We start from the raw sequence: 68951 nt of genomic DNA, 5'->3' as shown, positions 1-68951 counted from the left end.
TGATGCTTGTAGAAAATTAATTTTAAAAAACCCTCATCTATTAGCAAGGAGGGCATGCACAAAAGGTTTGGTTTGGTTTTGGTTTTCTCTTCATTTACGACTTCTGAGGTTTAGCCCAATGCGTCACACAGGTGCGGTGGGCTGTGGCCCTGGCCCTCCCCTTCCGGTGGTGCTGAGCCCTCCCTCGCTCAGAGCAGGCCCCTGCTCCTCAGGCTGCCTGGCTGTGGTCTCTGGGATGCGTCAGTTGGGTGGCCTGGCTCATGCGTGTAGGGGTCATGGCTCCCGATGAACTGGCCAGGTTGTGGAGCAGCCGGTGACAGTGAGGGCCCGAGTCAGGCCCTGTGTGGTTCTGGGCCTCCCGCCACAGCTGGGCCTTGACGCTGGGCTTGCCCTGTCCTGGGTGATGATGCTGTTTCTGCTGCTCTTGGCCAAGATTTGACCATGTGTAACATCCCTAAAAACTGTCTTGTATAAATAATTTAGGCTTCATGATGCAGTATTTTTAAGATAAAGCTAGTCATCTTTGTGACCTTGTTGCTATAAGATTTAAAAAGTGCTTGTGCACATCTGTTAAAATTCAGATAAATGTTCTTCCAGTTTTACCAGCTGTCAAGCAGTAGAAAAATCAGTCTCTTCAACCTGAAACATTTGATCTGGACTATACTAGACTGGTATTGCTCACTTTCTGTTTCTCAAATCCTCCTCCCTATTTTCTACTGAGACTTCTTCCTTCTTTCCCTTGGTGACACATCTTTCCTTCTTGCCAAATCTCTTTCTGTCTCACCCACCAAAACAAACACATCAGAAAAACTTAAAATTATCTTGGCCTAATTTATTTGTACTGTTACTGCTATTTATCAGTACGCCTACCTATACTGTGTTCTAGAAAGTTACACATGTAAAATGAGTAGATCAGGACATAATTAGGCTGGTGGTTTAAACTCAGAAATTAAGCAAAAAAGGCCCTGCTTGTAATGTTTGTCTTCCTTCTCCCTCTCCGCTGTTCTGCTTTGCTTTATTTATGTTGGTGGTATTGTCATAAATGCACTATAGGGATGATTTTAAAAAGAGGAGCCTTGTTTATAACAGTAGGGATGCATAGTCTGTAAATTCTTCAAGCAGAAATCTATAGATTTTAAATATATGCATAAATAACAGTAAATACTTAAGAATTGTCTTTCCATTTTGAAATAAATAGAAATTTGGGTCATATACATAAGTATGCATTGTCTTTCAATAGATTCACATAAAAACATTTGCAGTTTTTCTTTACATTTGTTAACATATTAACATTATGGTGGTATGTAGGGTCCATTCCACTGAAAATTATCTCTTAATTATGCTACTGCAAAAAATTAAAGGCCATGTCTGCTAATAATTTTATGGGATACTGTCTGTTTCTTACCCACTTCTATCAAAATATCTCTTGCTTGGAGTAAGGGCTGTTCTGTTACTGAAATTTTTTTCATCTAGTTGTTTCCTTACAAGAAAATGACAAAATAACTTGTTCATGTTCTGTAACTCCAAATTTAAAATGGTCTGGCAGTTTTTAATCCTTAGCACTATAAATTATCGGGATTTCTGTAGCCTTGCAGACGGTGATAGTGGCACTTCAGGCAACAGCAGTGAAAGGGCTTTTTTATTTGTGTGTTTTCTTTTTCTTTTTGAGACTTGCTGACTTCGCTGACCCCAAGTGTTGCTGAAGCAGGGGCAGGAGGTGATAGACCTTGAACTTTGGACTTTATCACAGAAATTAATTTTAAAAGCAGAATTCCCTGCTGAAGTGAGTGGGAATTCTGCACAGACAGTGTTGTTACCAGATGGTGGCAAACAGACTCGGGAGGAAAAGTCAATAGGATACAGCACCAAAAATAGACTGTGGGGACCAGAGCTCTGCAGCAGTCCAGTCAGCATTGCCTAAAGGAACATACATTAAATGATGCAGTCACAAGGCAGAGCTGCCTGCCATCCCAATAACCAATTTATGGTTACAGCTGTTCTCTAGAACTCTGGTTTTCAAGCCACTTTCTATAATTTTACTCTTTTGTATGGTATTTGTATGGTATTTGGCATGAGACCAACCTGTTCTGATAGACCAGAGGTGGACTGCTAGTGACTGGGGACTTGAGTGCTTCATTGGCCCTTTACACAGAACTATATTTCATCTTCGAAAGGACTGATGCATATTGCGAGGTGTAAGCAAGGAATGCCCACCTTATCACCCTGCAAGATTGTTACATGGATTGTTAACAGCACAGTGTTTGTGAAAAACTAGGGTTCTTTGTCTTTCTGTTTCAGTAGGGTAGATCGTGTGGATTTTTAATTGCAAAATTCATGCAGGGTCAACATGATGCATTAACAGATGCAGTTTATTTCAACACAATATTACATTGTATAATGTATAGAGGGCAACTGGGGTTAGCTGTGAATGCAAACCAATTAGGTCAGAAAGCCAGACAAGTTTGAAAAACTCCATATGCGTAAATACATGTGTTTAAGCTTTCAACTTTAGCAAAACTTTCTCATTCTTGACTTCCCGTTTTGTGTCATTTCTTCAATTGAAGTAAATGTATTTGCAGTAGGCAGGTAACTCATAAACACCATCCTTTACCAGACTTGGTGCTGCTGCTGCACAAACAAGGAAGTAAATGCAGAAAATCCAGATTAGTTGTAATCCCTGGTAGTAACAGGAAAATCTTATCAGTTTGCCAAAGAAAAGCAAAGTCATCTACTTGCAATAAATCACCGATTCACTACATCAAAACAAAGGGAAAGCCGTTTTTCTAGTAAAGCTGTTAAGAATGTTTCATTTAATGATGCATCCCTCCCTCCTGCTGTATGATTTATAATTCAGTGAAGCCTGAATATTTTTTTTAGTGACTGTTAGCGTTATGCTGCCAATGCTGCTAAGATTATTAAATGATAGGTTAGCATTATGCTGCCTTTACTGTGTTTATTTTTCCTCCTGTGAAGTACTTTGAATGAAACATGCTGTGATCAGAAAACCGTCTGGCTTAAAGACTGCAGTATCCACCTTACTCCCAAAAGCAGAAATACACAGCAAAATCTTAGTCATAATGACTTGCAGTTCTGTTCATTGCCTCATTGCCAAACTCTTAGCCATAATTTTAATACTAGAGTACCATGTTGTAAAAAGTAGATGTAAAAGAAAATTAGTTGGATGTTATGGGAATGTTTTTATACTGATTTCAGGGAGGGATGGAGTTAATATAAACCTTGTAGCAGTTGTGTATATGTACTAGCATGATTTTTTTAAAATTCTCTCTTTATTTCCTAAGAGAAATAAAAACATTTAAGAATCAGGCATGTCTTTGCTCAAGTTCCTGTATGTGTATTAGTTCAAAGAGGAAGCTTTTGTAGTACACAAAGCAGGATGATACATGGAAGTTTCTGTTTGAGGTATGTGCTGAGCCTATCGCTTCTTGCTAGGTGTAAAGGACAAAGGTTTACACCCTCTGTGGGTGAGTGCTTTAAAGAAACAAAATTACCACCAAAGTCATAGATAGAACCAAACTGTTTACCTTCCTGTCTGTTTTTAGAAATCCTCACAGTTGTCTGTTTGGCTGTACCACAGATGTAACGTACATGCCCCAATAAGCAATATTGAAATGCAAAGGTGTTACTGTATGTAGAAATGAGCATTTATTGAAGCAATGTGTAATCAGTTACCAACATCAAAAGCTAAGAGAACTCCTTTACCTATTGGACTTTTTTCTTCCGCACTAAACAGATAAAAGAAAATATGGCAACTCAACAAAGAAGGGAGATGAGGGCAACACTCCAATTTTTTTATTTATTTATTTTTAATGTTTTAACATCAGTAATGAATGTGTGTGGTGTGGGCTAGATGGGTAAAACATAGCTTGCTTAAGAGAATATTTACTGTAAAACCAGTCATCAGACATCCTAGCTGAACTGCACAACAGATCAACTAATGCTGCAATCTAAATGAAATTGGTATTGACTTTATTTGTGACCACCACAATTTGATTCAGAAATATTAGTATGCTCCATAGTTGGCTGAATGGTAATGTAATGGGGTCTAATGTTTTTCAGTTGCTATCATGCATTCACATGATCTGGCTTTATCTGTTTTCTTCCCTCCTTCCTTTTGTACACAAACACACCTTGTATCATCAACAAAGTATGAACTCTTAAAAAAACCCCTGCAGTATGAACACACTTACTTAGCCATAGCAGTTGGTGGGCCTATTAGTAGGATTTAGTTTTGTTATTAATCCTGCTCTGTGAGTTGCTTCTTTCTAGCTCTGACAGCTAAAATTAGGGACTACATCTTCCCTTGATTCTTCCTCCAGAGCAGCTTCAAATGTAGTAAGTCTGGGTGTGGAAGAATAATATTCTGCTTCCATTGCTTTTTTACAAAGACAGTTAATAGATCTAACATCATGTGATATCCTGCAAAGCTATCCACAAATGAATGTATCTAAAATGTATCTTCATTTACAGCTTACTGGACATGGCCCTTTAATTTTTGTTATGCAAACAGTTACTTTCTTTTAAATTTTCTATGATACAACTTGACCTTTGCTCCGTGACAAGTCCAAGCAGTTAGGTTGCCTGAGAGCCATCGTAATTTGTTCCATCTAGGTTATATTTAAAGCAAATATCTAAGCAGAAAGAAACCAGTGTGTGTAACTGGTTGGGCAATTTCTGTTTCCAGTTGAAGGTGTGCGTCTGCTGCAGAAGCTTAGAAAGTACAGAATTGCTTAATAGCTAGAAGAAATGAAAGAAGACTTTACTGGAAGGAAGTTGTGGTTCTGAGTTCTTCAGCCTCTGTCATCTGTATTTTCTCTGTGAAGCCTGTTCAACTAGATCAAAAAACAACATTATACTAGCAATTGCAGCAAACACAATGTTATTCTACATTTATAATTGTATCTGAATATTTTGTAACAAAATTGCTTTGCTCGGTGTATATTTTTGATTGAAATTGTCATCAGATCCTTTATAAAAAAGCAGACAGTCAAGGATGTTTCAGATGGAAGTTTATGTTGTGCTGGAAACATGAATTCAGCACACCAAAGAAGCAATACTTATTTTCACAGAAACAAAGGACTTGCATGATAAATTATATTGTTTACATTAATGAATATAATTTGTTCTAATTGCATTTCAGATATCAATAGCTGCAACTAATTTCCACTCCTATATTTTTTTATTACATACTTGGAACTGGAGGGAGGCATTTGAGCATTGTATTCCATGACATTTACATGTATATGCCTTTAAGAAGTATCTTAAGACCTTCCCAGTAACTGATCAGCATACCTGTGCTAGGTTTGTGCTTTGCCTTGCTGCATTCGTGGTAAAGGTAAATCCCCTCTGTTATCCTTAGGAAAAATTAAGACTTTTTTTTTTTTAACGTACTAATAAGACCTTTTAAAAATTTGCGACAAAGTATATTCCGTTGACATGCAGAATTCTCAGTAGTTAGACTCAGTACACAACTCTTTATTAAAGGTGGGACTAGTGCACCATCTTCTGGTAAACTCGAGAAAGGCCTGGAAGGTAACAGTTCGGAGGGGAGAGTATTTGTCCAGTTTTGTGTCATACTTGTTCTTACAGTGGGCTTGGAAAAAGGAACAAATGAAATCTATAAAAAAATCAATAGTAGTTTTACACAAGGTTCAAATACGTAGCATCATCTTAACAATGAAAATGTTTGTTTATAGTGGTTTTCTCAAAAATTCTATTTGAATTTTAAAAGCCAGTTACTAGAATTAAATAGTTATTTTTATACATTTACATCTAATCAATTTATTTAGGGATTTATAAGATAATTTGTGTGTGTGTGTTTTGGAAAAAAGAAATAGGAAGAGGGCAGGGACTTGGGTGCTCTTAATGCACCTGAGACAAAAGCAAATTTTTTGTTTGCTTGCCATCTGGCTGCTTTTATGTATTATTCATCAACTGAATAAAAAATCCCTGTATATATCAGTACTGAGTTTAATGTGAAACAGTCTGGACAGACGGCATTAACTAGTTTCATGTACCCTCATGTACTGACTGGAAAAACAACTTATCTTTTCACTAGGTATAGTAGTAAGGAAATCATAAAGCAGTCAAATGGATAAAATTATGCTTGTGTTTATGAAATTGCTTTTTTTTTCCCCTCCAGAAATTGGTGTCATAAAAGGTGTAGATGCTTCATAACTGTAATAAAAGCATTAAGTTATTTTGTGCTGTACATTTAGCACTGGTCTTTTTCAAACTGTGTGATACTAAGAGAAAAAAGCAGAACACAATGGAGAAAAGGAAAATAGAGATAAAAGAGCAAAAATATTGATTTGGATGTCACTGTTTTACAGCTGCAAACACAAAAGGCCGGTACGCATATATTGTAAGAGCAGATTGCTGTGGTAGCTGGATAGCAGCAAATGGAAAGGATCAGTATTTATTCTAGCAGCTTCCAAAGTTGTGTCAGGTATTTCACAAAATGAAAGACCATGTATGGTCCTTCCCAGAGCATTTAGCCACGGAATGAGAAGAGTAGAACAGAAGGGGATTTGCCAGCTTCAGAGCACAGTGTCAGCTAGTGCCAGAGGGGGAGGATGAGCTGAAGCTGGAAAGGGGATCAAGGGTGGGGAATGTGGAGGACGTTTGTTTTATTTTTATTAAGGTAGAAAGATAATCTAAAGGCTTTCAGATTAGGTCTTCCTTCTGAGTTAGCAACCTGATAGCTAGAAGATTTTTTTCATCTAGATTTCAAAGAGAAAATGGACTTTGGGTAAGCATGTCTTTGAGTAGAACAGGCCTTGCAAGTTGTTTGAGGGTGTTTCACACCCCGTGCTGCATGAGAAGCTCCTAGTGACCACGTAAGCAGCAGGTGCCCAGGGTGCAAGCTGGACATTATTAGTGAAACTGTGGAGTGGGTAAAGTATTGCAGGAAAACGAAGTGAGAGAAGCAGAGCGCAGTGGCATAATGCAGAGCGCTGATGAAACATGACATTTGAGCTAGGTCTGCTAACTTCTGGAACAACCGAGTGTGCACGGAACAGCCAGCAAGAAAAAAGATCTTGGCGATGCCATTTTGGATGGATAGACGGAAATGAGCTGGGTATTTACAATGGATTACAGTCCCCTCCTCTTGAGATCTCAAGGGAACCTCTTCTCTGGCCATAGGAAACTGCTGCAGTATGTATCATGTCTAATTACCCAACAACATATCTTAATTTATGATATTCTTGTAGTATCTGTAGAGAGAAATAATACTTAACAGTCCTGCTCTATGCAGAGTTCTCATGAGATTCTGCCAAAATACCTGAAAAAAAGACTTACCACTCATTAGTTGGTAGGTGTCTTTTGGCTTTTTTTGTTTTATGTCAGAAAACTACTTCTAAATGCCAGCCTACTGCTTTTCTTAGTCATTCTGCCAGTTGGGAGTGATTCTGCAAGAAATAGCAGATATGTACAGTAGTAAAATAATTGAAGACCAGATTCAGGTATGACATTTTAAATGGTAATTCTGCTGGTGTGGAAAGAAAAGACTAAATGTCAACACAATTAAAAAAAAAAAAATCCTACAGAATTAAGCAAGGAAACAAAATAGGTTTCTGTTAGTTTTCTTTTAGGATAAGAACATTTCAGAATAAAAAAGTGGGATGTGAGGGCTTGCAGTCTACTCAATATGAAAATGCTTTCTTGACTCATATGAGTAGGTTGTCATCAAAGCTGTATCCATGCTTCAGAAAAGGATGGGTGACAATCACAGAATAAGAAAGGAAAAATCTTTTCGCAATGTAGACTGTTAGAGGGGGCAGAATTTTCACAGGATTTCAGCTGTTCAGTCAGCAAGAGCATTGCAGCACAGCTCTGGAAAGCAGGGATACTAGTTGTGGAAACCTGCTTGAATCTTATTAGTCTCTTGGTTAGAGAGAAATCCCATTAAGTAAATGCATTTTCATTTCAAGCAGAGGATTTTGTAGGAGGAAAAGAATAGTGTAAGAGTGTGTAGATGATCTTAGCCACATGATATAAGCTGGATGTGCTGGGGAGCTGCTTGGAAAGACATTAGACCATATTCTTATTTATACTAAAGGCCTCTTTTCATTAAGCTGATACTGAAAATGACCTTGCAATGTCTGTAAAAATAACTTGTCTTCTTTTATAGGCACTTACACTTCCAGAGTGCTGTTATTATGTATTAGATCATAAATTCCTGGTAGTTTGTTTGCAAATCAATGTTATTTTCTGAGTATTTCTTTATCCTTATAATAAGTAAGTGTACTAATTATTTTTACATGGTTATTTTTATAGTTTTGTTATGCTCATTTATTCCATCACTTGGAGTATTATAAATGGTAATACACGTATTCCTTTTGATGTTGATTAATAGCAGATTCAGAAGAATACTGGATTCTTACATTAAACATAGCAGTGCCTAACAACCTGTTCCGTGAATAATTCATAAAGAGTAAGAAAAGGATTAGAGGTAGGTCACACAGATAAAAATTTCCATGTGAGTTTAGTTAGACCTTAAAACAGGGAATGTATGCTCCATTCTCCCTGAGCATTGATTCTTTTATTCTTTATTCTCATCTCATCTGATTCTTTTATTCTTTATTCTCATTTCATCTTCTGTTGCTTTTTCTCCGAACTCCTTCCAGTCTATAGACCTTGATAACAAGGGCCCCTCAAGGGTGAATGCAGGGTTTCAAGAATTTTTGCCAGTTGCTTAATGGCTGATCTTTCACCATACTTTGTCAGCTTATATTTTCTAAAGTGCAACTATTGCATGGGAGATAATGAGACTTAAATGGTTCTGACTAAAGAGGGAGACATAATTCGTTCTATATATAGCATCTCCAAACTGAGTTAAGCTTGAGTGTTCAGACATTTCAAAAAACTGCTGTAAGAATCACAGATGATGACAAGAGACAGCAATACAAATAAATATTTTATAAGACAACAATGTGAAGTTTAATAATTGATTTAATAAAACCCACAATAAAGCAACACACTTTTTTCTTCAATTAAACAAATGTGTAGTAAATTATTTAAAAACTCCAAATACAATACATATCTACTGTACTTCAACTTCTAATTACATCAACTGTAAACCCCAATTTAATTAAAACTTATTTCAGTATTAGTATGTGCAAAATACCTGTTGTTTGTTTGTGGTATTTTTTTTTCCAGTAAGTTTGTAAGGATGGATGCACATTTTTCATGAACTGTGATATGGCTTAATTAATGATAGTGTTTGTATTGAAGCATTAACTTCCCAACTACAGTGCTACCTCGCCTCCGAGCTGTATGTGCTCCCATGCTGTACTCAAGTGTTCCCATTTTTTGCCAGAACAAATATAATCCAGTGTTATGTGCACTTTGACCAAATACTGTGCTGTCGTTTTCACCAATAAAAATTCATCATGGGACCCCTACCTCAAAAAAAGGGAAGAAGCCAAGGTTGTTACCACCAATTGCAGGTATAAATCAGCCTGATGAATATGTCAAACCCTAGCAAGTTTCAAAACAGACCATAGCTTAAGTATTCACAGCTGAATATCGCAATATCCATTATTGGGCAAAAATTTTCTTTTCTGATCCACACAGAGAACTACTTTTGATGCCAGTGGAAGTTCTGCATAAAGATCAAAGTACAGAATAAGCAAAAAATATTTGAAGCCAAGTTCTTCCATCTTCTGAACTTTGCAGGTCATATTCTTGTTGTCCTTAGCTTCTTCAATGCAAATGACTTCAGAAGCAGACGTAAATCTGAGCTTGGAAGTGTATGATAGCTTAGTGGCAGGTTTTATTATCCTGTGTACATTCAAAGTACAGGGATTCATTCCACCATGAGGCTAAGCAATTCAGTTTTGTGGACTTTGAGGTGTCCGGATGAATAAATAGTCTTTCCAAATTGCCTCATCCCTTTCTAAATAAGAAAAGGCCTTTCTACCTCTGCAGGTTGTTATGATATTGTTGTCCAACACAAGATTATGATACTGCTGTTCAGCACCACTAGGTTACTGAGCTTGCTTGGATTTTGCTTTATGAATAAAGCTAAGTAGTGGGGACTCCTATTGCAGTGGCGTTCCTGTCAGCCATACTGTGCTCAAAGCAAAGACCAAAAGGTTAGAGATCTGTGTCGGAGGGAGTAGTACCTATCTAAAACTTTCCTGATAGATGCATGTATTTTGCATGTCTGTAGATTGTGTTTGAGAGTATCTCCACATCAAGCATAGTTTCTATCATTTGACTTTTCAAACAAAACAATTATGGAAAAACAATCAATTACAGGACATTTATTAATTATAATTAGAATGCATGCTAATCAACTGGCCTTTTAATGTCAATCAAATGTTGGTTTAGACATTCAAGATTATTAATAATAAATTCATTTTACAAGTCAAAAGTTTGTAAAATAAATAACCTGTTTCTAATGTATAAACCCTATTCTAAAATACATTAAAGATAATTGATCACTTAAACCACTTTGGGTTCAGTGTTGGGTCTCTAGTTAAATACCAGAAGTCTGGGCAAGGATCTTCCTGTCTGGATCTCTGAATGCCCAGATTAAAGCTAACTTTCTGGTCTGGGTACAGTAAATTGTGTATTTTGCAGTGTCTCCAAAGAGACAGTTTCCAAAAGAATTCAACTAGCACTGTATGCATTATGGTTTAAGATACTGCATGAAAATTACTATTGCGAAAATACTGTATAATGAATTCAGGGATTGTGACTATTATGGAACCCTGGCATGGTCAGCATTAGAGACTTGAATTGAAACACTGAATACTTGATGCTCCATTTGGAGTGCAGGTACTTTGTGGTACGTAGTTATTAAAGGACAATATTGGACTGTAATTTGTGAGGTATCTGCAGAGCCACGTTGCAGTTTGTAAACAATAATCTGAAAACAGCTTTGTCTCAAAATCATAATAAATTGAATAAACCAGTACAAGGGAGAGAGAGAAATACATGTTCTGTAGGGCAACCACTGCACTTTTTGCAGCACCAGTTCTCCCTGCTGCTTGTTACATGGTACAAATCCACATATTAATGCTTTCTATTCGATCATTTTCATTTTGCATTTATTGCTCTCAGTCTTTTGACTACAAGATAAAGAATAAGGCAGCAGTTCCCAAAACATATGAAATTAGGCACTGGAACTCTGACAACTTGCGCAGGTTTTGCTTATTTCCTGTTTGTAACTCTGAAGCTGGACAGAGCACTTATACATTCCAAATGTGTTCAGCAGCAGTTGTCGGGCCTTGGACTGAACTTCCTCCCATTTAGATGAACTACCAGGAACTGGAAAATCAAAAAAATAATGAACAGAATTCACTCCTCAAGAAACCTGGTCAATCCAGCTGTTTTCAAATTTATCAGTGTTAACAACTAGAATAATCTTTGTTCACACTCATTTATTAATTAAATATTGTTCTGTGGTCACTCTGTACTCTCTATATATTACTTTATACCTTTAGGTCTATATCCTCTAACTAGAATCACATCTTGATAAAAATGTGTGTTAGACACATCCCCCACCCACAACCCCCCAAAAAATTGAGCTTTCTTACTAAGAACTAATATTCATGGTACTGTTAGATGTCTAAATCAGCACATGTTTTGGCAAAACATATCTATTTTTCATATGTCAGATTGTTCCACATTAGAACTTCACCCTCTCTTTCCTGGGACAAAGTAAGGGAATTGCTGTGAAGAATTTTTTTTTTTTTCCTTCTATCCAAATAATCTGTATTAGATGTTTCAGTATGAATATATTTTCTTTGCACAATTTTCATTTACCACGTCTTTGGCCATGTACTTCTGGGCCAATGAGTTCTATACCTCACTGTACAAAACCGTATTAGTAGATTTTTTTTTCCCAGAATATTTCTTGGTTAAATAACAATATCAAGAAAAAGTGGGGGTTTTTTCCTACACTTAGATTTGATTTAGAATTATGCTACACAGCAGCCTACCTAGTTGCAAGTGAACTATGGCAGTTGTTTTTCCTGCAGTGAGAGACCAAACATTTAAATCTTCTATAGAATAAACATCTTCAATTTTCATCAAGTCTTCCTTAATGCGATCCACGTTTAAATGCCTTGGAACTCCTGTGATAACAAATACAAGATAAAATTAATTCTGTCTTCTGCAAACTCTCAGTGGCCTTTAAAATGTCATGACAGATCTCAGTCTCAAAAGAATTTATAATTTGTGCTGTTGGAAGTGATTAGTAACTTCCGAATTATCAACAGAGAAAAACATGCAAATTGGCATATTAAGTCCAGTACGGATACAGACTGCAGTGTGGTCTAAAACGTAATTTGTCCTGTCCAGAATCTGCTCTCTGGCAACAGCCAGCATTAGATCCTTTGGAGAGATGTACTTGTGCAGACAACTTTACCGCAGCCTCTAACCCCTAGTAGCTGCTTAGAACAGACTCTTAAGGTCAGAATCTGAAAAAAACAAATGCTAGGGCCTGTCTCCTGCTGTCTCCTGAAACTTCTCTCTTCAGGTAACTGGTATCATTTTCAGATGCTCATAGTAATTCATGGGCAGTGGTTAACACATATGACTTTTGTCTTACAGTGTGGCATCTTTGCAAATCAATGATTATACTGACCAGGACCTTCTGGATATAGTGTTTTCAGCAGCTACAGCACTTCCATAGCTTCCCTACTCCACCCTTTAGCTGTAAAAAGGGCAGAATCAAAATTTTAGATTATCAACATGGGTCAAAAACTAGTACAAAAGTACTGAATAAACTCTGTTTCTGAATAGTTTTGTTTCCATCATAGCTTTTTACTGCTTATCTTCCAGTTTTATGGAGTTTGATTATATATACTACGAGGAGTTCAGACACTCTCTTCTCAAATTTCTTCAGAATTTTTGGATGACTCCCCTCTGAACCTGATGCTTTATTGTCTTTTAAACTATATTAGTTCCAGTGCCATGTCTTTTGAAAGTTTAGTGTCTAGGATTGTCTCATTAAACAAAATTTTCCTTCTAGTGAAGACCATCGAAAATTATTTAGCTGATAAAAAACTAGCTAACTGCCTGGTATTATTTCTACAGCTTTTGTTTTTCCCAGGAAACCTGGACTTAAGTTTCGATATCTCACATCCATGCTGCCTGATAAATCTATATTAAAAGCTAGAATCTATTGCTTCCATTTGATAATCATTTACATTTTTAATTTACATTCCTAGTATAATGATGAAACTTAAGTTTAAATTAATACTGAACACTGATACAAATCCAAGGACCTTGATGTTGTAGAAGTAGTCTCCAATATAAATGCAAGTCCATTCTCTGAAGATCCTGAATTTGAGTTGGAAAAATTCCCTAGCATACATAAAGCCGTATCATCACTTTTAATGGCATTATTAATTCAGAGATTTTTATGACAACTGGGATATCTATGCAAACAGCTACAACTCAAAATATCAGGAATCTGATACACCATTAGTTTGTCTTATCTCTTCAGCTAAATCTTGGCTATTGACTTGGAGCTAATTGAAGTTTCTTAATCAAATTTCATCATTTTTGTCTTGGTGAACTTCCATTTTGTTAGATTTTTTTTTTCCTCGTAAATGACAGCAAAAGCACTTGACACTGAAGATTTTCAGGTTCTTGATTTAACCTCGTAACACAATAAAAGCAAAGTCAATAATAACTCACATGAGACAGCTAGGAAGGTGCAGCTAAAACCTGAGATTTTCCTCCCATCCCTAACATCTTCACTTTCATAGGGTAAAAGTACTAGATCAAGCAGTAGTAGTTGGCATGTTAGCCATGATAATGCAAAGAATGTTGCTGGCATCTTTCCCTCTAAGTAACCACATGAAATAAGATTCTTCAGCTTTTTCTTTCCTTTTTGTTTCCTTCCTCCTTTTGACACCACTCTACTTGTAGCTTCCCCTGTGATAACAGTAGAAGCACGCAAGCAGTACAACAGCACTTGTGGAAAAGGGGAAGACGGGACAGGCACGAACCACCTGACCAGTCACTTGGCCAAAGCTTGCTTCCTCCTTTTACATGCAAACAAATTCACTTTAACTTTACAAGTAATTAAAGTGAAAGTGTGGAACTGAGTCTGGGCAAGTGTTCACTTACTTTAGCTGATAGCCACTGCAGACACACAAGAAATTTCTGTACATTTCACTTTACCATCTCCTGACGATAAACTGTGAGCAGAGCTAGGACTTGCGTCATTCTGGCAGAGGTCAGACACCTAAAGGCTGCTGCAACTGAGATGAGCCACCTAGAACCAACAGACTAAAGCAGCAGCAGGATAAAAAGGTCTCCAGACACAATCCACTTTGTCAAAGATGGTGATCATGATGTCAAAAAAGCGCCAATGCTCACTGATATTTGACATGTAAAGTACTGCAGACTGTGCACAGACCTTACCTTCCAGAATAATAACCCCTGTGTCACAGAGAATTCGAACTGTTGTCAAAATCACCAGTATGGAGAATACATATGTACATATAGGATCAGCGATCTTGTATTCTGGCTGCAAGGGAAGTTCCAAAGTGTTAAAGGACGTATGACAATAAGCTCACTTATAAAAATGTGACTTAGAAAATGCAGTTGTAGCTCCAACTTTCATGAGTATTTCTTTCTGTTTGAATAGTTACAAAATACATCTTGGAGATAGTTTTTGCTTATTTTGCATGAATGTATGAAGCTTGTAATAGAATATCACAAAGTATTTTTTTTAATAATTTACAAAAACAAGCCCCTTTTTAATTTAATCACCAGAGTTTAAATTAGAAAAATTCCACCCTGCCTCAAAAACTAGCCATTCCTTACCTTAAAGCGTATGATATATGCAGCTACGAGCACACCAATACTTTGTACCAGGTCCCCAAGGGCATGTACAAATGCTGCTCTCACGGCAAGGCTGCTGTGTCCATGGCTACTGCTGTGGGCTGTGTTAGGAGAGTTCGACTGAGGTATGTGAGAGTGACGGTGGGAATGGGAGTGGGAGTGAAGGTGGCCAGATTGATTCAGCAAAAAACCCATTCTGAAAGAAGAAAAACAGGCTTTAGGCTTTAGGGTTTGGTGGGTGGGGTTTTTGTTGCTTTTTTTCTTTTTCTTTCCTTTCAATCAAAGAACTGAAAAAGTAATACTCAGTATCACTTCTTGTGTTACTTATCAAAATGAAGAGGCCCAGCAAGATTACAGCCCATGAGAAAGTTACAGGCCATGAATGAATTAGCGGCTTATTCAGAAATACATTTGTAAGTGTTAATGGAGAGAAAGGGAGATCTTACATTAAGTTAACTGCAACACCAACTGCTGCTGTAATCAGCATGATATCGCCATTTATTTCATAGTCCATATGGATAGTTCTTTGAACAGCTTCATACAAGAGGAATGCCATAAGGATATAGACCAGCAATACACTAATGATGGCTGACAATACTTCTGCAAACAGAAAGGAAACAACATTACAAAAGTGAGTCTCAGATCTATTTCTATTTCCAAATTAGAATGTGTACAGAGCCTTAATTATTTTAACTCTTTTATGTGTATCATAACCCTAATGCACAACTGTTGTGCAGTAAATAAAACTCATAGAATAGGATTAACAGATGGAGTTAACACCTTCACACTTCCCTGTCAGTATATCCCTCAAATTATGTTTTCTGTGAAAACTTCTGCACGGGTGATGACTGTGACTTCTTCAGACAACCCAAAACTTTTGCCTGAGAAGTCACAGACAAAGGCCCTGTTCAGAGGAGAGGAAGACAGGTGATCTCAGACATCACCAGCCCACGTACAAATAAGAGAAAGCTTGATTTCAAGGGTCCACAGTATTAAGCTGGATTTAGAAATTACTTTTATATATCCTTTTGTATTTAGGATGGAGAAAAAATTATAAAAATAGTAAGAAACTGAACAGTACAAACTTGTCATGCATATTACTCCTAAGCTTCTTGACATATGTGTACATACACATTATTTATCACAGTTTTCAGCTATGGATTGCTTAACGTAAGCTTCTGTATTGCTGTAACATGCTGTTTTAACATTATCTAATGTTTACCAAATACTCATCTTTCACAAAAGAGTGTTATGACCAACATTTTGGTGTAGGAATTTTATCTGATCAGCAGGGACTTTCGAAAGGGCACATACATATAAATAAAGAGAAAATTAGAAAGTTAATAAAACTCCTAGTACTGCGTTGTCCTGCACCTTACACTGCCATTTATATCTGTGGAAAGTGGTTACAGCTCTCTACAAGGTTCCTGCTGTTCTGATGTGAGGTAAATAGGCCTGAATATTTTATGGGTCGGGACCTTAGTGCTGTCTGCCTCAGTACCCAAGCCATGAAATTGGGCTGGTAATAGCATACATAAACCTGAGGAGAATGGGACCACACTACAGTTTTAAGGTCCCACTATAAAGAATATAGGTATTTCCAATTGGATCACCAGATTCCTTTCAACATAAACATACTTTTACCCCCTAGCTTCATATTCTGAAAACAATTGCCCTGTTGCAGCTGAAACTAATAAAAAAAATAAATAAAAAAAAAAGGGCAAGATACCTGACAGAGAAAATACTAGCCCAGTTAAAAGACTGTCTCAGTTATAATCAAATTAATACAGGGCTTTACAGAAAGCACTGGGAAAACCTTAATGCTAACTCCATTGTATTGCATGTAAATCCACAGCCATGCCTGAGTAATCTGTAATCATTATGCATAACGCTCATTACTGGCACTTGCCAGATGGATCACTGGGATCTTAGCCCTCCTGTGTGAATTCAAAGATCAGAGTTGGAATTAATTTACTGGAAATTGTAGCGGTTGTTTTTCCCCCTTGTTCCACACATGTTGCCCTGATTTACTCCCCAGTAAGGGCAAAATTCTGCTCTTGACTATACCACAGCTCCAATACTGATCTGAGAATTGCCTCCCTTCTCCCTCTGCTTTGAATCTGTCAGTGGTAGTACAACTTTGGTTACTGCAGAAACTGTAATTTCTAACAAAGAACTGCCTTAATTTTATTTATTGAATATTACAGTAAAAACCATTCAGCTATATAAGCATTTCAATATCACCAAAATCACTTGATCCGTACAGTGAATTTTTAACATCATTATGGAAGAAGAAACACCAACGCATTCAGCTGTTCGGTAGCGTGTCAATGCCTGGACGAGTACCAGCATTACCAGGCAGTAACAAGGCTCTGAAAGGCAACTGTCACAATCTCAGATGATATCAGAGGAACATGAAAATCCTGGAAATATCCATGCAAGTGGTAGTGTTCTTTACAAAGCAGGCAGATTATTCAGGGCAACAGCCTTAAAAAAAACCAATATGTTGCTTAGAAGGTTTTTCAGAATGCTTTTTAAAAAATTTGTGAAGCCATAGTACATTAGTATTTACCAGAGGAATAACGTATTGTGGCTTTACAATCTAAAACCATGTTTTCTGCAACGGAAACCAGTGTTTTCCTTGCAGTTTCTTTCACAGTCACTGTCATGTCAGCATTGTAGATTTGTGCTGAGATCTTTCACTTCTTGTGAAATGAACTATGCACTGTCTCAGTGGACTGACTGATTCTGTCATTACTAACATTGTCTCTGCAGCAATGGAAAAATGCCAGGTTCCATATCTATGCTTAAATCTGCTCAGTGTCTTGCTGAGAAGGAGGTATCTCCACTTGGTGGTGAAACAGAACTATTTTTGGCTTCAAGAATATAATCCTTTTTAGACATGACTGTAATTTCCATTATTTTGTCTTCACTCTTCTAACCCATTCCTGAATCTGTCAGCTTCCTTTTCACCACTGAAAATGGAATAAAACTGAAGATGGAGCATACATACTGTGCGCATTCAAAGAGAATTCAAATAAATGAAAACTAGTGCTAAATCCCTTCTGAAATTTGACTAGACAACTAATAGGTCTGTTGCCTTTACCATGCAATGTTTATAGGAATGAGTTTGAAAATTCATCGTTCCGCAAACAAAAGTGATAATGAGCACCAGAAACATTGTTCATTAGAATGTTTTTGTGCTTACTGTTATGTATAGATGATCTTAAAACTTAATGCAAAGCAGATCAGCAATGAGATAGTTCTTGCACATATTTCCAGCTTTAAACAAATGCTCCACATTTTTTCTGTGACAGATGCTCAATCTGTACCCTATTTTTAACATTCTGTCATGTTTTAACATCTCTCTCATGAAATTCAAGCTATTGTTGAGCTCTTATTATTTGCTGACAAGCTTCTTACATATAGGTTATGTGCAAAAATGTGTTACAGCTAGGATGTACTCTAGAAGCAGCTTTGTTCCACTGCCAGCATTCACTGATGTGTGAAACTGGGCCCTGAGGCCACGGCATTCAGACCCGGTGCCTAAAAACAGGCAAATAAATTTCACAAATGTGACTTTAAAAAAAAATGGGTATGGTAATTTTGAACTATCCCATCTTCTGTACTTGCAGAGCCTAGGTCAAGGTTTGGGGGGCGTCTCTTGCAGGGGCCTTTACCCAACTCCCCTTCCTCACTGCAGCCACAGAAACTCTTCCCCCCACCCCCAGGCTCTAGTCCTCCTCCAGCAGAGTGACCTGCACTGCTGCCACTCGCACAGAATGGCTGAGGTAGAAAAGGAACCCCTGGAAACTCTGCAGTCCTGCTCAAAGCAGGGTCAACTAGGCAGGTTGCTCAGGGCTGTGTCCAGTTGGGTTCTGAGTACTTCCAGTTGTGGAGACTCTGAAACCTGTTCTAGTGTTTGACCACCTACTGGCACTAGGCAGCAGAAAAGAAGGAGTAATTGTTGCAGAATTGAGAAGCTGCTCCCCGTAGCTTCTCCCAGGCAGAAGATGGTGGGCGATACGAACTACTTTTGTGGGCCAGATCCAGCCCATGGGCCACCACTAGATCAGTCTGGCCAGTATTTTTCTTGGCAGTAAAATGGAAAAAAAAAAGAAACATAAAGTGAGGTGGCAAGAATCCTCAGGCATTTGTGTTTGCAAAGTGCTATGGAGCCCTCAAATTAACTGAAAAGTCAGTGAAAATTTACAGAACTGATTAAGATTTTAATAGTTAAGTAAGTTTCTTTTATTTTTCTTAAGATTAACTCCTGTTTTAAGCTAGGCCATGGCATGTTCAATGTATGTACTATTTGGTTTTAGAAAAGTTACAAGATACACATATAAACTACTTAAATTAGTTTTAAATAGGGTTAAAGTATGTATAAATGCTAGCAAACATCCTTCTGGAGAGTACGAGCAAATGCCAGGGGCATACGTGCAAGGTCAGGTTTCAGTATTAGGGGAGCTCCTATCGCAAAATTAAAACTTCTTGAAAGAAAACTTTGTAATGGGAAATGCTGGCATTGTTAACGCTTTCTTGCTAAAGCCCCAAAGATCTCTGCTGGTGTACAGAGTTATGCATTCATGCATTAGTGACTAACTGATGACAAATGACTAGGAGTGATGGAGTTGTTGAATTCTACTGCTGTTCTAGCAGCCAAAATAAGAATTGCAAATAATGACTACACTAGACTTTGAAATTCCTTGAAAAATATATGCTATGGAATGTATAGAGCAGAGGTAGCAAACTGTGACACCAGGAATTATCTATTTCATGAAAAATAAAGGTTGAAGCTTTTGGTAAAATGTCTACAAGACCCGCAGCTGTGTATTACGAGTTATTATATCCAGTTAGCAACCACATGAAAACACCCTTTATCATCGTTACATTTCCAAACATGAAGCAATGAATCCTGAAAATGCCTTTCCAAGGTTTAGTGCATAATACCGTTTATACTTCTTCTTACAGACACCTAAAACGGGCAGAGGTTAAGTAACTTACTGTATTGCAAACCATGGGACATTTTGACCTCTGCTTACTGCAGTTTGGGGAGTGCAAGAGGAAAACTGATTTATGCGGCTTCTTGGCAGGGCAGAGCTCTCTGATACGCTCTGCAGAACTTTTTTGTTATGGATTAAGATGTCGCTTTTCATGTTGAATAGGACCTTTTTCCAGTGTCATAATTCTACTGAAGTCAATGGGACTTCGTAAATCCTGGGCAGTGGCAATAATCTCTTGTGAACAACTGACTGACATGTACAGCTCCTGCACCAACAAGCTCCTCAGTGTGTCACACAAGCAGTAACATGGTACAGCAGTGAGTGACCAAAGAATGTGTCCCTCTTTTGCTCAACAGCCTCAATTCCAAAGCACAAAGGTGCACAGGGGCCTGACCTAATGCTCAGTAACGATGGATGGGCTGTGAAACACGTATCCACCCTTGTTCCTGCTGGGGGACAGCTTTCGTCCTCTGAACCCTTTTTAAACTTTTTAGGCCATGGTTCATTTGTAGGAAGTCATACTTACAATGTCATAGTGTATCCAATACCCCAACCTTCATGTTTAAGATGGAAGATGAATCCAGCATTCAGAATTTAACCCTGAATGCACTAAGTCCTAGTTCCACAGAGATGGAAAGACTCATCCTGCTCCCAGTGGGTGAAACTCTGCCTCAAACTTCACTTTTGGCTGAGATTTAAAATTTTTAAAAAATTTTTTTTTATTACATGTTCCCTTGTGACAATGCAACCTATGTAGTGGACAGCCAGTGAAAGGACATTAGAGTCATGGTGTTAACATAAAGCAACTTCTAGGTTTGTTGCTACTTTCTGTCTAGTTACCTATTCTAGAATTAGGTGATCTTTACAGTTGTTGCTTAAAATACTCTGATAATAGCAAAAGCTGATATCTACATACCTAAGCGATGAAATCCGAAAGTGAACCTCTTTGTGGGAGATTTTGCAGACAGCCAGAGAGCAAGCAGGGTCAAAATAATACCGCTAAGGTCAGTTAACATATGAAGTGCATCTGTCATAATTGCTAGACTGTTAGCAACATATCCACCTGAAAACAAAGTTGGAAAAGTCAGGATGTGTGACATTAATGATTCTAGATAATATCCTCTTGGCACAGCTTACAGTTTGGTTGGTTTTTTTCCAGAACAGTGCATTAAGTGCATGGGAGCCCTTCTTATAGTCACTAAACAGGTTTTCTTTGCCATTACAATCAAAATGTCATGCTATAATTTAAAGCTACCATAGCCAGAAGTGCAGTGAAGTGCGCTTTCTATTAAGAGTAACATAGGAAGGATTCACTCCTGGTATTCTCACAGAGACTACTTGCATCATAACGTTTGCAAGATCAGGCCCAAAGCAGTTTTGTATCTGTTCTCTATATATTATTGAATACGCGTTTAATCAGCTGGTCCTTTTACTAAACTACATCTGTTAAATATTTTGACATTACAGAACAGGGACAGAAATCCAATGACTCAATGGCAAGGAAATTTGCCCTGCCCCCTTCTTATTACATTATCTTTTAACCTTCACTATTCCCTGACCTGGCAGGGGTGTGTAAGTTCTGCCAATATATGCTGCAGATAATGACTTTCACTTGCACAGTTTTTCTTTGTTATTTATTACCATAATTTTTTCTTGTAATTATGAACTGCATTGAGACAAATAACCTCAGATCAAAGGTTAGTATCTTTGTTCCAATTCAATTGCTAATGCTACTACTGGATGGGTGAGCAATTTAAACAACCGCCTCTCTCTTAAGCATCTCTTATCCAAAGTGGAATCAAGGACAGGCTGTGTTGTCTTTCATACGCATGAAGGTAAGCCCATTTTCTCAGAAAAGATCACATCTTCGGTGTCAGCTCAGCTATTATTTAGCTTCTCTTTTTACCTTGAGATTGCCATTCAGCCTGTAAATTCTACTGAGCAAAGCATGCAGCTGGCGTGCCATTTGGCAGGCTCGAGGCTCCAACTAACATTTCACGTAAAGGTATCTTCATATACAGTTAAAACTGTCTCAGTGAAGAGGCTGACCATGCGGAGATAGCAAAGGGAAATTCACAACTGGCTGATTGCTTTCAAGGCCAGTCATAAAAGGGGGGGGGGGTGTATGGCTGTGGGTGTTTGTACATATACACCTGCAGACAGAGCTACGCTCTCCTCCCCAGCCAAACACAAGCAGCGTGGCTGATACTGTAGTATGGCCTGTACTGTGGGTGACTACCAAATACACCACATTTCAGCCAGTTCCTTTCCTCCATCCCCCCTTCTTCAGCTATTCATAGGTTTTTAAGTCAAATTCTTCTGAGGCTGAAATTTTCCAAAGGCCATCACAACTCAAAAATAATGAGGTTTTAAGATTTAACAATTCAGTAGCTTTTTGAGTAAAATTAGTTATGTCTTTACTTTCTGAATTAATTTGTGTTATCCCATAATTTTTTTAAAATATGACTTAGAAATGTGCAACTTGGCCTCTTTTATAGTCAACACAGAAGAAACAATAATTCATATCGAAGAACATTCGATTCAGTACTTTACATGTATGATCATTTAAAGTATGTTTGTTAACTCACATGTATTAATTTTGAGAATCACTTCAGTCCAAGATGAGTCAGTTCTATTTCAGCTAGCCTCTCACTTTTAAAGACTTTAAAAATAAAATTATAAAGAAGGAATTCAGGTACTGAAGCTAATCGTAATGCAGCATGTGGATTAAGAAAACATAATTGAGATTTATGACACTCTGAAATCAAAGGTTCTCTGTTTCCAAATGTATTGGTTCATTGCTCGGTTAAAGGTACTGCCTAAGGGCTCTTTAAACACCATTGGCAACTTGGAAAAAAAAGACATCTCTAACCTTTACAAATAGACAGCTTGATGGCTCACCACTGTTTTCAGTGACCCGTGAAGGACAGCAGTCCTCCTCCTGGATGATCAATTAGAAGTCTCTAAACATAGCTGAAAACATCAAAATCCTGTCAGAAAAGCTAACTAGGACTTACAATATGTTTTTCATTTCTTGATGCAAAATGGTTCCCCCAAAGTGTAAGTTGTTATCTGACTTTCACAATGACTGTTCATCAAATTAAACAACAAACACTGAGGTGGGCTGGGGTAATGAGCTTGGCTATACTTTGGAAAAAAATATGCCAATCAAGATTTTACCAAAAAAGCTGCTGAAACAAGATTTCCTTCATCTTGACATCGGTAACAGGCAGCAGAAAGATTTTTACTGAACAAATTAATTGTCTGATAGGGTCTTTGCCTTTTTCCCAGAAACTCAAATCTGTCAAAGATCACAAAGAAGTCAGTTAAAATGTCCTATATGATCAAAGTTTCCCAAATACCTGAGCTACAGGTCAATTCAAAAAGTTCCAAAACTTGAAACCAACCCAACAGAACACAATGAAGGGCTGGAGTGAAATAAAATTAAACATGTAGGGCACTGACCCAGGACTTGAGGACTTCACCTTTAATTACTTGTTCTGCTGCTGCTTACTTGCCCTATGACAAGTCGTTCAGGTCAAGATCCACAAAAATACAGATACCCAAGTCCTCAATTTATGCTCTGTGGAAGTGGGACGCCTGAATATTTTATGGATCTGGCCCTTAGTGCTGTCTGCCCCAGTGCCCAAATAATGAAATAAACCTGAGGAGGATGAGCCCACACTACAGTACCATCGCTTTGTACAGAAAAATCCGCCACCCTGAGCTGAGCCTGCAGAAGTCCTCGCTGTAACGGCGAAACAACAGATGATGTGACAGTGATGAGAGAGTATTTTTACTCTCAACACCTATTATTTCTAGAGCTCTCCCTGCACTAGATGTGAAGAGGTTACAGTAGCATGAATCGGATCTGAAGGCCTTAACAGATACACTCTTAGTGACTTCCGCATCAAGCTGCCAACAGCCCAGATATATTATTCAGTAGGGGCCCTTCAGATGAACTAAATTCAGCATATATCAGAACTTGGATATTAATACAATCAAATAAAATCACTCTCATGTTAAAGGATGTCAACATCTGAGATATATATAACACTATGTTGCTTATCGAATTTACCTGAGTTCATGCTGAACCAAAATCTCAGCCAGAGAAAAAAATGGAGCTGGGGGCAAATGCAGGCATTCAACCAGATCCCTGCAACAGGTTTGATGTGAAGTGTCTTATCCATAATAAACTGATGTATTGTGGCAGTATTATTAATGACTAACCACATACTGAGAGATGTTAAAGGACAAAACCACTTTTTCTCTATTAACCCACGTTCCTGAAATAAGGCCACAAATAAAACTGGTGCAGATACAGTCAATATTGTGGTCTCTCTCTGAAAAACAGACCATTTCTCCTAGGGATTTCTTCTACATATGTGGGACAAACTGTATTATTTATACTCAAGCAATGATTTTGCTCCCTACCCATCTTGTAGAAGTTTCTGTCTTAAAGATACAATTCACCACTGTCCTAGGGCAAGTGATCCAAAAGCATGAGCTCACTTCACACAAGCAAATGTCAGATCTTCAGTCATTACTGACCCAGCTGGCATAGGTGAGGAGGAGGATGTAGGTCCCATGTCACTATACCTGAGGCATCTCTGTTCTTTACTTCCAGAAAGTTTTGGTGACTTTTTTTTTTTTCCTGGTGAATTATGGCAAACAATTCATCTGATTAGCTCTGATTTAGACTTGTACGATAAAATGAAAGCAATTTAAAAGCAACTAATTGTTATAGTTGTTAAGACAGACCTGGCTCAACATACCCATCAATGTACCGGCGCTGTGCAATGCTCCCCACTGCTTCAAATCGGGGGAAAGTGGATGAGAGAGTTTATTCTTCAGGAGGCTGAGCAGCACCAAGCGGACACTTGCACTGAATGGCATGGACTTATCCAAAAGACAGATGGTAACAGGACACCGATATTGATAAGTGAACAGGGATTAAAAGATAAATACTGTCCTTTGTAAAAATGATTAGATAATGGCAAAGGCATAACACTTAATAATCTATGCATCTAGGGGACCTTCAAATTTAATTTTATTTCAAACCTATGTGGCTATAGCCTATGAAATAAAGCAGTTGCTTTGTACAGACTGCTGTGTAAAGAAAGCACAGGTTCTCTTCAGCCTGAACAGCAAATGATACCATGCCTTTAGGAGGGAGCAACAAAAGCTGAACGTGAGCACCACGTTCATTCTTCTGACCAACACCAACCAGATGCTGACACAGGAGCACATTTCCAGGTAAAAGCCCACCATACTTCTGCCAAGTACTAACAAACAAACACCACAAAGAACCTAATCAAACTACTTGGTATTCTTATGTGTTGTAATGGGAGGTGTTAAAATACCTATTACTTTAATTGACTTTGCCCATACAAGCAAATATGCTCATGTCTGGATGGAGCCACGCTAGTCCAGAGCACAGCAGGACATCGGGAAGTTGTCAAGAGAGTGGCTTCTTCACCGGATTGTTATTGATAGCTCCGGATTTGTCTTGTCAGCTCTAAGTAACAGAGTGTATTGCTGTATCTGGTGAATAAGGTCAAATCCGCCCCAATATTCGTTTCATTATTTCCCTCCTCTTCTTGCAAACACAGCAAGATTTTATGGCAGTAATTAAAAAATACCGAGGATGAAATTGTTCATCTTCTTTTATTCGTGTCTGTAGTAAAACGCTGCTTCTCCCTTGCTAAAAACACCTTACAAACTTGTAAGAGACACTTACAAGGAAAAACAAAAAGCCATCAGACGTACAAAAACCCGCGCGTTTTATGCCCTTTGGGGGGACTGATGAGATTCAGGTAAGGGAAGTTGCAAATTCCTCCTTCTTTCCTTGCACGGAAAATACAGGTGGACTTCGCTCCTACCCACCCTCTGAACTTGCAGCTAATCTCTCTAACTGACAGATGGTTTCTCTCGGTAAATATTTAAGACCGAGGCCGGCGCAGGCCAACAGGCCGGGAGGCACCCGGGCCGCAGAGACGGCACAAAAAGCCCCCGACTCACCTATGAGCTCCCCCGTCATGAAGAGGAGGTAGAGGAGGGCGGCGAGAGTCAGCCGCTTCTTCACCTTCCTCTGCTTGGAGCGCTCCCGCCGGCTGCTGCAGCCGCTGCAGGGGCCCGCCCGCCCGGCCCGGCCGCCGCGCGGGGCCCCCTCCCGCTCCAGCAACGACTCGTCGTCCGAGGGCAGGCCCAGGGGCGCCCCGTTCACCGGCGTCTCCGGGGCCGCCTCCGAGGCGTCGTCCGACACCACCACTCGCAGCTTGTTAAACCGGGGGAAGTCCTCGTCCCCCACCTCGTCCGAGAAGTCAAAGGCACTGGAGTCGTTCAGGAACAAGGGGTCCTCGCTCCTCCGCAGCAGGGACCTGATGCTCGTCCACAGCCCGGGCCCGGCCATAGCGGCGGCGGCGCCCGGGGGGAAGCGGGAGGAGGAGGGGGGCTCGCCGGGCTGCGGCCGATCCGCCGGGCGCGGCTCCCGCTGGCGCAGCTCCCCCGCGCAGGCGGCGCCCGTCCGTTCGCCGTCCCGTCAGGGCATGTCCCGCACCTCGCCCGGCCGGGCCCCGCGCAGACCGGCCGCCGCGCACCGCGGGGGCTCCGCCGCCGAGCGCCCCGGCGCTAACCGATCCGCACCGCGGGCGGCTGTCAGCGCCGGCGCCCCGCGCCACCCCGCCGAGCGAGCCCGTCCCCCCGCCGGCGCAGCGCCGGTCACGGCGCGGCCGGGCAGGCGGCGCCGGGCGCAGGGCCGCCTCCCCGCCGGCGCAGGGGGAGCGGCGCCGCCGCCGCGCGCGTCACATCCATCCGCGCCTCGCTCCCAGCGCCGCCGCGGGCGGGGGCCGCGCCTCAGCCGAAACCCCTGCGCGCTCCCGCGCCCGGCGCTGCGCCCGGGCCGGCCCCGCGGAGGGCGGCAGCAGTGGGCGCGGAGCGGGGGGGGCGGGCCGGGCCGGCAGCCGGCATCCCCTGCGCGCCCGCGCAGCGCCGCGGCCCCCGCCGGCACTGCGCCTGCGCCGCCCGCACGGGACGACGGCGGGTTCGAGCCCGGGTGCCGTCGTCTCGCCGCGCCCTACGCTGCCCGCCGAGGTGGTGGGGCCGCGGTGCGCGGGGCCGGGCGCGGCCGCGGAGCTCGGAGGGCGGCGGGGGGTCGCCCGGTGGCGGTCAGCAGCGCCCGGCCGTGCAGCAGCCGCGCTTCCCCCGCGGTGGCCCGGCGGGCTCTTCCCGTCCTACGGGCGTTTGTGTGCGGTGGATAAATGTCATGCGGAAAAGCCGCAAAACCCAAATATGATCTGTTGGTAGACAAGCAGCTGTTTCCCTGAACACTGGAAGCCTGAATTGCATAGTTCTGTGCTCTGACTTCAAATTTTAAATGTCCCAAGTTTGCATTGTGTAGCCCCAGCCACAGACACGGTTCTTCACACCGTTTCCAGTAACTCCCGTTAGGGCAGTGTCCTGTTGTGGGCAGTCACATGCACCTTTCTGAACATTCCTTAAAGGATGTAGGCAGAAACAAACCTCAGAGGCCCTGCTGTTGTATAATTCCTTTCATAACTGTGCTCTAACTTAAAAGTAATTAGATTTTTTTCCTTTATTAATTCTGTTGAGAGGTTATTTGCCCTCCTCACTGGTCTGAGTACCAGCAATTTTCTAATTTCCAGACTACAGATACACAGGGCCAGTTTGTACCCGTGGCCAAATTTTGCTACTGCATCAGTCAGTTCCCTAACTCATAAACGTTTCTGGAAAAATACGCCTGCCTGAGGGCAAGTACATATCCTGTTTTTTGACATGCTTGAAGGAAATTACCAAATAAAGACTGGAGAGTTATATAGAACTGCAAGGTTTTGGAGAAAGGCACTCCCTTTCTGGCCAAGGGCTGATAGCAGATTCTGGCACACATGGGGTGGTGCCACGGGAGGTGGAGCGAGCCCCTTCTTGGAACTGACCCTGCAGGAGTTGTGCGTGGTAAACTGGCCTTGGGTGAAGATTGCTTATTGTTGTTCTCCGTAACTATGCCCAGAAATAAACAGTATTAATCTTTGTCTAAGCTCCCTTGCCACTTTACAATGTGGCCGTTTTCTGAGCAAGTAATCTCAAATTATTCTTCCCCAGGTGGCTAAAGAGGTGACATCCCTGACCCTCTCACCCACCTCATAATTCCCCCCGGCAGGTTTACCAGCACAATTGTTTTGAGGACAAATGATGAACTGGGTCCCTGAAATGGGTCAGAATTAAAAAAATACATATTGGAGGGGCTTGGGTAGGTGTAACTGAGACTGCTTTCGTGATCACAGCTTGCATAAATATCCATATGCCAACTGAGGGGGCAGCGAACAGTGTGGGCATCAGAATGAGCAGTGGAGGCTGGGAACCTGTTAAGCCAGCCTTGCTGCCTAGGGAAGTGCTCCCAGCTGTGTTCCAGTTCAGCCATTCTTATTGTTTTTGTTCTCCTCTCTGCATGATTTAACTCTGTGTTTCAACAGTTTCACCACTTGTACCAGCACAAGTGAGCGAGCACACACAGGCACGAATGACTAGCCAGGAATGAGCCACCAAAACAACTGCTTGTAAAACTGTCTTAAATTGTTGGGCTTTGCATTGGGGGACTGAGGAATAGGCTCATGCTCCATTCTGCTGCCCCTTCTACAGGAACAGAAACTTCTAGTATTGAGGAAGGGTAGTAATTCTGGGGGACTTAACACCCTAAACCAGTGAACCAAGGTTTGCCAGCTTGCCTTTTACTGAGTAACTAAGACCAGGTTTTTCTGAAGTGTTGTCAAGAACCAAGTCATACATCGTCAAGATGAACTTCTACTGAACAGAGCCTATTACACTCCATTTCTTTATTGTGACAGCCAAGGCTGTACTCTCTCTGTAGTCTTCTTTACTTAATAAGGACAAAAAGTCTTTAAGAAGTTACCTATTAATGTGAAGTATTTCATTCTCATACTGTCATCCCTGAAGTCATACAGCACTTTCAGAGCCGATGGTTTAAAACATATTATTTGTTACACAGTTCAAGCTAACTTACTCCATTGTTACTCAGATTGGGGAGAGGGTACTATATATGTGCTATCGGTTACAATAAAATCCAGAATGTGTAGGTGACAGTGTTGCATTAAAAGTTTCTGAACACAGCTGCCACAATATAAAATGGAAAGGAAACATGATTATTCGCTGTTACGGTATCACATACATAGGCATGTGTCTTGCCAGGAGTTTGAAGTTTAACAACTTTCCAGCCTATGAGCCTGCAACCTTGCTGGGAGTGCAGCACCTTAGCAAGAAGGCTAGAAAGTTGTGTAGAAACTTCCGACAAGCATCTGCAGATGGGAAGTTAAGTGCTGAATTGCTGTAGGATTAGGAGTTGCACATAGGTGCAGGAATACAGCAGAGGACTGTAGAACAGGGGAGAAAGAAAGGGTGTATGAGGATATTAAACACAGACTCACAAACACCGCTGCCCATGGATGTGTAGAAGAGCCGTCAGCTCAAGAGTCTGGGTCTTCAGTCTCCTTTGGGTAGTTCTGTTGCTGTGTAGAGACTATAAATCCAATTCAGCTAATTATAGAGAGATGTCCTCAGCATGATTTTCATTCTGATTAATTAGAGCTGTTCATTGTATGGCTCTATGGGTTATGGAGTTGTTGCATGCTATCTTATTTTTAGATAACAATGCTAATGTTAGTACTAATTTTGCACAACTCCTTTAAATTAAATATTTAGATCAGGAGGTAACTGTGCTTTTTGTTAATTTAACCAAATGTTTATGTTCCTTATTACAGGGTTCACTTAACTTCCTTTTCAAACATATTTTTCTCTTAGAATAAAACCTTACCTAATCCTTCTTGGGAAGTAGTTACTCTGAAACAGAGAACATTTTGTAGAGGAAAAGGAACAAGAAAGGCTTTCTATCAATCTCTTTTGGAGCATTTAGGTTGATAAATAGTTAAATTTTAACTTGTCTAGAAAAACAGATACCAATTTATATTCCAATCCTTAGCCTATTTCTGCAAGATGTGGGAGGGCCTGGAACAGGCAAAGCAGGAGCTCAAATCTGAAACTCCCACACCTCAAGTGAGACTAGTTCAGAGTGATTACCTCACTTGTTCTTACTAGAAATTCCATCTGGAAGCTGAGAAGTCTTTCCCAGTGAAACTTTCAAACAAGAAGTTTCATTTTTTCCCACCGAAAGGAACTTTAAGTAAAATTGCTAACCAGTTGTTGCGAGTTTGATTTGAGTCTCTTTAATTGACAAGTTCCTGTTGTTGCAGTCCAGCTTTGGACAAGGCCTTTGATGCTTCTTTTTTAAAGCAAAAGCAGAAAACCAGGTAAATTTCTAATTTGATGACAGAATACTGGCACGATTGTGGTTCATAGTTAATTAGAATATGCATATAAAGAAAAATACATTTTGCAACAATCTTGTCATTAAAAATGTCAATTTCAAGGATGACAGATTGTCTTAAAAGTCCATTTTTTGCCTCAGTCTATCTCTAAAAAGCATTAGTGGGACTACATGAATTTAATTGAATCTTGAAGATTGGGGTTTTATAGAAATGCTGCATTCAAACACTGAGTGGTTCCTTCATCGGTTTCTTTCCATGGTTGTGCCTGCCTTTCCTGAAAAAACCTTTATAAATAAGAGAAAAAAATATAAATCCTACCATACCATATAACAGTGTTTTTTCATTAAAAAAATTTAGAAATTATGTACTTGCAAGGTATTATTATTCTTACAGACCGTTGGGGGGGGATGCAGAGACAGATGCATACACAAAAAGTAGCTCTCAATTTAATTTCCGAAGGAATAAAAGGTAAAAGTGGTGAATAATCTGCATGGTTTCTGAAGAGTAACATACAGATTTATTCAATACAGGAGAAAGTGTGTCCCTAAAAAAGACCAGTGATTTTAGCCGGTTTTCCCCTTGGAAACAGAGCGCGCTGAATTGTCTGTGCGTCCTTCTGCCTGCGAGCAACCCCGCAGTAACGTTGGCCACCGCTGAGCCAAGTGCTCCCGGCCACCCCCCCCTCCCGCTCTGCCGGGCCCACCGCACCAAGGCAGGCTGGGGACCGTCTTTGCGGACAGCTAAACACCACGGCTGCCCGCTCGCTCCTTCGGCGCCTTCCCGCGCCGTGACACCCGGCGGTGCACAGCGCTGCAGCCGGCCATCCTGCGGGGACTCCGGCCGCTGCCGCGGGCCGCCGGCCCGCGCTGGCAGACCAAAGGGTCCCGCAGAGCGGCGCGGACCCGCAGCAGCACGCTGCGGGGAGCCCCAAGCCCGCCATGATGCCCAATCTCACTTCGCCTCCGCGGGTGAATCCCGCGCCCCCTGCGCCCCCGCTCGCTCCCGGTCCATCGGATGCGTAACACAAGCCCCAGCCCGTGCTTCTGGGCCGCACCGGCGGCTCCCTCCGGGCCCCCCGCACCGCCCTCGGCAGCTCCAGGCCGCCCTCAGCCCGCCGGCGGCGGGAAGCGGCGCCCTGAGGCGGCCCCACGACATGGCCCCGCCCCGAGCGGCCGCGGTGCTGAACGTCACTCGTACGTCAGTTCCGTGTCCGGAGCGGCGGCCGTTCTAGGCAGGCTGGCTCTGAGGAGACTCTATGGTGAGGCGCCGGGCCGTGGGGCAGGCGGTGCCGGGCCGCCCCGCTCGGTGAGGGCGGCTGGATCCCCGCCGCCCGGCTGGGCCCTGCGCCCCCGCCTCCTTCCGCCGCAGTCTCGGCCTCAGCTCGGGCGGCCGCCTGCCCCACGAGAGGGGCGTCGCGGGGAGCGGCAGCCATGAGTGTGGCGGAGCGGCCTGAGGAGGAGAAGGAGGAGGCAGCGGCGGCGACGGCCGCGGCCAGTCCCGGGCTCTCGCTGGGTACGTGAGGGGCGGCCGGGCTGGGCGGCCGGCGGGCTCAGGGAGGTCCGAGGACGGGGCTGGGTCCCGGCACCGCCCCGAGCTGAGGGCCCGCGGGGAGCGGGGCACGCCGCCGTGAGGCTGGGCTTTGGCTCCGCCGCCTGCCCCCGGGGCGGGTGGTCGAAGGTCTTGCGGCTGGGTTCACTCGGAGACGAAACGCATCTCTCTGTCGTCGTTTTCTCCCATGCGGTGCTGCCTGTAGATTAAAGGGTTTTGCCTTCCAAGAGCTCTGCTCACAATAACTAAGTCATAGCTTGCCCGTACGAAACTTACAGTGACTGTTAGCTAACTCTTGGAAACTTTTGGAGTTCAGCCTGTGGTGTTATAATGAGGTTTTTGTATGTTTTGAGTGACAGACTAAGACATTTATTTGGTAGGCCCAGGTTTACTCTCTAACTTTGAAAGCAAAGGGTGGGTGTGTGTTATGTATTCTTGATGTATAGCCAGAACAATTGATATTGACTGTTTTTTTCCCCAGTAGACTGGAGTAGTTGGAATTTTTTTAGTGGTTTTGGAATACTCTTTTCTGGTCTGCTGGTGTTCAGATAAAACTGTTCACCAGGAAGCCCATAATATAGGACTGGGAATAAGGGAGGGACAAAGAGGGGGAAGAAAAAGGAAGCTCAGTTTAGTTGATGAAGTGCAAAGAATTACAACCTCAGTGTTGAAATGCTTTTAATTTTTAAACAGGAAAAATATAGTTGCTCAAGGTGAAACTTGAAGTGCATGCTGACCTGTCACATTCAAGCTTGCTGTTCTTTGGTGTAGGTCCTAGTGTTGCATCTCCAGATGAAGGAGTAGTAGAAGATCTGCCTTTAATAGATGAGAAAGCTGTGGAGCAGCTAACTGAAGGATTGATTTCTCATTATCTGCCTGATCTTCAGCGATCAAAATCAGCACTACAGGAACTTACGTAAGCAAATTTTTAAAACCAGCTTCTTATATGTGCATACCTTATTTGTTGCTTTTTTTAGTATAATATTCTAGCTACCCTTAACTAGAATATAGTTTATTGCAGCATTTCTGTGTTCTGACTATAGCATCCCGAGTAGTTAAGTGATTTGCTGGAGTAGTGGGGGGTGTATAAGCTGCAGCGTAGCCTATCAGAACTTTGACTGAAGAATGTATAATGCTAGAACACTAAAATCCCCTAAGCCAGGTATAGCAGAAGACATGTTAGATTTCTTAAATACTTGTTCACTTCTGTAGTGGAAAGTCTGCCAAAAGCTGAATTTATTTTGCTTGCAGAGATGCAGTTCATATTCAGGGCAGCTTGTAGTGCAGTATATTGTTTGTTGTCCAGTCTCTAAACTGTGTTGCAAAATATACACTTGGAAAATATAATTAAGGAGCTAACCAGATAAGGATTCTTTGTACATTGGCATCTCACTGATAGCCGAGAATAGTTTATTTCAAACTCAGGCTGGGTCTGCCATGGATGCAGAGGTATTGGAAAGGGCTTTACACAGATCCATCTCGGGTTTTGCAGGGTACGGTGGTTTGGGTTTCAGGATGCATGATGTGTTTATGCTGCTGCCAAGGACAGCCTGTGTCTGGAAAGACTTTAGCTGATTTATGTGGGATGGAGGATCCTTAATAAGCACCAAGGATCCACGCAAGTTCTATACAGAAATAACTTAGTCCCACACCATGATGCAGAGGCACCCAAGGAGAAAGTCAAGAGCTAATTGTTTTTTCCTTCATTCAGTCTGCAGAGTGCCTGTTTGGCAGGCATGGATATTAATCCTGGATATCCATGCTGTATGATGCCAGCTGAGTTTGTGTGTAGTCAGCTGGGATTTCTCTATAGCTATTTACTCGTGTCTTTATTGAAATCACCTAGCAATGCATAAGAGGAATCTGATATTGGGAAGCATGTATTTATATTGTTACGATCAAAAGTAATATTTATTTAAAGGGCTGGTTAAAAAGCATGTATGCAGCTTTACCTTGGTTTTATGCATCATTTTTGTTTCAGACAGAACCAAGTGGTATTACTAGAAACATTAGAACAAGAAATTTCAAAATTCAAAGAGTGTAACTCCATTCTTGATATCGATGCTTTGGTAAGTACTATTAATGCTTTCTTAAATCTCTATTAGCATAGATTTTCTTGCTGAAGCATTAGTATCAACTTGTGTATTTTCCTTGTTCTTAATGACTTACAGGAACAGAACCAACCAGTTCAGATATTCGGGACAAATTATTGCTGGAGAGGGTGTGGAACCAGCATATTTCCCTTAGATTGGAAGGGCACTGGGAAGAAAAGCAGGCTCAGTCAGCTAGTGGTAGTAAGCCTAGTTGTTAAAGACCAGTAGCCGAAGCGAAGATATGCCGTTTTTCAGTTGGACTGAGGCTCCAACGTGAGCTCTGTGAACCTCTCCAGACTAGTAGGAAGGGTGTGTGAAACACTGATATACGGTGCATAAAATGGTAATATTTTTATTCTGTTTAATGAATCTTCGTTCAGTAGATTACTGGGTGTACCTGTTGACATATGGAAGTTTTCTGTATTAATATATGCAGTATGTGAACTTTATATATAAACTTGAACATGTTTAATCCATTATCAGGCTGTTCTGGTAATCACTATGTTTTTGATTGCTGTTTTGCTGTGTAACTTTATAGAACAACTATTCCAACTTGACAGTCACTGCTTTAACAGTTGTGTTTTTCAAGTTTTCAGAAGCTAAACACTATCACAACAAGTTAGTGAATATTAGAAACGAAATGATGATGCTCCATGAGAAGACATCAAAGTTAAAAGTGAGTGGGATAAATATCTTTACTTTCCAACATAAATATTTAATTATGTATTACTGACTTTCAGCTTCTATTTTGGATGCATGCTGAAAGTTCTGTTTAAAATACAATTTTCAATCCTTATCTTAAATGGATGGTTTCAGTAGTGCCAAGCCATGTATGTTTTTAAACTTTCACTTACTCTTAGGTGTGCTCAAGGAACTTACGCACCTGAACTACTAGTAAGTCTCTGTTGTTGTTATGTTTAGGTGGTGTAAGAATTATGCTTTGTTCTGTCGCTTAATCCACTCCATTCCAACTAGTTCTCTGTTGTTTCAGTTTCTGTGCCTTTTTAATGAAAACTAGATTGTCGCAAATGTAAGAATTTCTCCTTCTATTTCATGTAATATTAACAGTGGCATAAGTTCACTGACTTCATGCTATATGGGCAGTCTCTGGTTATATTCTGGCAAGATTAGTCCTTGAGTATGTTCAACAAAAGGATTTTTTTCTTGGAGGCAATAATTTGCACAGTACGCACCTTGCCTGGTATACATGAAGGATGACTCTGAGTGAGACTGAAGGGAGTCTGGTCTGTATTTTCCCTGTGTAGATCACAGACTTGCTGCTTCTTAACAGTAGGATGGAAGCGGGAGGGAGGAAGAAAAAACAAACGGTTTATGCAACATTCAGTCATAAGCAGTGTGGACTGGAGAATATAGTGTTAAGAGAATGGGAGGGATTTTGTTTGTAGCTCCAACTTAAATACAGCTATAAAACTTACAATTATTTTCTGGTCTTTTCTGTTTAGAAAAGAGCACTTAAACTGCAACAAAAGAGGCAGAAAGAAGAATTAGAACGAGAACAGCAACGTGAGAAGGAACTCGAAAGAGAGAAGCAGTTAACAGCAAAACCTGCTAGGAGGACATGAAAGCAGAGCATGCAACAACTTGTCTGAATTAATCATTTCTGCATTCTCTGGAATTAAGGCAGACTTTGCTTAAACTGGGTTATAGCTGTTACTAGCAACAGTCCGTGATATTATAAATTCCAGAATGGTAATAATAGGGTTGGTAACATTCAAATTTTTTAATTTCAGCCATTCAAGTTGCCTTCTTTTGTAATGCTATGCAGTTTGATATTATTATAATGTAAGTTAATTTTTTTTTTTTGTGTATATATATATAGGAGATCTTAGGCATCACAGTTTTAAATACCTATCCATTTTTCCATCTGTTCTTCTGGTGTTTAGATTTCTGAGAGATATTTGGTGACTGGTATACATGTTTTTTAGACAAAATACAGAATACTAGTTAAAGTTCAGTTCTCATCATCAGACTTCAGTGGCCACCTATTTCACCAAAACTGCTTTGATTCAGGCAGTTGGGATCTTTTTTTGATGCCCTGGTTCATAAATACTGACTTTGTGCAGCTTTAGTTTGGTCTGTCTCCAATGAACTGAAGAAACTTCCAACGTATTTGCCTGAAAGCTCACTTTATTGCAGCAGTCTTACTTTTTTTGTCATCAAGTACTTAAGAACAGCTTTAAACTAACTTCTGATTAAGTTCCCAGCTGGATTGTTGGGGGGGGGAAGCAGAACACTAAAGATTCTCAAAACTGATGTGTGCACAATACAAAGATTAATGAGTCTGTGCCTCCACAAACATTTGAGTTGAACCAGGGAACTGTTGCTTCTGTTGTGGTTTGAACAGGAAGACTGTGTGGTCTAAGCAGATTTCTGTGGGATTAGAAGTTGTACTTTCTTCATTTTGTGTGACAAAACACAACCTAAACTAAACAATTTCTACTTCATGTGAAATTCAGTTACCTGTAGGAAAAACTACTGCATTTAATTTTTTTCCTTAATAAATTATTCATTTGCATTTCAGGGCTATGTAAGAGAATTTCTGTTATGCTGTCCTCAGCCAAACTGATGAGTGTTAGTGTATATGATGGTAAATGTGGAATGGAGGTTGATATCCATTTCTGTGAATGTAATTGCTTTCTTGCAGCACTTGATGTGAACTCTCATTCAAATGAATGTACGTGTTGTCTAGACTGGTAAAAGAGCTTTAAACTGTTTGTTCTTACAGTCTAACAAGCTAGTTATTTTATATCTGTGTTATTTTTAAAGTAGTAATGCAAGTGGTGTGTTTTGAAGTAAGATAAAGGGTAAGCTCTGTAAAGTTTTCCATAAAATATGTATGGAATGGTATTGGAGTCAATTTTACTTTTTCTTCTGTTTTAGATGGTTTACACAGTATATACCTGCCTGGACTCTTCTGTATTGTAATTTTCTGAACTAATTTCCTGTCCTTAATATGTCATCTTTTCCTGTGAAAGACGTACTCTGACGAGTAATCATCCAACATGCAAAGTAAACTGGGGAAGGAGAACAAACTACTTAAAAGTCTGAAGAGACACTGAAATGCTGGTACTGAAGCAGTAATAGATTAAAACTTTCCACAGGTATTTTTCCTTTAAGTTGACTTGTGTCTGTTACTTGCCAGTGGATTGTTGACCTGTGCTGTGGTTTGTATGTATTTCTAAGAGAAATGTAAAGAATTTCCACAGTCCATATTTGGAGCAGAATGTACATAACTAAATATTGTTTAAATATTTTATTTTGTAATGTAATTTCAAAATTTGTTTCTGGGAATTTAAACAATTCTTATTAAAGTATAACATTAAACTAAATGCCTCAGTATCCAGATCAGGATTAAATTCCTGCGGTGTTCCTTGATTTATGTTCCCTCATCTAGAATCCAGGTTAGTGTTTCAAGTTGTGGTCTTTTTCTGTCAAGAACTGTGGGGTTTTGTGGGGTTTTTTTGGTTTTTTGTTTTTTTTTTCAAAAATCATGACTACTTTTATTGAAACTACAAAATTCTAAGGATCGAAATCGATGCTTTTGCAATTGCATACTTCAGTGTTTCTTTGGAATAATTTCTGATCAAAGGAATAAAAGCTTGCAGTGCTTTCCTGAGGAATCACATACACAGATGTAAAAATGTAATTGGTAACTTTTCCCATAAAATTGTGGTAAAATCTGGGTTTTGTACAAATAAGGAACTAATTTTACTAAATGACCTATCTGTAATAAAGGGGGGAAAAATTAACGTATATAGGGAGAAGTTTAGTCAGTTTACATAACTTTTTTATTAATGAGCTCCTAAATTATTTCAGCCAAAATGGCAATTAATTATCTCCATAGGATGTTTTTCTTCCAAATACTCCTCTTGTGACTGAATGCATAAAAAGTAAATGGTGCTTTGGATTAATTTAACGATACTGGCATCTAAAATTGTATGCTTGCATTAATATGCACAGCTAGAATGAGTAATTCTATTACTGTATGCATTTAGTCTTGCTTGATTTTATAAAAAATTACCAAGTAGATAAATTTGGTAGTGTTAGATGTTTTCTTACTGACTTTTTATTCCATCTACATGAGGAGGTGCACTCTTTTTGAGAAACAGATAAAATGACAGCTTTAAACCACTTTTTTTTTTACTAGTTTCATACTCTGTGTACTCACCTGTTTTTATCAAGTCATAGCAACAGAAGACAACTGTGCAGTAACTCTTGGAATTTTTATTTTGTAGGATTCAAATTTAGGAGTTACTGTTGGTAACTGAAGAATCTTGGTTTCCCATGCTTTTATCTTTGCTATTGTTAACCTTGATGCTTCATTTGGGTCCCCCCACCTATAGCTGTACAGCTTTACGTGAGCCAAATTTTAATCCAGATAAAATATTTTTCACTAATAGTGGTAGCTTTGCCATGGTCATAAGACAAATATTTGTTTCTTTTTGGAAAGTGGCTACAGAATATTTTATCTTGTTTTATTCAGCGTGCTGTGACCTAAGTGGTAATAGCATAAATAATAATATAAAGGTTGTTTCTGTAGCTGTTCTGCTGGGATTCTAGCAGCTGAGAGAGTTCTCTGGCCGATTTACTCTGAATTAGGCTTCAGCAAACACGTTCTGCCACCTCCTGCTTGCTTTGTAACACTGCTGGCTGCTCTCCGCTGTCATTCTGAACTTGGAGCTTTAATGCCTCATCTTGCGGGGGTCATTTTTTTTTTTTTTAAAAAACCTCATTAAATCTGATTGGTTATTTGATCTTTGTTGGATAAGTTGTGTGAATATAACTACTGCTAAAAACTTTGCAGGACTTGGTGATGTTAATCTGTAAGAATACAAATTATAGCAGCATAAATACTAATATGGCTATTTGTGCTAGGCAAAACACAGCATGCATGAAGTTTCTTAGTAAGGCTGTATGTAAAGGTAGCAAAGATGATTTGATTTATTTATTCATTTATTTATTTTTAAATCAAAGTGTAAGCTTAAGTTGAAGCAAAGGGTTGGTTTTGGCACAAATATAACTCCTTTCCAGTAATTTGAAGTACACTTGTACTTTACTTTTCTCAGTCCTTGGCAAAGTGATTTGTGGAAAAACAGGCACCAAAACCAGACAGTCACATCCCCACCAGCACCACCGTATGTCTTCAAACCAGCCCTTTGTGATACCAGCTCTTATCATGTCACAGATTTGGGTTCCTTAAATGTTCTCTATGTAGGTGATTGAACTAAAACTGAGGGGAAGACCAGTACTGCTGGTTTTAACATAATAACAATAAAGTTAATGGTTTTAACTGTTTTCCCTCCAGGCAGTAACTGTTGGCATCTACGATCTGTGAGGTTATGACTAACTCCAGTCCATCATCTAAGTGGTGTTCATGAAGTGTTGTGTAGCTTTAAAGCACAGCTGTTGGCTGTACCTGGTAACTCAGTATTTCCTGCTTGGGTTTGCTCCTATCTATCCACGTACCTCCACCATATCAAGCCATGGTGTTTAAGAAAGGAAATAGAATACCCTGCTTGGCAGTCGGAAAAGTCACAACAAATGTATTCAGCTGTCACAAACTTGCAACTTAATGAAGCAAATCATTTCAAGCTTGATAAAGAATAATTCTGAAAGTTGTACACATGGAAAGACAATAGTCTAGGGCAGTAATTCATGCAAGTAATTAATTTTGCACTGTCAGTCACACTGAGAGGTAAGACAAAAGATAAGGCTGATCTATTTTGTTTCATGTGTTGCAATGAAAATGCATCCTGGCACTGCTGTGAAAACAAGACCATCTGTGCATGCACTGGTCAGCAAAACACTATCTGTAAATTAGCAATATAGTTTATTGCCTTGATGAGCAAGACTTCTATCACCTGGGACTCAGGTAAAGAGTAATATCCTCCTGTGTCAATACAGCCTGCTAGAGTAATAATAAACAGTTAATAAGAACTCTTTGGCACCCCACTACCTAAAATCAAAGTTTCACCCCTTCAGCACTCAAATGAAATTGCTAATTTTCCAGTATTTAAAATTGGGTAGAAGTCGTGTTGGCAAACTATGTATGAGAATGTGTTTCTTACTCTGTTTTGCTTCTGCTTCTACTTTTTTTTTTTTGCTTGTATTACTGTTTCTTTTTTGTTAGCCTTACAGATGCTATGATTTAGAGGTATGCCAGAAGAAGAGTATCTCCAAGAAAAAATAGCAAAGATGATGTGAGGAAATTACTGCTTTTCTTCTACATCACCCAGTGTTACTAGAATTCATTTGAGATTGTGCTCACCATCAGGTAGGCACTTTCCACAGAAGAATCATCCCCATGCTGGAGAGCTCACAGTCTAAGCCTAGACAGACATGCAGATGTTGTCCCACAGCGGGGTCAGTACAATTAACAGGCCAGGAGGTGCATGTTCCGGGCTTCCCAGGAAAGCCCAGTTGCCTGGTGAGTGTTACCCATCGCTCCCGCAGCCCCCCCGGGTGCCAGTGGCCCTGAGGAGGTGTGTACCCAGCAGCGTGTGCCCAGCCCTCGCATAGCAGCGTCCACCCCCTCACCCTGCCTGGACTTTGCTGTTGTGGGAGGGATAGGCAGCACTCCCTGCAGCTGCAGGAGGGCTCTGGGCTACAGGTGAGTAGTTTCTTCATGTTTGGTTTATGTGTTCTGAGTTAAGGGTAGTCATTTAAGTAATTTCGTTATTAAAATTGCAGACCATCTCTGTGAGAAGTCTGTGGGGAAATACACATGAGAGCATAAAGAAGATATTTTAACATTTAAAGACAATCCTAAAAATAGATTTTTAAAAAAAAGAAAACCAAAACAACTTTCTTTTCTCATGGACAGAAGGGAGGATCAACCTCTTAGAACAAAAAATGTGGAAAAAAGGCTGTGCTCTGACTGTACCAGGACAGCTGGGAATGGGAAGTCAGGAAGCTCTTCAAAATTATAAAAATGGGCAGTTTGGTTATTATAAAAGATGTGACTGTAAACCATGGGTTTTTTCTCTTCAGAAAAGTCACTTCTGTTAAGAAGATGTCTAATCTCCATGTTATATTTTTAAAGCTACTGATTGTGTCTTCTCCCAGTACATTTTCTGTCCAGTAAAATCCATGAAAGTGTAGGTGTTCAGCAGCTTTGAAAAATGAGCCTTTGCCTCTACATGGGAACACACTGTCATCAGAGGTCATTTATTAATTATTGATCTAGTAAGTGGGGGTTTTTTTTATTCAAATGTAATTCTTCTGCTATTTTTCTGTCTATAGAAAAGGACTGCTAGATTAAGGTTTAGGGTTGCTGCTTACAGGTAACCTGATCAAGTTCAGATACTGAAGTATCAGTGGTCACTAGGTTACAGCTGGTGTAGTGGTCATGATTTTGGTTTAGGTCAGCCTGAAGTGAGTGATCTATGTTAAGTGATCTAGGTGGGACTTCTAGACTGGTGCTAGCCAAATGTGCAGCTGGGTTTAGGTCAGGGTTTGGCAGGGGTCTGAATTTAGGATTGGAGTTACAGAAGCACATGTATTAGGGTTTTGTTTTCAGATGCACTCAGAAGTTAGAAAAGGAAAGGCAATTGGGAGGGTTTATTTATTTGACAGTGCTTTCATGTAGAATAATGTTGTGCAGATCTTCTGTGGAACTAGTATTACATGTGCCAAGTCTTGTACAAGTGACAGGAAGAAAAATGGTTTGTTTCGGAGGCCTTTTGACTTTGGACTTTCTTACTTTTATTATGTTTACGCATTTTAGCCTGGTGTTGCTGGTATTATGTAGCTGTAGAGAACATTACAGAAACCTCACATACATGTATGGAAGGACTAAATACTGAGAAGTTCCTCTGAAAGGGTAACTTGTATCCTGTCAAAATTAATATCTTTTGGCTAAACCCACTTCTTGGACTTACTTTGTGTATATTTGGGAGGTCACTGTTTACAAGTAGGCAAAATGAGTCGTTCTAATTCAGATCTTATGTGCTGTGGCCTCATCTCCAACAACCTCTGTACCTAGCAGGGAATGTCTGTGAGAACAGAGGGAAATTGTCAGGCTTGACGTTATGATTGTTGGCCTTCAGCCGTAAGTTGAGAAAAGCAACTGAAGCTTCTTTTCTACAAATAGAAGCTCAAAGTAACATAAAGCATAAGACAAGTGGCACAAGCAAGCTAAGAGCATTAGCCAGTTTGCCAGTGGCTGGCCATGAGCAGTGTCAGTGCCTTTGTGCTGAACAAATGACAACTCTGGAGCTGGGACAGAGAAACTGTTCTTGTTCAGAAGCGCAGGATGTGATTGCAATGTGTGAGCCTGGATGCGCCTGGGGACTGACGTGTACTCCTTTTCAAATGGGCACCCTGCAGCACTCCCTTCTGCTTCTCAGTTTCATGCAGACAGTGGAGCAGCCTCGTGGCATCTTCCCATTTAACTCCTCAACACCTTTCCTCCATTCTTTATAGCTTCCCACAACTGGCTGTGTATCAGCTGAGCAGTTTTACCTGTGCAGAAACTTTGTGCCACGAGGGGAAGGTTGAGCCTAGAAGGAAATGACCCAACACACACTTTGGATCTGTCGGTTGCTTGATGCATATGAGCTGGCACAAGTAATTTTGTCTGTGTGTGTTACTCTCAGCACTAATCTTCACGTGACCTTTTCTTTTGGCTTGACAAACCTGACTTAGTGGATTAACAGCTGTTATTACTTCATGCTGTCACCATGCCATAAATCAAAGGCCCTAGAAAGTATTTGGGGAAAACATCTTAAAGCTTGGCTCAGCAGTGGGCTGAACAGAAACAAGAGATAGCAGCCCTGCTCTGCTTGTGCGACGGAGAAGATCTTCTTTCTCCGTGCATCCAAGTGAGTTACACTCCGATTTCAGCTTGGGACTCTAATAATTAGTTTGACTTATCTTTTTCTTTTAATATTTCCTGTATTTTTTTAACACGGTGGGATTCCAGGCTTAAGTCTGATGGTTGAGATGGCAAGCTGGAAGAGCAGTTGGTTTGAAGACCGAAGGACATTTAGGAAAAAGATTAAGACAAACCCGCAGGCAAAGCTGCTGCGATGCTGAAGTCTGTTCAGCTTTCCTCGGAGTGCCGGCAGCGGGGTTGGGACCTTTAGGCGAGGTCGGCGATCTAACGGAAAGGGAGCGGCCGGGCTGGCCGGCTGGCAGAGCCCCCGCGGGGGAGCGGCGCCCAGCGAGCTGCACGACCCCCGGCTGCCGCACAGGCACCGCCCGGCCCGGCTCGGCCCGCCTGGCCTGGCTTGGCCTCCGGGCCGGGCCCCGGCCTTTGCCCGCCGGGCAGCACCTGGCGCCGCCGAGCTCCGCCCCACCGCACCGCGCCCGCTGTCGGGACCCGCCGCTTATCGCGCCGGGGCGGCGGCGCGGTCCTGCCCCAGCCCTTCCCCTCGGCGCAACAGGCAAGTGAGGGGCACCGCGGCCGCACCGCGGGAGCGGGCAGGGTGGGGACCCCCCCTGGCGAGCGGGGCCGGGGGGGGGGGGGTCAGCCCTGCCGGGAGCGAGAGCAGCTCCCGGGCGGACGGGCCGAAGAGGGCGGCGGCCCTCGGCCCCGGGGCGGGGGGGTCCGTGCCCGGCGGGGCAGCCTGCGGGCCTCGGGCTCCGCGCCGGGAGCTGAGCGCGGCCGGGGCAGCGCCCTGCCCGGGGGGGGCTCCCGCGGGGCCCGGGGAGCGCCCTGCCCGCTCTCGGGGCCGGGCGAGGGGAGGCGGGGCGGCAGCAGGGCCCTGGCGCGCCCGTTGCGGCTCCACAGCCGCAGGCGCGGGGCCGGGTTCGCCGCGGGCAGCACCTGCCGGGGCGGCGGCTCGCGGTGTGGGCTCGGGGACAGCCGCCGCGGGCGGGGAGCTGCGCGTGGGCCCGGCGGTGCCTGCGGGACCGGTAACGGCTTCGTGGCGGCACCTGAGCCTGAGGGCGGGCGGGCAGCTGCTGCCTGCCGGGCTGGCGCGCTGGAGCTGCCGAGTGCGTGTGCACGGGTGGAGTGTTTGAACTGTTAATCTGTGGCCAACTGTTTAGAGAATAGTTGCAATGAACTTTACTCTTGCTAGTAAGACTTTCCTAACTTCCTTTCTTCTAACTCTCTGCAGTAGATTGTTCCCGAACTGGCTCCGCTGGAGTAGTCAGCTAAGCTTAGGAGAGAGACCCAGAGCGGGAGGAACTGTAGTTGTCCTGTGTCGTGCTTCAGTTAAACGTGTGTTCCACGCGCTAGTTGTGTCTCTCGAGGCTTATTTACTGGATATGAATCTGCAGACCCGACGAGAATGGCCTGTTGGGTCTGAGGATGTACCTGTGCTGGGACACACCTCCCCCGCGTAGGTGATACAACAAAATTAATTGTGACGAGGTGCCTCCGGTGTTAGATCAGTAAGCGCACCTAGTAAGTGCCTGTGAGAACAGGTTGCGTTTTAGTGCTTGGAATTAACCGCTTGTGATTTGCCAGCACTGTGTTTCTGACTTGCTGTTCATGTCTTTAGTGCACAGAGAGAGATTTTATTTACTTGTGGCCATTAATACGTGGAGAACTGTAGCCAAAGATAACTTTTACACTTTGAGTTTGTTTATAGGCTGGACAGTGGGTTGTAGCAAGAAGTGTAATGAATGCAGTTAGGTGGGTTTTAGCTGCTGTGGTTTGGGTTCCACGCAGAATTGGCTGAGGAACACCTGTTGAATCTGCTATTTTCTTGTATAGAGTTTGGAATTGGTTCAAATACACAAAAATATTAAATTGTATGCATTTCCTAATAAACCTATTTTCAGCAAGGTTCTTCTTCAAAGAAAAGTTTTAAAAAAAAGTTGGTAACCATTTCCTCCCTCATGCCTGTGGAAAGGCCATTAATTTGTTTTTTAAGAACAACTTAATGAAGATAGTTCCTTATGGTTTGTTTATTGGGCTCTTAAAGGGGTATAAACCACTACCTCTGGAAAACAGTGTTTTCTATTTCCTTTTTTTTAAAAAAACCTGAAAAGTCACTATTTTTATGTTTGTACTACCTTAACCTGCTTACTGGCATTCAAGCACTAAATAATGCTGAGCTCTCCTGACCAGTTTACCTGTAATTTTTTTTCAAGTGCATTTTTTTCAGTATTAGACTATTTTAAAAGCATGCAAAAGAATAGCCTTACAGTAAAAGGGAAAAGAGATTTATGAATGGAGGTGAGACAGTCACTGACTATCTCCAAGGTAAGTGTGTTTGAAAAAAAAGTCTGTTTTTAAAAAAAGGAGGAGAAGCAAAAATGCTTTGAAATGTTAATTCTTGTGGTAGAAATGACATTTTTGTGGATTTATTGTGAGTCACATCACCCTGATTTTTATGTGGTGCTAGGTGAGTTGTGCTGCAGTAGGGTTACACAAGCTGCCGACGCTGTAACAAGCTACTGTCTTGAAAGCATTTGTAGAACAGACTTGTCTCTCCTGGTGACAGAACTAGTTTGAAACAGCACAACTGTCTCAGGCTAAGCAGAGCCCTCGCTAAGGCAGAGAATGTATTGTAGGCTTTACCTTTCTTGGCAGTGCTCTAAGACTTGTATGTGGATCTTCATTAGGAACGTGATTTCATGCTGTATAAGGCTAATACCAACTGTCACATTTTGTGGTGCAAAGTTTAAAGGGTGATGGATAAATGTGCTGTGTATTTAAAATGGTCTTGTAAAAGCTTATAAATTTCACCTCAGTTCAGTGGGCTAACTACAAATTTTCCCCTTTGCCTTCATTTTTGTCTTGTAATTCCCCTGTTCCTTTATCTCCAGTGTCCAAAGCAGAGGGTTGATGTGTTTTAACTGACTCAGTTGTACAACTGCTGTCTAATTGGGAGTTTACTAGGAAGGATTTTGCTGCTCTTTTTAAAACAGCTGTCTACAAATGACACTTCAGGTTGATTGTTTCTGTATACTCTGAAACAACTTAGAAGCAACGTAACACTGCATTCTCATCAATTAGACTGGTGTTTAGTTAAGGTTCATCTTGTGTATTCTTATAGCATGCTTACTTCAAAATCTGTTTGGTCAGAGAGGATAATTATGCCTTAGTTAGCATTACAAAAATGAAGTCTCTGTCTCTTGGTCTGGACGTGCTGTGTGTTGTCAGCCAGCAGGCCGCTGTGCCTGTTCTGTGTGTTTAACAAAACCCAAAGCAAAACCCTGTGTTCATGAGCTTCCGGAAACAGGACGTCCCTCTTGAAACTGTCTCACAAACGGAAGTTGCAAAACTTACTCTTCACAATTCACTGCTCTCTGACTTGAAGAAAGCAGGACATCTCTCCATCAGGTAACATCTATTTCTAGGGCTAGAACAGCTTCCTCCCCTTGCTTGAGCAGTCTGTCCACATCTTTAAATAACTGCCTGCACTAGATAGTTTCACTTTAGAAGGTTGTTTATCATCTAACTTATTCTAGAGCTGTTTTTTTAATGTTGAATGGGGAGGGGAAGATGTTTGCCTCTTGGAAACTTCCTGTTAAAACAAAATGATTAAAACTGTTTTTACAGTGAACACCTCTGAGACTTTCCTTCTTTGTCCTAAATTAATTGTACTGTAGGGTTTAATAATGGCACTTCATAAAGAATTTGGGGTACGTGGACATGAGGGATGTTAAGATAGCACATGAAGGTGCAGAATGAATTGCTCAACTACATCTAGTGTAGTGGAGTATTTTTGAAGCTGACCTTGGAAGACTTTCTTTAAAATATTTGAGGTTTCTAGTTTATTTTTCAATTCCTGTTTCTAAGTACCATAAATCAGTTCTACCCTTTTAAAGTGAAAAACTGGAATTCCTACCTGATGACTCAAGGAATTAAACAAAGGGGAGCAGGTATAGAACACAGGAAAGTCTTGTCACAAGTTGCTTTTCACAGGTTATAATGCTTACTCATTCTTTATTGGCAATGCGGCAATAAGGAACTGAATTAAAATGCGGTTATACCTGTTTTATCACTGAAAAGCTAAAAACTGATATTCAGCATGTGCAAACAATGGATTTAGAACAGGAACAGCTCTTGTCTGCTGTAACAGAAGGAGGGAAACGTGGTTAACCTTGACTGTTCTGGATAACGCAATTGCATATCCAGTGCTACAGTTGTCAAGATATAGCATGCTTTAAGGGTCTGGCTCTTGCTTGTGAGGTGACAGGGTGCAGCTGTAGCAAGGATAAGTATGGGTTTCTGACCTTTGTTTCCAGCTAATTTGCTGATGTAAAAGCTAAGAGGTGACCACGGATAGAGAACTAAGTATTTTGGGTATACTCAAAGATCCCAGATCTAGGAAGATGTGAGCTCTTGTTTCATTGAACTTTGTTTTCCTATCAAGCTTAGGGTTCGCTGCTTCTCCTGCAAGAACAGATGAATACACATGCCCTTGCTCAAAGTTCTGCAGAATATGGCATGGTTACTCTAAAGGCTTGCACGCCTAAGAGGCAGCAAGGAGGGCTGTTTCTGATGTGTGCATATGCTGGTACATCCTAACATTAAAATACAAATGTAATGGTGTGTTTGGCTGACACGTTACAGTTAGTGGAATGGCACTCAGTGTGTTCGCACCACTACCTTGTTTGGTATTTCACTGATCTACAACACCTAGCAAATTCTTGTTCCTTTTTGTGGCACTCATCTCTTCAGGATTGTAATACTGCAGCTGGAGTTACAGCATATGCGTCGCCTGTGCTACAGGATCAGATACACTTTCTTGCCACGATAACCAGAAAATGTTCTTATGCTTTGTTAGAATTCATTTGCTTGTGTGAAATTTCAGTTTCCTGGCAGAGGCCACGATTGACTTACTTTGTTTTTTTCTTTTTTCTTCCACAAACTGATTACAGTCCACTAGCAAATTAGTGGTTTAGCTGCAACAAAGGTTTAGTATTATAGTTCTTGCCTTGAAGACTCATCCAAGCATATAAATAAATATAAATTCTACCTTCTGTAACTGTTACTGGTGCCTTTCTTTATCTTGTAGCTTCCCGCTAACTGAAAGATGTCAGCAGCTGGAGTAGTGTCCTCCTGTTCCTGTCTCCGTCCTGGAGTATGGCTGCTGAAACCAGGAATGCAGGAGATGAGCTCCTTCGGCTTCCATACAGCAGCCAGGTGTGCTGCCAAGGATTATTATGAAGTACTTGTGTTGGGTGGAGGCACTGGTGGAATCACCATGAGTGCTCGGATGAAGAGGAGAGTGGGGGCAGGAAATGTGGCTGTTGTTGAGCCAAGTAAGGTAAGTCTTTCTCGGCTGTAAAGCATTGAAAAGAATAAGTGTTTTGTATATGTGACCAGAATGGTCTGCGTCTCATCCCTCTCCAACCCCACATGTTTTTATCTGTGGAGAGGAAGCCCACTAGCCATCTTTTAGAAGGCTTTGCATGAAGTTTGTTGCTCCGTGATAGAGATGCATGCGCCCCTCCAGCTTTGTCATGCAAAACTCTTGGTTATTTATACAGCTTCTTTTGCTAAGAATAATACAGTGTTAAGAGCACATTGCTTCCTATTTGGAGTGATGTGCCTTCATCTTAAAGTCCCTTTAAAACAGTTCTTAAATGTCCATTTGAACATTTCTTTCAGACTCATTACTATCAGCCACTGTGGACCCTGGTTGGCGGTGGTGCAAAGCAGCTGGCAACTTCTGCCCGTCCAACAGAAAGTGTCATGCCTAAAGGTGTTGAGTGGATCAAATCTCGAGTTACAGCACTGGATCCAGATAAAAACTGTGTCTGGCTGGAGAATGATATCAAGGTAATAATGTTACAAAAAAAAAAAAAAGTTAGTCTCCTATGTCATGAGTTGTCTGTCCACCTCCTGCAGATCCCCTTGGAACTGCCTATCAAGCAGGACCTTTCTCCAGCATCTAGGAGGCCAGGCAATTCCACTTAGTCTTAAGAGAAGTACTTGATCCTAAAATCTGTTTCTAATAAAAATTGTTGTAGATAACTAAGTTAGAATAATATCAACTTAAAATATCATTATCATAAGTCTTTTCCCTGTTTACAGTGAACTGAGCACAAAAGATAGAATTTTTTGCACCCAACACTTGGCTTTGTGTATAGCAAAGGCTGTGTGTATAACTCACAATGCAGTTAGCATTTTAACTATAAATTATTCTTAGAGCTTAACATTTACGTTACTAATGCTCACTGTATCTCCTTCCCTTATGACTCTGTTGCTGTCTGATAACTTAAATTTACTTTGAGGTTTTGTCTAAAATACTTTTTTTTCCCTTACACAACAGATATCTTACAAGTATCTGATAATTGCCCTTGGGATTAGTCTGCATTATGAAAAGGTATTTGTTTTACAGTAATCATGTTTTTATTAGTTTTAATGGCATCATGTACCCTTATGATTCACTAAAGTAAATGACTTTTCAGTACACTTTTTTTACTGCAAGATATTGAATGCTAATACAAATTAAAGAGCCAGAAGACAGCGTAATGACTTTACTCTTTCCACAGATCTCTGTAATAACTCAAATTACCCTTGGGAAGGTCTTTTAAGACAGCTTTGTTGCATCTCTGAGAATATCAGCAGATGGGGCAGCAAGTTAAATCTAGAACTTAGAGGCAGTCTGTAATAATGAGATAATAAGGTATGCTGACCGTAGTCCAAAGCATCTCTAATGTTGACAGAAGTGAGGAACACACAGCAGTCAATAAATTCTGTCCTGCAGAATTAATATGACCCACCCTCACCTTTCTTAAAGGGTGCACTTCAGAAGGAACCAGCTGAGTCACCGCACTTGTGGTAACTGGGGGGTCCCACCTGGGGCCCTTCCAGTCTATTAGGTTTTCTGTACACTTTATGCAGTGGCACTCAGAGGAAAATGTTAATACTGTTGTGTGGCACAAGAATGACCGTAGCAATATGGAGGAGGAAAACACAAAGGCAAGACGTTTGAGTGACTGAGTCTTGTGGTTTGAACCTGACGTAAATATGATGTAGTACCTGATAATATATTTGAGTATCTCTTTGAAAAGCTCCCAAGGCATCTGTAAAGCAAGAACTAGTCTTAGTTAACTGTAGTCACACCAGATAAATTCTGGTGCTTAGATCAGTGGAATGAGGAGAGTGTTCAGTGACCCTCTAAGTCTTCATATATATCTCTTCAGTACAACCTGATGAAACTAAATTCAGTAGTAGAAGCCATGTAATACAGTTCATCACTATTACTCTGTAGTGAATAAAATTCATATAACAGATGTATATGGCTTTAGAACAAAAGTGGCCAGTTTAAAAAGAGGGTTGGTTTCTCTTGTTTGTCTTCACCAACAGCATGCTTTCTGGTGTAGACTGTAACATCCCAAACGCATGCAGTGCATGTAACATGACTCCGTTTTCTCACAGAATTTCTGCAAACCATTAGTTTGAAATGTGGACAACTCCCTTTCTCACAAGCAGATGCTCAGGCATAGTAGGGGAATAATTATTGGAGATGGTTGAGTTAAAACAAAATAACCCTAGGAAAGGCAGGTATCTGCAACTGACTACTGAAGAGTTTCATTCAGTGTTTAAATTTTCATAATGCCTCTTTTTTGTTTTTTTACATGATTTTTGCTTACAATGATGTGGCACTGAATTTATGTATTCTTACTCTGAATTTCATGCACTAGTCTACAAAAACCTGGGTCTGAGTCTGCACCGGAGACTTATGCTACAGATGTTGCAGACCAGAGTAATTTCAGTAAATGTTAAATTGTCTACTAAATTCTAATGGAAATACCTGTTTGATTGCGAGGCTTATTTTCAAAAATGCCAACTAGCAAGTATGTATGGGCTTTCTTTTTGCTAGAGGCTTCTTAAATACCTATTTTTCAAGTCTGCATTTAATACTTGATGATGATGACAAAATTTTTGCCATCTGTACTTTAAACTTTAATTTCATTTTCTTAGATCAAAGGCTTGCCTGAGGGTTTTCATCACCCTAAAATAGGTTCCAATTATTCAGTTCATACGGTAGAGAAAACATGGAAAGCTTTACAAGATTTCAAGGAAGGAAACGCTATCTTCACTTTTCCAAATACTCCAGTCAAGTGTGCAGGGGCTCCTCAGAAGATCATGTATTTATCAGAAGCCTACTGGAGGAAAGTAAGTATTTTACTCTCTGTGCCAGTGCTTGTTCCCACAGTTGGAAGGAAGGCTTGTTCTAAGGGGTTCATATTATCTTTAAAACAAATAAAAACCACACGAGAGGAATGTGACTCAGGATTATTAAATTAAAGTGGCTGCGTTGCTTTCTCTATTATTATTATTGTATAATAAATGAAGCTAACTGAATTGTACATAAATATTTAGCATGTATTTAATACTGGAGAAACTTGTAGAATTCAGCAACCATAAGGAAAGAACTGCTTATCCTGCTTCTGGTGAGCTACAGATACAACTGTTCTCAGCCTAATTTATAACTGCAGGCAGTGCACTAAAATAATGCTGGCTGGAATTAAGTAATTCTTGTTACTTCAGGTACTTAATACCTTTTGTCTTTCTGCTAGTCTGAAAAGTGGTTATGCTTCCTCCTTGTGGCGCACTGTCCCAGCATCGGGAGGAATCTTAGCCAGGCTGTTAAAGCAAGCTTGGCGTAAACAAAAGACAGCTTCAAGTGGAAGTGTCAGGCTTCATATGTGTTTAAGTTTCATGAGCTATCCACTGGGCGAGTATCTGAATAATGCATAGAAGTGAAGGTTTGAGAAAGCTATGTGATACTAAGCTGCTACGGGTGCTTAACCTGCATACAGCAGTTCCTCAGTGGACTGCAGCCACCTCTTCCCAACTAGCAATTTGTGTGGGGTGTCTTCAGTACCTCACTCAGAAAGGGCAAAGATTATCTTGTCTAGCTTCTAACATGGTGCGAAATAGCTGTGTCTTGGGAATTCTAATGTTAATACTTCACTAGCAATTGAATGGCATTAATAGCTCTATCAACTCTTCAGCAGTGCAGCACAGTTCTTCTGTCTCAGCTAGCTTGTCACAGTTGTTTAATAGGAAAGGCTAATTTGATCTCTCTGTACAGACAGGAAGACGTTCCAAAGCAAACATAATGTTCAACACTTCACTTGGTGTCATTTTTGGTGTTAAGAAGTATGCTGATGCATTGCTTGAAATAATAAAGGAGAGGAATATTGCTGTTAACTATAAGCGCAACCTTGTAGAAGTTCGAGCAGACAAGCAGGAAGCTGTGTTTGAGAACTTGGACAAACCTGGAGTGACTGAAGTTCATCAGGTCAGAAGCTTTCAGACCTCTAGTTTGGTCCTGTTTTTTTTTCCTTGTATACTGTAATATAACTGCCACGCTATAATAACATAATGTCTGCTTTGTTGTATACTGCCCTTTCCTCCTGAGAGTACCATCTCTAACTTTAGCAGAAGATTAAAAGTTTGAAACTAAGGTGGGGAGAAGAAAAAAATATTTCATAAACCATACCTGGAGTCCTGCATGCCTTGTTAGTATAACTTGGAAATGTCTCGGATGTATATGGCAGAAGGCAAATTGCTGTTATGCCAGTCGAAATGGAGTTGTCTGGTAAGGTTCATGTTAATAAAAGGATGCACTTCAAATTTGAGAGAAATTTTCATTCTACATACTTATATTTTTGAAAAACAAACCAACCAAGAAAACCCCTCTCCATTGATTGCCTTCTATCAACACAGGTATGATTTGCTCTGATAAACTAGCTGTTGAGTGCCTTTTCTTTCTGTCTAGTATGAAATGCTTCATGTCACACCCCCAATGGGGCCACCTGATGTACTCATCAACAGTCCCGTCTCGGATGCAGTTGGCTGGGTGGATGTAGATAAGGAAACCCTACAACACAAAAAGTATCCTAATGTATTTGGTATTGGAGACTGCACCAACCTTCCAACATCAAAAACTGCTGCAGCTGTAGGTAAAGTTGCGTGTGTGTGTGTAATGAAAAGTGTGGGAGTGACAGTAAGCTTTTTGTTTAGTTTGTTACTCCTGAGGTCTTGACTTCAATTATTTCCAGCTTTCAAAAAGACCCCAGTTCCTGGGCTAATTAACTACAGACCATGCTGATGCCGTTAACCCACAGTTCTCTTGTTCCAAATGCCTCACAGATGAACTAATTCTATTTTCTGTATTCACAGAATGACATAAAATGAGTGTACTACTCTTGCATTCATTCCGTCACCATTCAGTAACAAAACTTTCTGCTCTATCTTAGCGGCTCATGCGTATGTGTCAGCTAACTGATAAGTCACTGTTGAAGAACCACATCTTCTGTACTTGTAGCTACAGGGTCCAATATAAAAACACTTCAGGCATATGGTTTCACAACTGAAAAAAAGAAGGCAAATAGGAGGGTGGAAAAAAAGAAAGGCTGTACAGTATGTTATTGGTGTGGGGAAAAAGGCTATACAGTATGTTATTGGTGTAACTCAGAGAACAGTATAGTCAGCTGCTCCAGCAAACACTTTCCTTACAGCACTTGAAACAAAACTTCACTGTGCCGGAATCTTAGTGTTTGGGAAGACTGAGCAAATATAATTTGGCATAGGAGAATGGGCAGAGGCTAAAAACATACAGCTCAAGTTGCATTAAGCTTTAGCATGTTGCAAACGGTGAGGGCAAAGCATTATTCCAAATTTTTTTCTTGCCTGGAACTGTAAACTTCCCAAACTGATTTGACATGTAAGTTCAATTACTGCTGAATTGTCTGATAAAATGCCTGGCTACTAGTGTTTGCTCTTGTAATGACGATAATTGCTGCCTTAAACAAAGCCTTAATACACCCCCTTTTTTTCTTTCTTATATAGCTGCCCAGTCTGGAGTACTTGATAAAACTATTTCCCTGATAATGAAGAACCAGCTGCCAACTAAAAAGGTACCTACAGATCTTGTCTTGGGAGAAGCAATCCTGAATGTTTTCTCTATTCTTATGCAGGAAGTCTTGCAAGCAGCTAAACTGTGTGAACCGGAAGGCAGGAAGGGCTTTGCATCAACAGTTGGGGTGCTAAATGGCAAAATACTGTATGTCATCTAGTTGCACAATTCATCTTCTTGATACAGTGGTTAAAAATAGTATGTATTTAATTCTCTGACTTTTGAGTTGAAAGGATTTTAAAGGCTGATTAGTTTGGGTTCTTCACCAGTGCAGGTGACTTTAATTTAGAGTAAAACTGTTGACTAGTATAATCCTTACTCCAGGAAAACCCTTGCACAATGTTAAACTTGCTTCCCCTCTACAGAACATGATCTTTTAAGGAGTTAAACTGGAAGGTTTTGTACTGCAGATGTTAAGCCTATAACTAGGTTCAAATTTCTCTTTGAGACTTGGCTTTCATTCTACATATGACTTATGAATTAATATTCTTTGGGGTTCTAACCTGAGTATCATCATCCATACTCCTGCAATCCTCTGGAAATTCTTGCAGCTAGATTCTACTGCTTATATACTGTCTCTTAAAGCCCATACCAGCTCTTATCCTAATCTACTGGTCACCTATTCTGCTGGTTACAATAATAACCAGCAATTAATGTCACAAAGCCCTATTGTTCTAGGTTAGTTCTAATTTAAACAATGTTGTTAAGCAAGTCTACAATCTGTTTGAAATAAAATGGCTTAGTATTAGCCATTAGCCAACCAATATTGGCTTAGCAACCTTCTAAACTTGCTGGTATTAGCACTATAAAAGCAGAAACCTCATAGCAATTTATTTTGAAATAATGAATGTTAACCATCTGGCTTGTAATACCTCAGCATTCTGGCTTTACTCAGATTAATGAAAGGGGCTATTCTTTATTGCAGTATGATGGATATACTTCCTGCCCACTCGTAACAGGCTACAACAAGGTGATTCTAGCAGAATTTGACTATGATGCTCAGCCTTTGGAGACTTTTCCCATTGACCAGAGCAAGGAGAGAGTAACCATGTACCATATGAAAGCTGATATGATGCCTTTTCTCTATTGGAATGCACTACTTAAGTAAGTATTTCAGTTCTGAGCAGGCAGAGCTGCTGTGATCATTCAGAAAAAAGCCCAGTACAGCTACCAGTTCTGGCTTAGTTCCTTAAAATAGAAGCAAATGAACTGCATCCTTAGTCATGGCTAAGATCTTGACTTTCTGAGGAGTTAGGGCATTCTGCTATTAACAGGGGGTTGTTCAAGCAGAACAGGGTTGAATTGTGCAGAAGGGAAACCTGAAGCAAAGGTGTTTCTCCAAAAAACGCTCACCTCTTGCAACTATGGTATCTTATGGGAGTAAAACAAAAACATTCCTCACCCCCTACTTTGATAGTACATATATAAAACTTGATGAAACATCTTTCTGTTTCTAGGGGATACTGGGGAGGACCAGCTCCTGTCAGGAAGCTAATGCATCTGGGCTTGAAGTAACTGCTGCTTCTCTGTGTTGGACAAACCTTTTTGAAGAGAAAGGACTGGCTGCAGAATGGATCAATACATCCTATCCACTTTTTTGTAAAATCAAGCTTTTGTCCTAAATTCACTTTTCCTCCTACTAGGAATTAAGCCTTTGTAGGCTCTTTCACTGCTCTATGTAAACTAACGCCTTAAACTACTTCTGTCCATCCACAGGAGTTTGAATTTGCATTAAGCTACAGAACACTACTGCAGTCTTCTAGAGCAATCGATTTTAAAGCTGTTGTATATGTAAAATTTTCTCCTTGACTAAACTGAATTATCTGCCTCTGAAATCAATGTAAACTGAATTATCTACATCTGAGATCAGTGTGTGCAGTGGATTTAACAGAATGCCATGCTAGTAAAATAGCCTGAAAAGCCCCTGTTGTTCTCTCCTTTTTGAAGAGCAAGATCAATTCTAATTTCCTCATCAAGCAGCATCTTGCTGCCTAATTAGATGGACTATAGAAACTGATGGTCAGTGAAAGAACTCAAAGCAGTACATGTGTATGTATACACATACACACCCTCTCCTAGGAGAGTTGTGCCACTTCACATCAGTTCTGCTATCATTTTGTGCTCACAGGTTAAGAGCACAGTGAAAAGAATTCCTAATAGAGACTGGGAGAAGACTGAGATCGTCTGAGGCCACATACTAGCCTGAAGCACAAATTAAGATGACAGACAAGGGGGAAGTGCTTTTTAATTATGACCATATGAACAAAGTCAAATTTAAGAGTTGAGAGTCTTCACAGAAGCTGGAACTTTAGTGGCAGTCAGGCAGACAGCATGGAACAAACAGGAATCGTCTTCAGTCACAAGAATCAACAGCAGCAGCTTATTTCTAAACAGAAAGATACACATGAACACATTTCAAGTTAGTTTCATGCTTTTTCAACATTGCAACTCAAAGGCAACCCTTTTAATGGCTATAAGCATGAACATGTACCTGCATGTTAAGTAACTCTTCAATCTTATTCTGGATCTGTCCATACACATCATTAAACAGCTCCTCCTTTGATTTCGTTCCATTCAAATGCACTTAAAGTAAGAAAGTGAAATACGAGCTATAACTGAATGTTTGTGTAAGCCTGACAGATCCTAATTTAAAGGGCATGCACTTGACTGGTATCAAAGAAATACACTCCATCCACCTGCTTCAACTCCTCTCATGCACTTAACCAGTATGTATATCCCAGGTTTGAAAAGCACTCATCAAACAATCTTTCAGAAGTGCTTTTGTCATTAAAGACTTACCCACATCAACTCCAAGGTCTTCCATTATCTTCCTGTGCTTTACATACATAGGCCAAACGTGGCCATCAAACAATCCAGGTGGATCTGGTACAGTGTAATTTCTTGAACTATAAATTAAGACATTGTTATTCAAGAGTAGCCTAATTACAGTTTAGGGAAATGACAAATAATTCATGCCATTTTTCTACACACTAGCCTGAGCCTGTTGCCTCCAGTGCAGTTTCTGAGCTTATCAGAAGTCAGTATTTAGTATAAGCTGCAAGCATAAAGATACCCAAAAAAGTTGGAATTTGATGTGCAGGTCTAAAGTGCCCAAGATGCAAAAAGAATTCCCACAACAGACTGATCTTAACATTGATGAACAGCCTTCTCTTAGAGCTTCAGCAGAACTTGGGTAAAATGGCTGTCTGCTTCTCCCTCTGAAACATAACTTTTAACATTTCATTTACATTAAGAGCAGTGTACGTGTACAACACCACAGCCAAATATAAAACTCCAGGATAGTTCAAAACCTGGGAACCATATTACTGTAAAACAAGAAGGGGAGAAAGCCTCTTCAAAGATCTGTGCTGAAACTGAGCATTAGTATCACATACACCAGTTTCAGTAGGAAGCTTTTGGGTTGGTTTGGGAAAGGAAGCTACAGGCCTCTACCACAACAGCTAGATTAGTGTTTATCCCTTCTTATCTAAAAGCTTTAGACAAACAACATCTTGAATGGAGTAAGATGTTATTGGGCTAGCAAAGGAACTTGGAAAGATGGACTTGCCTCCTTCTCCTTTTACACTCTTCATATGGGATGGAAAGAAAGTATCGATGGTGGAATACATCAATCAGTGGCCTGAAAAAGATACATGTTTGGTTACAGCTAGACTGATTAATAGCAAGAAATGGAAAGGTAAAATATCCATTTCCTGTATCTGGAGCTATCTTCAGACTTGGGACACTTAAGCTCACCAGCAGTCAGTACTAGCTGCTGACTCCTGGTTTAGAACAGGTCTTTTTAGTCCCTTGGAGGTTTGCCTGTCATGTAAAATCATGTAAAAATCAGAACAGATGGAAGTCACACTTGTTTACCTGTAGGTGTAAAGTAGGAAGCCTTCAACAATAAGAATGTGGATTGTTTCATCTTCTCCCTCCTTATCTTGTAAGATTTGGGCATCCAGTGTGTTGTTGATCCCATGGGAACGTTCAAACTTGACTGGGTTTTTTATCCAAGCGTTTATGGTACTCATCATAGCTTCCATATCTAATGCACTAATCACTAAGACAAAACAGACAGCTATCATTAAGCAGTAATTAAGTATCATCTAGTAATAGAGTCAGTACAAAAAAGTGCACAGAAAGGATCAAAATAATTCAAGTTTTTGAGTTACACTTTGACAACACTGTAGCAAAGCCTTACCATCATACTGTTTAAACCCATCTTCAACTTCTATTTCATCTTGGGGCTGAAACAGTGATAAGAAAAAAACTGCTTGGTCAGCACAGCTACTGGGAACCTTGATACCCCTTTCAAAGCAAGATCCAAGATTCAAACCCTGAAGCTACAAAGAGGAATCTTAACCCTCCACCAGGTTTCTTTTCATGCAGATAAAAAGCGGTAGTAACAAGACTAAGATAACACAGCCTGCTCCTCTATCTTCCCACCAACACAAACACACCACATAGCACTCCAGGAAAAATGGAAAGGCATCGGGACATGTTACAGCGTAGGCTTATCCCCCAGCCGCACAGTCAACCCAGCTAAGCAGCGCGGAGGAGCCGCCGCAGACTGTACGGGGAAGCCTATGGGAGCTGGGGAAGCGCGGGCGGGGCGTCAGCGGCGGAAGCACGCGGGGGTCACCCCTCGCCCCCCTCCCCCCCCCCCGGCCTGCAGAGGGGCGGCCGGGCTGGCAGGCGCCCGCCTCACCTTGAAGAAGTCATCCTGGTGCACCACGCTGCAGTTGGGCAGGGCCTGCATCAGCTTGCGGGTAAGGGTGGTCTTGCCGCCGTTGGTGACCCTGCGGCGAGAGAGCCCCCAGCCGTCGGGAAGCGCCGCGCGGCACGGGCGCGCGCGGCGCCGGGTCCCGCCCCGCCTTTCGCCCCCCCCCCCCCCGCCCCGCGTCCGCCGCGCTCGCGCCACTGCGGCAGCGGCACGAGGAGGGCCGGGTGGGGGCAGGATGCGCGCCCGGGCCGCGCCTCGGTCCGGCCCGGTACCCCAGCGGCCGCCTTCTCCCCCCGGCCCGGCCCGCGGCTCTCACCCGCCGATGCCGATGATGATGTTCATGGCGCGTCCGGCAGCCGCCCGGCCCGGCTCCTACAGCCTGTTCCTGAGGGTGCGGGGGGTGGGGACGGGGACCCGGTGTCTCCGGTACCGGCCGCCTACGTGCCTGAGCCGGGACCCGGGAAAGGGGGGAAGAGAGGGACCGGAGAAAGAGGAGAAGGTAGAAGGGGGAGAGACCTAACGTCAACTGCCGGGCAACGCCATGGTCGGAGAAGGAGGGAGCAGCAGCAGAGCTGGTCCGCGCCGCACCAGAGCGCTCCGCAAAGGGAGGCCGACACCCCCTGCATCGGGCTTCCCCTCACGCTCCTGCGCGCCCATTGGGCGGCTGCTACGGCCGCCGCAGCCAATGGAGAGCGCGCAACGCGGACGCCTCGCGGCTATTGGGTGAAGCGCGTTCACTCACGCCCGGTAGGGTTACGGCGCGGCCATCCGGCGGCGCTGATTGGCCGTCGCGCTGGGGGAGGGCAGTGCGCCAATAGCAGCAGCGTCACGCCCCGGGGCGGGGCCTGGTGACGGCAGCGCGGTGTGGGCGCGCTGCGGCCCGCGCGCACCCCTCAGGCCTTGTGAGGGTGGGCCCCGCCGCCGTGGGGGGCTCGGAGCCGCCGGGCTCCTGCGCGACGGTAGCGCGGGGCCGCTGAGCGGGGGTGCGCCGGGGGAGGGCGGAGCAGGTGTCGGTGGTGCTGCCGGCTCCGCCCAGGGGCCATTCTCACGGCTCCGGCGGCAGGGACCGCTCGGGGCGGGGTGCGGCGCCTGGCGGCGGGCAGCCCCCGCCGGACTGTGCTCTGAGCCCCGTTACGGTGAGGCCGTTGGTCACCGTACTGAGCCGTTAATGCGACCATCCGAAAGGCCCCAGGGGGCTCTTAGCACCCCGCTCCAGATACCGGCCCGGTTTTCGGTACTGAGACGCTGCGATCGCTCCCAGCGCCTCGCCCCGCTGGCGGCGGGCGGCCGGGCGAACGCCGCCGTCCTGCTGCGGCTGCCCTCAGGGCCACGGCGGAGCGGGAATAGGCCCCGGGCCGCGCCATCCGGGCATCGCCTCCCCTGTGGCGTGACTCGGTGAGGCAGGGCTGCTCAGAGTGGGAAGAGTTGGGGGAATCCTGCGAGCGATGAGGTTCGCTCAGTGGCAGGGTGACCCCTGCAGTTTTCCGGAGTAAAATGCGCCAGCAGTCGCGCAAGCATCTTCTGCGTTCAAGGTCAAAATGTGTCCTTAGGCCATGAAATTAGGGGGCTTTAACAGGCATATACAAATTTGTCTGGGAAACTTAGTATGGAGGGTTTGTCTTTAGAATCCCCCAGGTCTCAAAAGGGCGCTGCCCTGCCCCTTTCACAGGAGGAGCACACACATCTCCTCGGCGGTTGTGTTTGTCCCTTGGCTGTGGCCTGACAGTGCTTGGACTCCGTGGGACTGGGAACTGCTGTGCCTGAGGGACTTTACCTCTTCTTGTTAAGGCTTTTTCCCTTCTATGAAGAAATAAAATTTACAATCACTGCCTTCTTTTTTTAATTTAATCTGAGTTTATTTTTAGTAACATTAAATTCCATAATTTACAAGCTAGTAACTCAGTTCAGCATGTTTACAATAGCAGTGGTTGGTGCGTTGCCAACTATTCAGCTTGCTTCTCATCTTTCCGTGATTTTTACTAATTTTCTTCTGGTAAGACTTCAGGCAAATCTCAGTTGATTTCTCTCACAGTTACTTTTAAGCTTCCAAACAGAACACATAATTTGCTCTCTTGACTTTTCTTCTTTTTTGAGGGGAAACAGTTTGTTAAAAATGCATTTATTTCATTTTGTGACTAAACTCATTTCCACTTTGAAATAGAGGAGCTGTCTTGGGGGTTTTTTTTGGGTTTGGTTTGTTTTCTTTTTTTAAATGTGTGTCTACGCTTTTAAAAGGAGAAGTTTAAAATCTCAGAGACTACACCCAAATTCCTTAGATAACACTACAACAATACCAACACACCTAGATTAATGGAGGTCTCAGGTTAAACCCTATTGTCAGCTTTCTGTGAAGCTTCAAGATGGCAGAATGCCCATCTATAATCATACTACAAAATAATTTTATTATGTAGTTTGAGGACTACATCTCAAACTAAATTTGTGATCTGTACACATACTAGTAAAATCAGGATGCTACTTCTAAGCAGTTGAGCTCGCTCTACAGCAGGATTTCAGCTGTTCGACTCCAAGGTTCTTCCAAAGTCTTGGTAATTCACTGGTTTTTACTCTTCACCTTTCACCAAGCAAGATGCACTCTTCAGGTTTCATGCTCAAAACTAGTTTTTGATCTACAAATACTGTATTTTACCATAGCTTGCCATTCCAATATGTAAACATACAACTGTTTGGATTTTAACACGATGTAAATATCAAATGAGCAAAGTAAGGATAATGAACAGACTAGAAGCACAGTGGTTTTTAGAAGGGCAATTAGGCTGAAATATGCTTCTCTCACCAGTTCAGTACTGACAGAGCTGGAGTGAAAATAATGACAACTGGACTCAGAAGTTATCACAATTTAACAACTTGGTTGAGGCAGGATGATGGTAGCCTATGTCTGATGTGTGATAGATAATATGTGCTAACTTTACACTCGTTGTCTTTCACTAACAGCTCGGGGTCAAGGATTTGTCACGGTCAGACCTCGAGTCTCAAGGCCAATTGTGAGGAATAGATATGTTTAGTGATGTTATTTATCAGGATTACCATGTATCTCTCATGTCTATGGGAAGGGAGACTTCTTTTATTTTGATTCAGGCAAACGTTTTCCACTTTACATAGAACTGATATTTTGTAAGTAAAACACAAGAATATTTTGAATACTTTTTAATATGCAGTAATGGTAGAACAAATTGAATGTTATGCTCAGTAAAGTGTATCCAAACATTCATAAAGCTCTTGGGCACTTTAAGGCTACGGGCTCCAGAATGGCTGTGCATCCTGCCCCTCGCATTCAACATCTGTGTCTGCGCGTGCTAGCCATTTCCCTGGCCCTTTGTCTCTCTCTCTCCTTGATGATACTGCTGCTGTGGTGAAAAATAGAGAGAAAGAACAACAGGATATTGTCCAATTCTGGTCTGTGTGCCAACAGTGACAAAATGTTGTTTTCTCCTCAGTTTGGGGATTCTTATTGGCTTTTATTAGTCCTGGGTGAGCCTGAACACATTAAGATGTTTTTAAAATTCTCCCAGTTAGTGTGGAAACCTTGAGTCTGTGGGAGGAAGGTGGTGTCCCATGCCCCAGCACAGACATTCCTGTCCTGGAGGATGATACTCTGACTCATGCAGAGGAAAAGAAGAGTTCTGTTGTAAAACACAACAGGAAGACATCCAGTGCTGCTGTGTGCCAGGAGGACACCTGCAGAGCTGCCGCAGGGGTGGAAGTGAGCCACAGGCTGTATGGATAGTGCTGAGAAAACTGCACGGCTGCATAAATCTGACGCCAAACTAGGCTGCTATTTTTGGTTTCTGTTCTGCTTTTCTGACACCTGTAGGTAAGCGTGAAGTGTACAACAGACGTCTGCAGCACTTCACAGAGCGAAGGAACCGTCGCAGGGTATGGGATCACAGTGAAGCATTCTTGTTTAGCAATCAGGATTAATTATAACCCAGGAATATGAACTGTAAACACGCCGGAGTTGCCAAGACAGGAGCTGGCTGTGTGCCAGTGCTTGAATGAGGACGTACCATTGCGCTGGGACTCCCCAGGAGCAGCAGGTAACACCCAGGTACACAAGGAGCCCCACGGAAGTAGGTGGTCAAATTCTGGGGGGTACAGCAGGAGGGAGGAGAGCAGGCGTTCAGCCGTTATTTTGGGGTGGGGATGTTTATCTAATTTGATGCTCGTCTCAGTCTGCTGTCAAAATAGGTATTAGTGTACAGTGACACACTTTATGATTTTGAAGAAAATCTTAGCTTTGATACAGTCTCCTTAACATGAAATAAACTCCAAAAATTTGCAACTAATGTGTAGGCAAAAGCTTTGGCTTCTGCTTGTGGGCCACTGTCCCTTCTTTGCTCTAACCAAACAAGGCATTAGTGGTGATAAAGACTGTTAACAGTGTGAAGTGAAAAATGATAATTGAGCCAGATAATGAGTTGTATTAAAACCACCCAGGATAAAATGGAATAATATGTGACACATTCTGCAATAATGTATCATATAGGCCACCTAAAGCTAAGAGACAAACATCACAAACACTTTGAAAGATAAATGGCAGAAATTTAAAAAAATCTGCTTGAAGTGTAAGAAGTGATGAAGTGTAAGAAAACCACAAAGGTGAAGGGAATAGATGTGCTAATTACATAATTGTGGGACTATGTAAGAAATGCCTGTGAAGGGGTTGGCTTATGCTGTTTGGTTGTAAAGACTTCAGTGGGGCTTCAGAAAGATAGAATTAATGAAGCTGTAACTTCTGTTAAACTGTAAGCTTTTTTTTAAAAAACCCAACCTTTTTATAAATTAACATGTTACAATATTGTTTTAATGATCTGGCGTATTAAAAAGTTTATGGGAAAGATTACTCTATAACCCTGGGTTTGATTTGAAGGAAGATATTTTTAAAAAAAGTCGGTAACCAATAAAAACTTGGTTTTTATTGTAGCTTCAGGGCACTTAAAGTCAGTGAGTTTCCTGATTGTGTCTCCAGTTCAGGGGTGCTGTGTTAATAGTTTTACATTCTGTGAAGCTCTCTGATGAACAGTTTCTGTTGCTGTTATACACAGCTCTTTTTTTCTCTTTTAAGGGCTTTTTGGAGTTGTAGAATATTCTACGGTGAGCTTTTTCTATGTCTGAGAAGAGTAACTATATCAGATGTAAGAAGGAATCTTTATTTTGCATCAGTTTGTGAATGTTAAGCATTTAATCTGTTGTGCTTCAAAGCTACTTTCTTACAAAATACTAAATAGTTCGTAAGTATTGGCTAGCTCTGCTTACAACCAGATCACAGACTGTTAAACAGGACCTGAATTAATTCTAGCATTGCTTTTATTATGTTTCTGTAAAGAAACCGAAACTTAGACTACTATCTGTGAGTAAATGTGCAGAGTTCTTAACCCCAATTTCAGATGTGAACATACTAATTTTAAATTGATGCTACTTTTCTGTCCAAGTATGTTTTAAGAATTTTACAGTCTTGTTTTAGTCCTCTGAAGTGTCTATTTCTCATTAACTGTTATAAGACTTTGATACATTTTAGTATAAATTTAAGTAGTAATCTCTTTGCAGGTGTACTCATCAGATGCTTTCTGTGATCTTTACCAGTGACTCTGCACAAGCGCTTCCTTCCTAAACTCACTTTAGGAGCTGCATATTGGTCTTCATCGCACTTAAGACCTTATTACCTACTGAAAAATATAATGACTGAATTCCTGGTTTGTTTTAATTGGTGCAATGGTGAACAGCCCCAGCCGGTAGGTAGATGCACAACTGCCATCCTTTATCAGATCTGAAATTTTGTCTTTCAGTTATGTGGAAAATGCTTCCATTGTCATGTTGTTTTGATTACTTTGGGCTAAGTAATGCAAAAGCTAAAACCAGACCTGTTAAACTGTGTTTAAATTATGTGTGTTTTGCTAGAAACTTTGGTCATATGACTGCAGTTCTCAGGCCCTGACTTTCCAACATTAAAGTTTTTGCTAAAATTCAATTAGCGGTAATAAAAGTGGCTTTGACCCTCTCTTACTGCAAACAGTCTTGAAACTTCAGCCTGGTTGCCATGAGGTGTCATTAGGGGTCAGTACTGACTGTCTTTTTTTTATTTCAGCTGCTTGTTTCTGTCTGAAAGCTGCTCATGTTTTCTGACTAGAGACTTAAGATACCTTCTTTCTTGTAGAAGAGGCGTCGGAGACTGGACCGCAATATGATAGGAGAACCAATGAACTTTGTACACACTGCGCACATTGGGGCAAGAGAGATGAGTAGTGACTATTCATCAGTAAGTGTGCAACTCTTGGATAAGCAGAAATCTCTACTCGGTAACCTGTAGAGCAGGTAGCTAATAAAATACTAGATAATTGTAAAAGAGAGAAAAATCTGACTTTTTTTTTTTTTTTTTCATCGGTAGAATATCATCAGAACAGAACTATCCTTTAGTTTGTAAACATAAGATACTGTGGAAGATACATCCAACAAGAAGTGCTCATTTTCCCAGTATCTTACATATGATAAGAACCTTTTGGATAAGGATTCTGTGGATGCACTTGATACTAGGTCCAGGTAACACATCAGCTTGAAGTCAAAGCTGTGCCAGGGTGAGGGATGTAACAATAAGTGGATCTTGCATAGCAAGACTCATCTCATGCACTGACTTAAAATAGTCTTTAATGATCCTGGGTTCAGTTGTTATTTCTCCTTACTAGTGTTGGGACCCAGCACTGTAAACGTATGGCTCACCTGCCTCTTCAAATCGATGCTTTTAGTAATTGCTCTGCCAACCGGACTTTGAGATGTGTGTTCTAATAAACTTTTTTCCTAGGCTGTATCAATTCAGGACCACATGAAGTCTAAAGGTGGCTACACAAATGGCACTTCTGCAACTGTTGAGATATAGGAAACTGAGAGGAGGCTGACGTCTGCTCTGTCTCATGAGGACCCCCTGGACTGTGCTTTCATATTCTCTAAAACGTCTTTATCATGGAGTAGAGAGACCACTTGAATTATAAATAGGTCAGTGCAAGTGTTGGTGTTCTTAGCACAATAGCTTCTGAAGGAGTTATTGTAAATTATCCTTAAAATGGTCTGTCACGGCAGTGTTTTAGTAGCAACTGTAATTTGTCACTGTGGATAATCTCCTAGCTGTGTCCCAAAAACCTCACAAAGTTGACTTGTAGGATGAGACTGGAAGTCAGTATGAAGTGTCTGGGGTTTTAAGCTCTGTCTTTTTCTCCTCTCAAGAAATGCAGAAGTTGATTTAATTGGAAGATATCACATGTTTGCATTTCTTACATGGGCTAAACTGAATTGCTAAGTAGGATTTTGTAGCCTGTAATAAAACTTCGGACCTGTTTTTTAGATGGCTTACAACCTAATGCATAACTCTACTAAGCTGTACTTCGGGTTTTTTTAATGTCTTTTGATGATTGAACTCTAACATGATATAGTTAGCTGAGTCTGCAAAACCTAGTGAAACTTCTGCATTGCTGTGATAACGCTTTCGTAGCTAAAACTGGAGGTTTTGCAAACATACCCACTCTTGAATGAAGCTTAGAAAAAGACATTTCTCGCAATTACTGGGCTGCCTCCTTTCCATACGTGCACTAGTGGGACTGACAGGTATTACCACAACAGAGCTAATAATATGTACCAGTTAATTTCAAGTGGTGCTACAATATGCTCAGAACTGTGTGTTAATTTTGCATGACTACTATTGAGTTTTAAACTAAATGTATTTAAGATCGCTCTCTCTATTACCTGTCTGTAGCAGTAGCTACACAGGACTTCAAGGGATATCTTGCTTGTCTTTCTGGCTTCCTAATTTTGAGACTTTTTTTTTTTAAGATTAACTGATTTTTTTCTTGCATATGGCTTAAATAAAAGTATGGTTTCAGTGATATAGCCATGTGAAGGACAGAAATTTAAAGAATATAGTGAAAACTTGCAGGAGAATATTAAATGGAAACAGTGTCTTGCAGAGTTCCAGCACTTCATAAATATTTAAAGAAATAGCCATAAATATTTAGCCATACCCAAACTACATTTTATTACTTAGTTCTTATTCATCTTTCTATTGAGTGATATGACAAAACTGCTGAGGTAGAGCTAGGTTTTTCTTTTATTCAATCACTGACTCAAAATTCTGAAGGACTACCAGTGCAGAAATTTAGGAAATCTACTTGCTGTCATGGGATTAACTAAATACAAGCATGGAAATTGCTGCTGTATCAGCACTGGTTATGCTGGAAGTCAGTGGAACTCTCTCCTTGCTCTAGGCATAAGATCAGTTATGAACTTTTTTCCACTTAAAAGAAACATCTAGCTGGCAAATCTTCTAACTTGTACAATTCTGTGGCTTGTGATACTTGTGATACTTCTTAAATCTAGACTGCTGGCTCTGCTGAATTGTTAGGCTGCCTTTTCTGAGTATACTAGGGAGCTTAAAACATGAAACGTAGCTCTGTGTTTCTGTATGTGTTCAAAAAAACCTCCCCCCCCCTTTCATCTTTAAGGGCCAAAGAGGAAGAGAGACTGTTACTTTCTGTAGCAGTCAACAGCTGATCACAGCATTCTGCAACCACATAGGAGAAATCTAATTTCCATGTCTTGCTAGATCCTTACTCTTGAATTAGAATGCACGCCAAATTTTAATATATTTTAAAATTAGCATGAGTTAGCTATACATTTAGCTTTTTAAAGTCTTTCATATTTCTGTCTTCTAACTTCAGATTTATTCTAACAGCCTCATTAAGATACAGAGTTCAAAGAAGCTAAATCCTGTTGAGGAAGCATAAATTGGCCAAGTTGTTTTAAAGAATGGATTCTAATTCATCTGCTATTAAATTGAGTTTGTGCATTCATTGGTCCATACCTGCCCATAAAAAATAGTGGTAGGCAGCTGTCGTGAAGAAAATGGGTTGTATTTTAACACTGTAAGAAAACAAATTGAACAGGAGTTTAGTATTTCCTGAAGACCCATTCAGTATGTTTAAGGTTAGTGTTGTATGCACAACTGGAAGTAAAGGAATTGGTGGTCATGTCAGTTCTTCTCTCTAAAAATATATCAACAGAGGATTTTGTTATTAAATCCCTATTTATAGAAAAATCCTAATTTTCATTGTGTAAACCAAGTAGCACTATCTGGTGTAAAACTAACCTATTTTCATCAGACTATATAGTATATATAGGACCATATTAAAGTCTCACATCATTAAAAGGAAATGTTTTGCTATTGCATTAAGGGTGCAATTACTTTTAAATTCTAAACAAACGTAAAAGCATGTCTTAGGTATTTTTTTGTTGTCTGTTTAACCACCTTATCTAGCTGTAATCTGTCATGTAACTCAGTATAAGCCCATCTTGGTTATAATAAATCTGTTGAACAAGGCACGTGCACTCTTTTCATATTGTGGAAAATCTTGATATTTTCTCTGCACTGAAAACCTGTTGGGCAAGTGGATGGATCAGCATGGTCTGAACTTTTATTGCACAAAATCGAATTTCTCCACTAGAGAGCACAATTTTACATCAAGTCTTTTCTGTCTGCTCTGTGCAAGCTATTACTGCATTGTGGGGTTGGCTGGTTTGTTTGATATTTTTTGAGCTCGACTGAAATAAAATACAGCAAGACCAAAGGATCAAGCTTTTTAATCTATGTTGTAGGCTGTGAAGACCTTATATCAACACAATGTGGCAATGAAACATTACTGTTCTGACTTGATGGCATTTTATGGTTTCTTTTTGTAGTCGGAAGTAAAATAACTTGCAAGCTGAGCAGGATCAACTCTTTTATATGTAGTCCAGCAGAGTCTCAGCACTGCATGTTTGCTTCCTTAAAAAAAAAAAAAAAAAAAGGCAGGGGTGGGGGGGAGTAACTGTTATTTTAAATACTGTCTGTCTTATCCTCTGATGTCCATGCTAGGCTTTACTGACTATCTCATAATGCTGCATAAATGCAGTTGTTTAAGGCACTGTGCTATGAAACTATTGAGGTAAAGTTTAGCCATCATGGAATAGGAGGTAGAAACTAGATCTTCCTTCCTAGCTAGCTGTACTTGCAGTACTCTGGTATACTAGGTTATGCTTCTAGTTTATGGCTCCTAAATGTAGACTTGTAATTCTAAAATCTATAAGATGGGTAAATCACACACTAAGGGTTAGTGTCAAAGGTGTGGAGTCCTGAAATAAAAATTTTTCTGGTTCATTAGACTGTAGCTTGGCTTTGGGGCAGAAAACAAAGAGTAACCATAAATAGAATTTTTTTCTAAAAAAAAAAAAAAAAAAGGCTGCTTGGAATAAATCTTTCTTATTTATTTTTAAAAAGTGGAGACTTGCATTTTTATCTCATTGCAATTGTAGTACCACTCTTTCTATGTACTCTTCTGTCTTAATACAGGGGCTGGGTCAACAGAGTTTAGACCCAAAGTAGCAGTTAATGCTTGAAATGCAAAATTTTAGATGCTCGCCTCTGCAGCTGAAGTCCCCGTGTGCCTAGGGAGACGCTCTAAGTGGTTGGTGCTTGGGCTTCTGGCAGACCAACTGCCCTTTCTTCATACACAGTAATTTGTCTGTCACACAAGGCCCAAGTTACT

General features: G+C 41.3%; 5 protein-coding genes across 15 annotated transcripts; 3 read left to right on the top strand and 2 right to left on the bottom strand.

Moving 5' to 3' along the window:
- Window positions 1-8955: 8955 nt before the first annotated feature.
- Window positions 8956-26532, bottom strand: SLC30A4 (solute carrier family 30 member 4). 4 transcript variants are annotated; one of them, XM_074837796.1, is made up of 7 exons: window positions 25860-26350; window positions 20755-20901; window positions 15279-15432; window positions 14815-15028; window positions 14410-14515; window positions 11973-12107; window positions 8956-11298 (listed from the first exon to the last, which is right to left on the bottom strand). In XM_074837796.1, exons 1-7 carry the CDS (start codon window positions 26248-26250, stop codon window positions 11144-11146), a joined length of 1302 nt encoding a protein of 433 aa, XP_074693897.1. In that variant the 5' UTR covers window positions 26251-26350; the 3' UTR covers window positions 8956-11143. The 4 variants fall into 4 exon arrangements, 2 of the variants coding, with proteins under 2 accessions (XP_074693897.1, XP_074693898.1); XR_012624906.1 differs by lacking the exons at window positions 8956-11298; window positions 11973-12107; window positions 14410-14515; window positions 14815-15028 and adding an exon at window positions 20365-20526 and having other exon boundaries at window positions 15305-15432; window positions 25860-26532; XR_012624905.1 differs by lacking the exons at window positions 8956-11298; window positions 11973-12107; window positions 14410-14515; window positions 14815-15028 and adding an exon at window positions 17097-17319 and having other exon boundaries at window positions 15305-15432; window positions 25860-26515.
- A 4883-nt stretch (window positions 26533-31415) lies between these two features.
- Window positions 31416-37184, top strand: BLOC1S6 (biogenesis of lysosomal organelles complex 1 subunit 6). 3 transcript variants are annotated; one of them, XM_074837940.1, is made up of 6 exons: window positions 31416-31705; window positions 32513-32657; window positions 33723-33810; window positions 34424-34510; window positions 34695-34728; window positions 35298-37184. In XM_074837940.1, the coding sequence occupies exons 1-5, from the start codon at window positions 31624-31626 to the stop codon at window positions 34719-34721; spliced, it is 429 nt and encodes a 142-aa protein (XP_074694041.1). In that variant the 5' UTR covers window positions 31416-31623; the 3' UTR covers window positions 34722-34728; window positions 35298-37184. The 3 variants fall into 3 exon arrangements, with proteins under 3 accessions (XP_074694041.1, XP_074694040.1, XP_074694039.1); XM_074837938.1 differs by lacking the exon at window positions 34695-34728 and having other exon boundaries at window positions 31418-31705; XM_074837939.1 differs by lacking the exons at window positions 34695-34728; window positions 35298-37184 and having other exon boundaries at window positions 33913-34510.
- Window positions 37185-38679: 1495 nt separating this feature from the next.
- SQOR (sulfide quinone oxidoreductase) lies at window positions 38680-55565 on the top strand. Of its 6 annotated transcripts, none has more exons than XM_074837934.1 (11): window positions 38680-39274; window positions 39986-41040; window positions 47778-48029; window positions 48374-48544; window positions 49038-49091; window positions 50696-50890; window positions 51813-52022; window positions 52503-52686; window positions 53576-53643; window positions 54568-54746; window positions 55100-55565. In XM_074837934.1, the coding sequence occupies exons 3-11, from the start codon at window positions 47796-47798 to the stop codon at window positions 55155-55157; spliced, it is 1353 nt and encodes a 450-aa protein (XP_074694035.1). In that variant the 5' UTR covers window positions 38680-39274; window positions 39986-41040; window positions 47778-47795; the 3' UTR covers window positions 55158-55565. The 6 variants fall into 6 exon arrangements, with proteins under 6 accessions (XP_074694035.1, XP_074694034.1, XP_074694033.1 ...); XM_074837932.1 differs by lacking the exons at window positions 38680-39274; window positions 39986-41040 and adding exons at window positions 43174-43241; window positions 43920-46096; XM_074837933.1 differs by lacking the exons at window positions 38680-39274; window positions 39986-41040 and adding an exon at window positions 43108-43241.
- A 304-nt stretch (window positions 55566-55869) lies between these two features.
- Window positions 55870-58994, bottom strand: LOC141928809 (nicotinamide riboside kinase 2-like). The gene is made up of 8 exons (XM_074837547.1): window positions 58685-58994; window positions 58354-58444; window positions 57847-57892; window positions 57519-57705; window positions 57211-57282; window positions 56442-56548; window positions 56134-56225; window positions 55870-56028 (listed from the first exon to the last, which is right to left on the bottom strand). Exons 1-8 carry the CDS (start codon window positions 58708-58710, stop codon window positions 56023-56025), a joined length of 627 nt encoding a protein of 208 aa, XP_074693648.1. The 5' UTR covers window positions 58711-58994; the 3' UTR covers window positions 55870-56022.
- A 5048-nt stretch (window positions 58995-64042) lies between these two features.
- LOC141928882 (CDC42 small effector protein 2-B-like) lies at window positions 64043-67749 on the top strand. Its single transcript, XM_074837703.1, has 3 exons — window positions 64043-64118; window positions 64541-64642; window positions 65183-67749. Exons 1-3 carry the CDS (start codon window positions 64065-64067, stop codon window positions 65255-65257), a joined length of 231 nt encoding a protein of 76 aa, XP_074693804.1. The 5' UTR covers window positions 64043-64064; the 3' UTR covers window positions 65258-67749.
- The last annotated feature ends 1202 nt before the right edge of the window (window positions 67750-68951 follow it).

This window comes from Strix aluco, chromosome 12 (genome assembly GCF_031877795.1).
Source record: "Strix aluco isolate bStrAlu1 chromosome 12, bStrAlu1.hap1, whole genome shotgun sequence".
NCBI classification, from domain to species: Eukaryota; Metazoa; Chordata; class Aves; order Strigiformes; family Strigidae; genus Strix; species Strix aluco.
This window is presented reverse-complemented; position numbering and strand designations above follow the sequence as displayed.

Excerpts from the sequence above, each read along its gene's own strand:
- SQOR (XM_074837934.1), top strand. The coding sequence starts at position 47,796 with ATGTCAGCAGCTGGAGTAGTGTCCTCCTGTTCCTGTCTCCGTCCTGGA. Across the intron at positions 48,545-49,037 it reads GGCTGGAGAATGATATCAAG|ATATCTTACAAGTATCTGAT; the intron begins GTAATAATGTTA and ends CTTACACAACAG. Across the intron at positions 52,023-52,502 it reads GAGTGACTGAAGTTCATCAG|TATGAAATGCTTCATGTCAC; the intron begins GTCAGAAGCTTT and ends CTTTCTGTCTAG.
- BLOC1S6 (XM_074837938.1), top strand. The coding sequence starts at position 31,624 with ATGAGTGTGGCGGAGCGGCCTGAGGAGGAGAAGGAGGAGGCAGCGGCG. Across the intron at positions 32,658-33,722 it reads TCAGCACTACAGGAACTTAC|ACAGAACCAAGTGGTATTAC; the intron begins GTAAGCAAATTT and ends TTTTTGTTTCAG. Across the intron at positions 33,811-34,423 it reads TTCTTGATATCGATGCTTTG|TTTTCAGAAGCTAAACACTA; the intron begins GTAAGTACTATT and ends GTGTTTTTCAAG.
- LOC141928809 (XM_074837547.1), bottom strand. The coding sequence starts at position 58,710 with ATGAACATCATCATCGGCATCGGCGG. Across the intron at positions 57,706-57,846 it reads TGGGTTTAAACAGTATGATG|TGATTAGTGCATTAGATATG; the intron begins GTAAGGCTTTGC and ends GTTTTGTCTTAG. Across the intron at positions 56,549-57,210 it reads GAGTGTAAAAGGAGAAGGAG|TTCAAGAAATTACACTGTAC; the intron begins GCAAGTCCATCT and ends CTTAATTTATAG.
- LOC141928882 (XM_074837703.1), top strand. The coding sequence starts at position 64,065 with ATGACTGAATTCCTGGTTTGTTTTAATTGGTGCAATGGTGAACAGCCC. Across the intron at positions 64,119-64,540 it reads ATGGTGAACAGCCCCAGCCG|AAGAGGCGTCGGAGACTGGA; the intron begins GTAGGTAGATGC and ends TCTTTCTTGTAG. Across the intron at positions 64,643-65,182 it reads TGAGTAGTGACTATTCATCA|GCTGTATCAATTCAGGACCA; the intron begins GTAAGTGTGCAA and ends CTTTTTTCCTAG.
- SLC30A4 (XM_074837796.1), bottom strand. The coding sequence starts at position 26,250 with ATGGCCGGGCCCGGGCTGTGGACGAGCATCAGGTCCCTGCTGCGGAGG. Across the intron at positions 15,433-20,754 it reads TTTCGGATTTCATCGCTTAG|AAGTATTGTCAGCCATCATT; the intron begins GTATGTAGATAT and ends TTCTGTTTGCAG. Across the intron at positions 14,516-14,814 it reads CATATATCATACGCTTTAAG|CCAGAATACAAGATCGCTGA; the intron begins GTAAGGAATGGC and ends CTTCCCTTGCAG.